The sequence below is a fragment of the Poecilia reticulata genome, chromosome 14 (genome assembly GCF_904066995.2).
Source record: "Poecilia reticulata chromosome 14, P_reticulata-male-v2, whole genome shotgun sequence".
Lineage (NCBI taxonomy): Eukaryota > Metazoa > Chordata > Actinopteri > Cyprinodontiformes > Poeciliidae > Poecilia > Poecilia reticulata.
Window position 1 is genome coordinate 324,453 of NC_088843.1, and position 60,948 is coordinate 385,400.

General features: G+C 44.9%; 1 protein-coding gene across 1 annotated transcript; it reads left to right on the forward strand.

Moving 5' to 3' along the window:
• Positions 1–34,584: 34,584 nt before the first annotated feature.
• On the forward strand, positions 34,585–56,646 carry fgfr4 (fibroblast growth factor receptor 4). Its single transcript, XM_008401953.3, has 21 exons — positions 34,585–35,092; positions 39,851–40,038; positions 42,487–42,668; positions 42,762–42,912; positions 44,003–44,053; positions 45,019–45,291; positions 45,373–45,462; positions 45,780–45,946; positions 46,018–46,141; positions 46,601–46,791; positions 46,879–47,017; positions 47,663–47,856; positions 48,248–48,393; positions 48,621–48,742; positions 48,819–48,929; positions 49,032–49,222; positions 50,761–50,883; positions 51,385–51,455; positions 51,534–51,671; positions 52,406–52,511; positions 53,187–56,646. The coding sequence occupies exons 2-21, from the start codon at positions 39,951–39,953 to the stop codon at positions 53,355–53,357; spliced, it is 2,829 nt and encodes a 942-aa protein (XP_008400175.3). The 5' UTR covers positions 34,585–35,092; positions 39,851–39,950; the 3' UTR covers positions 53,358–56,646.
• The last annotated feature ends 4,302 nt before the right edge of the window (positions 56,647–60,948 follow it).

Sequence of the window (60,948 nt, forward strand, 5' to 3'; positions counted from 1 at the left end):
TTTCACTCATTCGCTACACTGACTGGTAGAATCAAGAAATTACTTAAAACCCAACATGAAAAAGGTTAAAATGTAAAAAAAAAAATCAGCCATTCATATCTAAAAAAGTCATGAAAAGATAAAAGTCAGTCAATAAGGGTCATTTATCCCTTTCAGAAATACTTTACATAATAATCCTAAAGGGAAATGAAATGCTAATAAACAACATTTATAGTCGTTGTGCATGACCTGCTGTTGGTAAAGTTACAAAAATGAACAGAATAATTTGGGGTTTTATCCTGTCCGAAGAAAGAAGTTGAGGTTAATTCGCTAAATATTTAGACATTAAAGCTAAATATTTAGCTCCATGTTAGTTTTTGAGCAGCACAGCTAACTACTCAACTCCAGCCTAAATATTTCACGTCCAGCAAACAGGAAGCGGCGGGACGGACCGCCGTCAGGCTCAGACCTGATTCCGTTATAGGGAATAGCGCCCCGGAAGTGAAGGGGGCGCTATTCCCTGTATTATCCGTTTATCCCGTTGTTATTTTCTTTTGAAATCTGTGACATATCTTCATCTTTAGGAAGGATTTTCACTCTCAGCATGTATTTGAACTTCTCTCTTTTATTTCCTTCAGCGCAGCTCATTAGCAAATTCTGCAGCTTTCGGTGAACTTCTAAATCTGCTCCTTAGTCGCATCTTTTCAGGCTTTCTACTGCCCCCAGTGGCGTGAAGGTGGTAACACAACTAACATAACTACATCACTAAATGAGAATGACACAAATCTTTAATCTTTATTAGTCACTATTAATTCCGGTATTACTGGCACCGTAAAAAATACATTCTCTAATAAAGCACAATATATATATATATATATATATATATATATATAATTTTCTTAATGATGTAGAGCTAATTAAATGACCTGAACAAGATCTTTATACATTATAAATAATATATATATCCATCAATTGTAGGAGGAATAAATAAACAAAGAGACATGAAAAGCAACATGATCAACTATAATAAAAACCATTTACAATCTATACGTAAGAAACTTAATTGAGCAAAAGTCAATAAATAAATAAATGAGGTTCACAGAAGAATAAAACAAATCTGGTTGTTAAATAGATGAAAACAAAAATTCTCATTTTTGCTTTTAGTGTTGTAACTTTGTTTACACTAAAGAAATACTTAGCTTGCCGTCTAAACATTCAGTTTGAAACTGTGACATTTATAAATGTGTAACACGGTGAAAATCGGACTTTTTCCTCTTCTAACAGGCCAAATAACTCAGATTATTGCTTTATGTTTCCCCACAATATTCTAAAGATGATTCCATGCCGCATTATTCTGTGTGAGCTTTCAGCCGGATGTAGTTAAACCCCAACTGGCCCAAACGGCTACCGGGACGTTGTGCGCCATTAGCCGCCCTGTGCGGGGAAAGTGCAGGTCATAAAGCCGAAGCTCGACATTCTGGGCTGGTGTCCGCTGACGCACATGCAGCTTAACGAGGTCCAATCAGCCACATCCAGGGCTGCAGCAATTACAGGCCTGCTGGGTGAAAACGCACAGTAATCGTTCACATCAGCTGGGAAACGTTCAAAAACAGTTCGAGCTTCTTCTCATTAGACCGGCGCTTTAAATAAAGAGTTTGCTTCTGCAGTTTGTGTTTAATCTGTCTAGGAAATCACTGGAATCAATTCTGGCATGAAATTCAACTGCAAGCTGAAGCCTGAGGGAAACCTGAGTGAAATCTGGATTTGTTTGCTTTTACGGAATAATTTACAGCTGTGAGGCTTTTGGCATTTCTGGAAAACATTTTCCAGAAATGATCTAGTGCTCTGCAGCCCCGGGTCAATAACGGCTCCATACAACTGATGCAGATGAAGATTTTTACATTATCTGAAGTGAGGTTAAGTTTATTATCAACTGAATCATCTCACAGTGTAAAACGTTCAAAACACAAAGTATTTTCATAACCAAGCTTTCATAATGAGCCGACCTGCTTCAGTTTCACTTTTTTAACATTACTGCAGCTTAATCAGCTTTTATTCATGTACTAAATGGACCAACATGGTGTTTTAAAGTTATCCTGTTCTCATAACTGAGAATTCAATTGAAATCTACAAGTATTTTAATAAAGCAAACATGCAAAATGCTTTTTATGTCCTAGATCTGCAGATGATGACGTGTCGCTTTCCTACAAAAAAAATACTAGTTTCGTTAAAATATTTCCCATTTTCTTATTGATAAGCAATAAAAAAATGGCTCTAAATCAGAGCTAAAAGTTTCTGTCACTTCAGTTTTTTATTTCCTTGGACCAGGAAAACCTGACATGATTTTGGACCAGATGACAGAAAGTGTGAACAGCCTGGTGTAGGATAAACTTTTTCATTATAATTTTATCTTTTTAAACGTAAAATATATTTAACACAAAATGTGTGTTTAATTAGCCGCGTGTTTCTGCTTCATTTAGTAAGATGTTAAACATCCTAAATGAGATTTTAATGCTTTAGTCAGGAGCGTTAACTGTTCCAGCTAGCTAGCCAGGACTGTAGCACCTAGCATCCGTCATTCTCCCAGGATGCATTGCAACATAAACAACACAGCGACGTTCATGTGGCAGTATTTTATTTAGAAGCTAAACAGAAGTATTTCTAACAGCCTGATGTCTGTTTTGTCTAGAATCCAGTCAAAGCAGTAAAGAGTTCCTCAGCATAAATGAGCAAGAAGCTAATTAAAAGTGAAGCACCAACAATCGGCATCAGGGAGAAGCTTCAGCGTCCGACACAAACATCCTGTTTTCTGAAAGGAATCCCGTTACTGCGTGCGGTCGTCGTCCAGGAAGTGGTAGTTAGCTGGTGGAGGCGCGAGAGCCGCTTCTCTGAAACGTCCTTTTCGAGGCCTCCATGTTCTCCTTCGTCTTTGAGCTGCGGCTCCTCTGGGCTCAGGAAGAGTCTCTGTTTCAGTCCAAGTCCTGGAGACACCTGCTGCTGAGAAACATCCTGCAGACGAGAACAACACAGCGCCTGGTGGGGCCTTCGCAAATAAGACACCCAAAATGTTTCAGACGGTTATCTTTACATCTGAACCTCATAAGAACACATTCTGATGCGATGTGACCCATCAGACAGGATGTTCTGAGTTCAGCTGATCAGAGGACAGATCTTACTTTGAATTTGAGTTTTTAACAGTGAGATTTCCAAACCAGCCAGTGATGCCACATCTCAGCACAGACTGAACTGTTGCCCTATAAAGATCATTTAGAAACGCCACACAATCCAAGTCGCCTAAGAAAACAGACGCTGGTGAACCTTTGCACAGACATTTGTCACGTGTGCGCCAGCTCAGATCGCCGTCCATGAACACCTAAATATTTAAAAGATGTGACCTGTGTGATGGGGCAGCCATGATGGCTGTAGGATCCGGTCACTGATCGATTTAGGATCCAGAAATAACTCAACATTTATCTGTAGCTTATGAGAGTCGCACCATAAACTCATCTACAGCAGATTCATGACTGTCGGGACTGTCTGTTAACAGACTCAGAATAACAGCATCTGAAATGTTATTATGTACTGATTGGGTGGAGAACTGACACATTCATTTGTGTACAAAATAAAAAGGTAAGTTGAACTGATGCAACCTTGGACCCCCTGTACTACTTAACATGGAATCAGAGAAAAAAAGATTTTATTGATAAAAATAAATAATACCACTTAGTTAAAGAAGGATTAACCTTCAACTGTACCAACTTCCTGAGAAGAATGGATGGAATTAAAAGCTGAACTAAAATCAACAAAAATAATTCTGGCATATGCTGCAGAGTTCTCCAGATGCTTTAGCGCATCAGTGTCAAAATAGCTAACCGCAGTAGCAGCTAATGCTAATGTTAGCATCCACAGTAGCAGCTAACTCTAATGCTAGCATCCACAGTAGCAGCTAACGCTAATGTTAGCATCCACAGTAGCAGCTAAAGCTAATGTTAGCATCCACAGTAGCAGCTAACGCTAATGTTAGCATCCACAGTAGCAGCTAAAGCTAATGTTAGCATCCACAGTAGCAGCTAAAGCTAATGTTAGCATCCACATTAGCAGCTACAGCTAATGTTAGCATCCACTGTAGCAGCTAAAGCTAATGCTAGCATCCACAGTAGCAGCTAACGCTAATGCTAGCAACCACAGTAGCAGCTAGCGCTAATGTTAGCATCCACAGTAGCAGCTAATGTTAGCATCCACAGTAGCATCCACAGTAGCAGCTAGCGCTAATGTTAGCATCCACAGTAGCAGCTAATGCTAATGTTAGCATCCACAGTAGCATCCACAGTAGCAGCTAGCGCTAATGTTAGCATCCACAGTCCACATTTCTGAATCAGGTTGGTGTAACAGCAGTTTGCACCAATCTGCTGGCTGAAGACCCAAATATTTAGTTGTTGAGCTCATGATTATTCAGTGATTTAGCAACAGAAAAACTTTTAAAACGTTTTTATGTTGAGATGAATTAAAATGTGATTAATAAAGTTCTTAATCCCACCACTAAAATATGGAGCGTGTCTCGGTCGTAGTTATTTGTGAAATCTGCTGGCTGCTCTCTGACCTGACAGCAGAAGAGCAGGAATCCGTTCTGGAAGCAGGATAAATCTCCAGGTCTCAGTGAGCTGCAGCTGCAGCGGCGGCGTAACTCGGCCCGCCGCTCCCGGCGGTGAAAGAGCGACTGTCTCGCCGCCGCCGGCCGCCTGGCTGACGCAGTCAGGTGATTACGAGGACGCCGCTGGGTTTTACAGCAGAATAACACGGCCACTGTTCGCCATTCAGCGTTTAGGAAGCTGGCTGGCTGGTTCAGGGGTCAGAGGGCAAACAGGGGATTTATTGGAGCCATAAATTAAACCCAGATGTCTCGCCCTCCGTACCAGCTTGGTTTAAAATCAGTCTTCTGTGGCCATTTCCTCCTCAACACGAAGGATTTGATGAAAACATTCACGGAGCGCTGAGGATCCACCGCAGGGGTCGTCGGTTCGAGTCCCGCTGTTCTTACAGACCCGACGTCTGAACGAGGTTTTCCTGCAGGACGCTTTACAACTCGACTCACGTCTCCAGGTTACCTCCAAAACATTCACTTAGAAACACCAGATTTAAGATTAATATGAACTTAAAAAGCAAAGTTTAATATTTAGATCTGTTGTGATAAACTAGACATTAGCAGGTAATTATGATTTAGACCAAATAAACGGAAAGTGCACAGCCACTTATTTTAGTTAGTCTGGTGACCAGGCGACAAGGCGCCGTCCAAAGGTTTCAGTCTGCAGGTCTGAGCCCGACTGAACCGAACCGAACTGAACCAAACCGAACCGAACTGAACCGAACTGAACCGAACTGAACTGAACCGAACTGAACCCAACCAAACTGAACCGAACTGAACCGAACTGAACCAAACCAAACTGAACCGAACTGAACCGAACTGAACCAAACCCAACTGAACTGAACCGAACCAAACTGAACCGAACCGAACTGAACTGAACCGAACTGAACTGAACCGAATGAACTGAACCGAACCGAACCGAATGAACTGAACCGAACCGAAGTCCGAACCGAACTGAACAGTTCAGTTTAGGACCAGGACTCTGGATTCCTGCTTTCCTTGAAATATTTTTCTGAATTTAAGGTGAAATCAGGTCGTTTTGGGGCAAAATGGCTGCTGCTGTGGGATCAATGAAGCCGGTCAGCTGTTCTGTTGTTGCTAGAAAATTACAGAATTTATTGTTTTTAAATGGAAACCATGGAAAATTCACAGAAAGCTCCAGGAAAACCTTGAAACAGCAGGAAAACAATACCAAATATAATCATAAAAATCAGAAGACTTCAGTTATGTTTCTGTTTTTTAAGGTATGATTTCTAATTTTTGACAACAAAATGAAGATAACTTGTCAAAGTTTGACACATTTATCCGACAAGTTTGAAGCAACAGACTCAACTGATTCAATGTTTAAATAAGTAAACATTGAATTTTATAATCAGATCATTTTTACACTGAAAAACACCAAAACTTAAACTAACAAAACTAATTTACAACTAACTTTTGTTTAAAGTCAACATTTCTTAATTTTGATGAAAAACTTTATTATTGTTTCACGTCAATGAAAATGTTTTATGAGTGAAAAAATCTGCCGGTGGAACTGGCACTGCGTTGCTAGGCAACAGGCCCAGCTTGGCTGGGTTGCTAGGCAACAGCGCAGCAGATTGTGAAATAGCTGCCGTCATAAACATTAACTCCTCAGAAAATGTGAAATATTTTCACCTTTTTGCTCTCTGCGTGTTTGTAAAACAGGATCTGCAGATAAACGCTGAAACCTCATGTTGATGTTTAGCCGGTAAATGAAGATTTATCGCCTGTTTCTGCCTCCGCTCGGCTCCGTGCCGACAGCTAAAACGCTTCCAGCCGCATTGAGGCGTCGCTTCAGCAGCTTCCGACCCGGCGGGTCTCCAGGGCCGGACAGAGGCGCCCTCAGAGCGGCCCGACGTTGATGAAACGCCCCCGGCGGCGCGGCGGCGCACACAGGGCGGAGTGTTGGCGCAGACCAGGGGTCTGTGTGCGCCGCCGCGTTAATCATGCTGCGGGCTCAGAACAGAGGCCGTTTAATCCTGCAGGTTGGACACAAACATTTCCTCTCTGGCTGAATCGGTCGCAGCTCTGCCTCACTAATAAGCTCTGAGTATTTAGGAGGGCGGACACAGAATGGAGACCAAACACTGACAGACTGTTTCAGCCTAAAGGTCAAGGGTCAGTCCAGAGCTGAAGCTCAGTTTGACAGCTCAGACTAATAAAATATTGGTTGCCGTTCTCCAAGCTTGTTTCTTATTCTGATGAAGTCGTTTCCTCGTGTTTCTGCAGTTTATGGCCGACTGTAACGCCAGCAGCGTTTATGCCAGTTTCTATTTTCTCAGTCGTTTCCTGAGCCGTTAAAATCTGCCAGGTCGTTCCTTTAAAACTCCAAATATGTTGGAACAGAACACAACGGCTACTTGGGCTTTGACTGGTCCACAGCTCGTTTCTCTGACGGGCTTCTGATGCTCTAAGGAACCAAAAGACAAACTGCGGTCAGACCTGGAGGATGAAGCAGCACCGACAGCCAGTTCACTGTTTTATGGCGACAGGAAGTGAGGAAGACGCTACTTCCTGCTCCGGCCGTTCACGGCTCTAACGATCTGATCTGATCCGCAGCCAGAGAGCGAATGAAAGAAAACCAGCAAACGGTCCGAAACACAGCCTGACAGCACACACACACACCTACGAACACACACACACATGAACACACACACACACACACCTGCGAACACACACACACATGAACACACACACACATGAACACACATACACACACACACACCTACGAACACACACACACATGAACACACACACATACACACACACACACCTACGAACACACACGACAATTACACAGCAGATATCAGAGCCAGTGTGCATGTGCAGTGTGTGTGTAGTGTGTGTGTGCATAGTGTGTGCACAGAGTGTGTGTAGAGTGTGTGTAGTGTGTGTGCATAGTGTGTGTGTAGTGTGTGTGCAGAGTGTGTGTAGAGTGTGTGGAGTGTGTGTGTGTGTAGAGTGTGTGTGCATAGTGTGTGCACAGTGTGTGTGCAGAGTGTGTGTAGAGTGTGTGTGTGTAGAGTGTGTGGAGTGTGTGTGCATAGTGTGTGTGTGTGCATAGTGTGTGTGTAGTGTGTGCAGAGTGTGTGTGCAGAGTGTGTGTGTGTAGAGTGTGCAGTGTGTGCAGAGTGTGTGTGTGTGTGTAGAGTGTGTGTGCATAGTGTGTGTGTAGTGTGTGTGTGCATAGTGTGTGTGCATAGTGTGTGTGTGTAGAGTGTGCAGTGTGCGTGCACAGTGTGTGTAGAGTGTGCATAGTGTGTGTAGAGTGTGCATAGTGTGTGTGTAGTGTGCGTAGTGTGTGTAGTGTGTGTGCATAGTGTGTGTGCATAGTGTGTGTGTAGAGTGTGCAGTGTGTGTGCAGTGTGTGTAGAGTGTGCGTGTGTATAGTGTGTGTGCATAGTGTGTGTGTGTAGAGTGTGTGTGTAGTGTGCAGTGTGTGTGCATAGTGTGTGTGTGCAGTGTGTGTGCAGTGTGTGTGCATAGTGTGTGCAGAGTGTGTGTGTAGAGTGTGCAGTGTGTGTGCAGAGTGTGTGCAGAGTGTGTGTGTAGAGTGTGCAGTGTGTGTGCAGTGTGTGTGTGTGCAGTGTGTGTGTGTAGAGTGTGCAGTGTGTGTGCAGTGTGTGTGTGTAGTGTGTGCAGTGTGTGTGCAGTGTGTGTGTGTAGTGTGTGCATAGTGTGTGTGTGTGTGCGTAGTGTGTGTGTAGTGTGTGCACAGTGTGTGTAGAGTGTGCATAGTGTGTGTGCATAGTGTGTGTGCATAGTGTGTAGAGTGTGTAGAGTGTGTGTGTGCAGAGTGTGTGTTCTGCGTTTCCGGCTGGTGGAAGTCACTGTGACCATTACAGAAGTTTTAATGTCTCCGGATTGGAAGGTTTGTTTTTGATCCTGTTTCCGCCGGCGCTCCTCCATCCACAGCCGGAAAATTAAGACCATGTGTCATCCTCCTCATCCTCATCTTCATCCTCCTCATCTTCCTCGCTGCTCGCCTTCACATCTCCTCAAACTAGGATATAATTACCGTATTTTCCGGACTGTAAACCGCTTATATGTGGATTTTTCTTCCACCACCAGGGGGCTCTCTAGCAGGAAGTGAATCATTGGAAGTCAAAATTGGAAATAAAAGAAGAAAGAGCCCATTTTCCTTTAGCACATTTAGCTAGTAGCAACACGAAGGATCAGCACTTTGTTACAGTTACGGTTCAGAAACTACCGTAATCAGTTCAGTTAAATCTAAACTTGGAAACTTTTTCAACGTAATAAATGTGATATTAAGTCGACCTGTTCTGACCCAGATGTTGGCTGTCCGCCCCTCTGCTGCTGCTGCTGCATGGTGTGGAAAACCTGGAGCTGCAGAGAAATCTGAGGCTTATATGTTTACTGGTTAAAAAATAAAAAACTTTGAGGTTGTGGCTTATAGTCCAGAAAATACAGGTAATCTCTTACCAACAATTTATGGTTCGGTTTCTAGTCAAAGTATCTCAGTTCGGTTGAAATGAGGCGAATCAACAAACAGGATCTACTTGAGTAATTCATTAATATTGATTAAGTTCTGGTTCCACTGGCAGATTGTGTCAGTAAGACGAAACATTTTTCTCATGTTGAAATAATGTGCCAGTGGAACCAGAACTTCCTCAGCATTAATGAATTATTGATTTAAAACAAACTCCTGCTTCTGTACTTTAGTTTTGTCTCATTTAAAGTGAACCAAGATACGTTGACTAGAAACACTTTTTGTGTTTTTGCAGTGTAAGTTGGGTCTGGTGTGTTTTGGGCAGGTCAAAGGTTACCAGCAGCTGGTTTTGGAGCTCAGTTTTGTCTGCCAGTTTGGCTCCAGGTGGTTATGAGGCTCATGTAAACGTAAAGCTCTGGTTATTTCAACGTTTTTCTCTGTGTCTTGATGAAAGACCTTAAATAGCAGATTTGAATGCTAACTGGACCTCCGGCTCTAGAGCAGGGTGTCCAAGCTTTTCTCCCCTGATGCCAAGCATAAAGTTTCACACTGTCGCCTTATTAAAAGAAAAAAGTTCCACTTTTTTAGAGTCATCAGTTCTCTATTTTGTTGAGCAAATTTTTACTGTTGATTTGCCGAGAAAAAGCATTTGAAGGACCAGAAATGGCCCCTGAACCACCGGTCACTCTGCTCTGGGAACATCGCGGCTCCCCGGACGCCGGCTCAGCCAAAGCTTTGTTCATCTGGACACTTCAGAAACACGCTCACACAGAGGCATCATGTCAGCCCAGGTTCATCCTCAGAGGTCAAAGGGGAACATCCTACAGGAAGTAAACACACTAACAACTTTCTGGTGTCTCAGTCTCATTTTTCAGGGCAGCGTTCTGCATGGAGCCTTTTGAAGGGCAGATAAAAGTCGCCATGGAGACTTTGTGACCCGGAGATGCCGACCACAGCTGCAGCGCTCTGAACTCGACCTTTACACATTTTATTCCCTGGTCCGGTAGACTCGGTTCTACTGGAACCAGAACTTCATCACCTGATCCGTCTCCAGCTGCTGTGTCTGAGTCAAACCAACCAAACCCTCTGAGTAACTCGTTCATCAGTTCACATGAAGGTGAACTGATGAGGACTAAGAACAACCAGCAGATATTCCTGCAGCCCCTCCAGTCGGTCCATCAGCACCGGGCCGACTGGATCTGTGGGAGCAGCACAGATGAACTGATGTTTCAACGGGAAACTGCAGCTGAAGTCAGACGCTGAATCTCCCCAGATCTCCTTTCTGCCAGTAACATCCGTCATGCATTTCCAGCAGAAACAGGAGATCTCTGAGAACAACTTTTAATCTTCATAGATCTGATAAAAACATTTTTCTGGTTGGAGGAAAGGCTTGAGGAGAACTGATGTGCGAACAGAAACCGTCCCTCTGCTTGGTTTTCAGAGGACGGTTGTTCATTCCCATTTGAAAATGGTTGTAAATTGTTGTGATGTTTTCCCTCCAACATCTGAGATGTAACAATAATAAAACCACACACTGTCAAAATGGTTGCCAATAATTAACATAATCAAATAATAAACTTCAAAATATCTGAAGCATCTCATTCATCAGTTTCATTGTTTAGCATCTAAATATCCCGGAGAGCTAACGCTAGCTTCTACATGAAGAACCTGACGTGTTTCAGTGTTTTATTTCTGTCCTGTTCCGTTTTAAAGCTCACATTTACAGCTAGCACCCTTTGTTTTGTGCAGCTGCTTGCGCAGCTTTACTGTTAAGATGTCATTTATTTGACCCACTAGCAGGGGAGCTGGTTGTAGTTTGTCACGGGGAACCGATTTTTAAAGCATTCAGGCTCCTTTAAACATACTGCAGCTTTGCTTTGCTTCCTGTATGTCTGAAGAGCGTGATGAAGCTCGGTCAGCGCGCTGGCTGCAGGCTCCGGCCCTGATAAGGCCTGAGAAACATGCGCCTTAGATAAGCCGACCTGTTCTGGCAGCTGCAGCAGCTGCTGGGTCCAAACAGGGAGACATCAGCACCGCGTCTTCTGGTGAGACGCTGTGCTGCCAAAGCTGCTAAACTCAGACCTTCAGTTTGTTACACTTAATGATATATGTTGACACAGTTTGCTTTTATCAAATAAAATGTCAGTTTTTATCAGTTTGAACTCTCTATTTGATAAATCCTAAATTAACTGTATAAAATATTCAACAAACTCAATGCTACAGTTTGTTCACTTTAAAACAAAATCTTAGCATTTCTGGCCGAGTTAAACTGGAAATGCCATCAAATTTCATCAAGAAATAAGAGATGATTTGTTAACACTGACGGGTCGTGCAGAAGACTGACATGAATATTTGACATGTTGTCATAAAGTGTCATTTGGTAAATCATGACACTTTTAATGCAAAGCTGACATTGTTTAAAATGTCTCTGACATTAACCAAGAATCATCATCTGTCATAAATATGTCATGTCATTAAGTGTTATTACAAAGCTTTAACCAGTCATTAATATTCCCACTACCTGAAACAAAGCGGAACAGGACCAACAATAAAGATTTAATTAAGCTTTATTACACTGTCAAATGATTTAATAACAGAGTCATTAATATTAAGTGTCACCTCAAGTGAAGTGAAACATAATGGACTGCTTATAACTGCCATCATATCTGTAGAACAAACATTGGAATAAAACTAAAGGTAACTTGTTCTTCTGAGGGTTTAACGCCTGGTCAGCATGTTGTTGCTCTGAAATAGTGATTGAAAAACTAAAACAGAATTATTTATTCTGAAGAAGTTCTTTCAACTGTAACATGTTTTGCTCTGATTGTGTCAGCATCTCCTTCCCGTAACGCTCTGAAAGCAGGAGATCTTCTTCTTGTCTTCATTTCCTGGCAGCAGCTTTGTGTCCAGAAAAGCTCAGAAACTACAGCTGTTCCTGCAGTAGTTCATCACGGTGGAAACATTTTCATGAATTCACACGTGGTGAATCTCTGGACATTCTCATAGTCGGTGACGACTCAACTCATCGTGGTCATTAAAGAAAGAACAAAATCAAAGTCATCATAATGCAGCATTTATTTAAATACCGTTCCAAACATGCGCCTGTCTGCAGACTGTCAGACACATGTCCAGTTAACAGGACTGGTTGTTATAAAGTGCAATACAATTATTATTTAATACAAGTAGCATAATGACTGGAGCTCCTGTCCCCGCCCACTTCACCTGGAGAAAATATTCATACAAAAACGACTTACCTATTTTTCTTGGGGAATATTTCATCTGCTTCTTTCTCTGGTGGCTGGTCCTCATCATCATCCTCCACACTGGTAGCATGTCTTCATTAGCCAACTTTGTGCCCCCCACCATGTGTCCTTAGGCCAGAGGTTCCCAGACTGTGGGGCGCGCCCCCTAGGGGGGGCGTGCCATTGCAGGGGGGGTGCAGGAAGCCGTCTGGATGAAAAGATAAACCTGAACGCTGTATGCGCTGGGTTTTACCTTAGAATGACTAACTCTCGGTTATTCCTCTGTCAGTCTGATACAGTAGGGCTTCCACACTGGGATAAGAACGGTTCAGTGAATGCACACATGCAACTGGGGGTTCGGTACCTCAAAAAAGGTTAAGAACCACTGATCTATATGTATGTATGTATTATATACATATATATAAACATGTATCCAATATATTTTATTCAGTATTAATCATTATGGTCTTGAGCCAGAAAAGGGTAGAGTGCCTTCTCCGGGTCAGGGGGGTCGTCCTGCCTCAAGTGGAGGAGTTTAAGTATCTGGGGATCTTGTTCATAATGAGGGAAGAAGGGAGATCGACAGGCGGATTGGGGCAGCGTCTGCCGTGAAGCGGGCTCTGTACCGGTCCGTCGTGGTGAAGAGAGAGCTGAGCCAAAAAGCGAAGCTCTCGATTTACCGGTCGATCTACGTTCCCACCCTCATCTATGGTCATGAGCTTTGGGTCATGACCGAAAGAACGAGATCACGGATACAAGCGGCCGAAATGGGTTTCCTCCTCCGCAGGGTGGCTGGGCTCTCCCTTAGAGAGAGAAGCTCGGTCATCCGGGAGGGACTCAGAGTAGAGCCGCTGCTCCTCCACGTCCAGAGGAGCCAGTTGAGGCTCGGGCATCTGGTCAGGATGCCTCCTGGACGCCTCCCTGGTGAGGAGTTCATGTCCCACCGGGAGGAGGGGAGACCCAGGACACGCTGGAGGGACGATGTCTCTCTATGGGAACGCCTTGGGGTTCCTGGAGGAGCTGGAAGAGGCTGGGGAGGGAAGTCTGGGCCTCCTGAGGCTGCTGACCCCGCGACCCGACCCGGATAAGATGGATGGATGGATGGATTATCATTATTTATTTGTGTTTGTATGGTTATATAAATATGTACTGATCTTACTAAATAATGTATTAAATAAATGATGAACGGCTGTGTGGTTTGTAATCTGCTCATCATTCATTAATATCAGAATATTCCATCCTATTCTATTGTTATAGCCACTAAGCACATTTAAATATGCTGAACTATGTATTAAAAACATACTTAAATAATACAATTGTTTATAAATGTAGCTTTGATAGATGATTGAATATGGTTTCCAGTAACAAAAAAGCTGTTATGATCGATTAAATGCGCTGATACGTCATTGTGCTGCTTGGACCTCTCCAAGATGGCCGCCCGCTCCAAGATGGCCGCCCTAAATCTCGTCAGCGACAATAGGAGAGAGGCGTCTATCCTTATGTCTATGGTCCCCACAAGATGGAAGATTTCTTCTTCACCAACACACTGCAGGCCTGTTTGTGCACTGCTGCCTCTCACTGGTGGAGATGGTGTACTGCACTACTTAAAACAGCCTTTAATGTTTCAAATGCAAAGTTCATAAGTACTTTGTAGACATCTTGCTGTAAAACTTTAGGATCAATTAAATTGAGAAATTTAACACTAAACAAAATGGCAAAGCAATATAACATTACCACATAAAGCTACATAATTTTTAAAGTTAAATCAGTAATACTTTTATAACAAATTTATGACAGATGATGATTCTTGGTTAATGTCAAGTTATAACAGACATTTTGAGTAATGTCAACTTTGCATTAAAAGTGATGTTATTTACTGAATTACACTTTATGACAACAGTTATAAATATTCATGAAGACTTTCTCATGTTTATGACGGTCATGTCAGTCTTACGCACAACCCGTCAAAGAGTTACCGATTATTGTCAGTCAATAATTTCATAATGTTGATGAAGTTGTGGTTCCACCAGCAGATTATTTCACTTATGATGTTTTTCCTATTAAATTGAAATAATCTGCTAGTAGAACTGGAACTGGGTTGCTAGGTAACGGGCGGGCTTGACGGGGGTTGCTAGGTAACGGGCGGGCTTGACGGGGGTTGCTAGGTAACGGGCGGGCTTGACGGGGGTTGCTAGGTAACGGGCGGGCTTGACGGGGGTTGCTAGGTAACGGGCGGGCTTGACGGGGGTTGCTAGGTAACGGGCGGGCTTGACGGGGGTTGCTAGGTAACAGTGCAGCGCCATGGATTGTAAAATAATCTGCCAATGAATCCAGAACTTTTTAAATTATTGGAATAATTGGCTTAAAGCAAACTCCTAAATCGTACTGAAATGTTAGTTTTATTTTATTTCAAGTGAACAGATATATTTACAGTGAAACTTGACACAAAGATCTGGTAAGATTTAGTGTTTTTACAGTGTCCGTGTCAGTCAGGGTTACTGTCTAGTGCTACGGCTTCAGTGGGTCTCTGCCCTTTTTCCTTGTTCTGCAGAACGGTCCCTGCAGGAGATGCGTGTTGCCCTGATTGGTGCTCTGCAGCTTTTAAACTGCCATGCATGCAGCAGACAGGAGATTTTTCCTCCTCTCTCCTCAGACCCCCATTTGGTTTGGTTTGTATCTTTTGGTTGAGATTTGTTAGGTTTGTTTTGCATTAGCTTATTTCTGGTCAACTCTAGGTTCTGCTTTAATCTATTTTGGTTTTTCATTTCAGGCATTCCATTTTTCAGGTTTATTTCTTTAATTTAATAAATTCTATTTTCATTAAATCCTTGCGTGGTCTCCTTTAATGTTACCCCATCAAACGAGCCTGGTGGACGTGACACTAGTTTATACAGAGCTTCAATCAGTCTGGAAATGTACGTTTCCAGGCTTGGATCAAATGTGCATCATTTCCATTTTTCAACAGAGAATTTTCATCCAATGTAAAGAGAAGGAAAAACCTTCATGGAAATATGGTCAGACTGAAATATCTGTTACTCATAACCATTTGGTGAAGAAGGAAGTTGCTCTCAGTGTCTTCAGAGGTTTTTGTGTTGTTTCCTTCAGTGGTTATTGATGCAGCGCCCCCACAGGCCAGGAGGGGAACAGGTTGATTCAGCAAAAAGAAAGAGACTCAAATGCGACCAAAAAGCATCAATGAGCCCAAAGACGTTTGGACAAAAATGAGAAAAGTAAAACTTTCTGTAGTTTGTTGCATCAAACACAGCATTCATGAAAAACCAGCGAACATTACAGATTTCTATTATTGTCTGACAAGTGTAAAATCTTTTATTCGCGGGGAACGCCGGTCTGATTGGAGGAGACGCCGTTTGAACGGAGATCAGATCCGTCTCAATTTATTTCCTCCTGAACAGAAACAATCCAGGACGCCGAGCTAACTCACATCTTTACCAAAAACAAACATGTTTAATGGCAGAAAATAACACATAATGTTGTTTTTTCCATGAGCAGCGCGTTTCTTCTCCATGTGTGACCGCAGACTGCTGGATAAACGCTGAGTGTTGGTGCTGATTCATAACTGACTCACTCAACTCAACAATGTTTTACAGCTTTAAATGAGTGTGTAATATCCAGCCTGTAATTAAAATGACTTTGGATTCCCCCAAACAGTGTTCAGTAGTTATGCAGCATAAAACAATACAGTTTTAATTGTTAATAATGTATATAGTTTCCAGAAAGGCCGAAGCTAAAGGCGCTAAAATAAGTCATTTTTACTGCACACAAGGGAAAACAGAAGTCCCTCTGCAAACTCTGCTGTTTTCCATGTAGAGACATGAAAGAAAAATTATCGTCTTCACACAAGAGAAATGTTAAATAAAAAGATGGAGCCGCAGAAACGGAGTGGGAAATAACAAACATTCGCTCATACTTGATTCAGACTTTGCTAAAATCCAGCTTTGTTTTTTCATAACTATTCATACGACAAATTAAGACATAATCAGATTTCTGTGTGAGCGGTTTACGGTGCTGAAGGAGGCCGCCATCACGCGGCAGCGCTCCGTTTACGAAGCAATGATGGACAAAACGACTATGAATCAATTTAAAGTTTATTCACCAGCAAGAGGAGGAAGCTGATTAAAAGAAAACACCACTAGTAGAAATAAACTCTGTCTGGATCAGAACCAGGAGTTGTGGAACTAAGACACAAACTTTTCATAATTATAATTTTCATCCATTTTTTACATCCTGATTTGACCCGTCTGACTTATTCTGGTGGAGAAAATCATGACGCATTTCTCACATTAACAAGAGAAAAGACGACAGGAACGTTCAGGCTGCAGAAACAGAGCGAAGCGGCCAAAGGGCCAAATTGGCTTCTCGTTTGCTGCGTTTCCATCAACCACATAATTACGCTAAATGCAAAATAAGTTTGCTTAAAGGAAATTTTAAAAACAAAAATCACGTTCCAATAAAAGATTCAGGATGAGGTGGTTTTTTTCCGGGGGGGGGGGGGGGGGGAAGACGACTGTATTGAAATTAGTGTATTTCACAAAACTGCAAAGAAAACTTTTTTTTCCTCATCAAACGAGTCACATGATCACCAACAGGATGTTACTACAGGCGGAAACCACAAAGACGACGACGACAGGAAGAGATTGGAGTATGATGGTGCGACGTGATTTTAACGACTTATTGCTTCAATAAACTTATAAATGTGATTTTAATTTATTTAATAAAAACTGCAATTACAAAATGACGTTTTTCAACATTAGCAGAATGTCGACAAAGTTTTACACACATTTGTAACAGAAACGCAGCTTCAGTCTCAGTTGTCGTTTTGTTCTCAGCCTCACATCCTCCATGCCTTCTCACAATTCCCAGGTGAATTTTTTCAGATGCAATTTAAATTGGAAAAAAATATATAGAATACAAATTCATCGTCTAAACAAAATCTGCTTCCATCTATGTGGCAGCTGTTTTACTTTTACAGCATAAAAACGCAGCGCTTACTTTTCTGAGCAACTTTAGAAGCGATAAATTGTGGGAGTTTGACGTATTCCAGTAAGGAAGTAAGGAAACTTACAAAAGTAAGGTTTGTGTGTTTCAACACAAACCAGAAAGAAAGAACAGAAAATAATGTAAAAATAAAAAAAAGGTCAAACAAAGGCACTGGTTATTAAAGTTTTGACCACTGCTCCACATAAATACTTAAAATGACCAACTACAATTAGCAGCTGACGAAAAACTCATAAATTAAAATGTGCTGCAGGTTTATCTTTTCTGTAGAGCTGCTTCATCCAGGAGGATTTCCGCTCTCATCAGTCACATCTCTGTGCTGCTTAATGAACTGAAGTATAAAATGTGCCAGCCTGGGTCCAGCAGGGCTGCGTCTGCCTCAGTGCCATTTCACAGGTAATTAAAGGACATAATGGCTGCTGCTCCTGGGGGAAAGCGAGTCAGAACAAACCCACACGTTTCTCATTCTCCCTTTTTAAATTTAAAGGGTTTTCCAGTCATAAAGACACGACATATTCCTTGCAACGGAAACTGACAACAGTTTCCTGTTTAAAGAGAAACTATTGAACCAAAAGCACAAACAACGTCGCCATCAGGACAAACCAGGAACTGAACAATTTCCTAAAGCGAGATCTGCACCATGAGCCTGGAATCGGTTTACCGTTCGCCACGAGACGACACAACTATGGAGAACCATTTCAGCCAAAATTAATTAATATATAGGGAAAATAAATGAGTAAAAAAAATAAATTAATGGGTAAAATAAATGAGCAATTGCCACCTTTATTCCCATTTATATGTAAACATTTATTTATTCCCAGATTTATTTCTGCCTGGCCTTGTTTCATTTCCCTAATTCCTTTTTTGTTTTCATTTATCTATTTTTCATGTATCCATTTTTAATTTGTCTATATTTCATTTATCCATTTACCTATTTTTCATTTGAACAAAATGCATTTTTCTGAGAAGTCTGGATTGCCTCATGTATATTTTGCATGTTGCCTGTAACTGTTGCTGGTGGGGAGACATTTCCATAAGCTAAAACTAATTAAAAAATTAAGAAACCTACAACCACACATTATGTGGACTGTTGCATGTAAAATTTACTATCAGTATTGGACCAAAGAAAGAAAGGCAGTTACAAGCCTTTAAAATTGCGACTCTTTTGATGAGTCCGATAGATCCAAGAAATTGTAACAGCAGCTGCGAAGGGGGCCGGGGGGGCAATGAAATTATTTGTCATGGGGCAAAAGATTCCTGGTGGTGGCCCTGGCTACGAGACAACACGGTTCGCTACGAGACAACACGGTTCATCACGGTTCGCTACTAGACAACACGGTTCATCACGGTTCGCTACTAGACAACACGGTTCATCACTGTTCGCTACTAGACAACACGGTTCATCACGATTCGCTACTAGACAACACGGTTCATCACGATTCGCTACTAGACAACACGGTTCATCACGATTCGCTACTAGACAACACGGTTCATCACGAGACAACACGGTTCATCACGATTCGCTACGAGACAACACGGTTCATCACGGTTTGCTACGAGACAACACGGTTCATCACGAGACAACACGGTTCATCACGATTCGCTACTAGACAACACGGTTCATCACGGTTCGCTACTAGACAACACGGTTCATCACGGTTCGCTACTAGACAACACGGTTCATCACGATTCGCTACTAGACAACACGGTTCATCACGGTTCGCTACTAGACAACACGGTTCATCACGATTCGCTACTAGACAACACGGTTCATCACGGTTCGCTACGAGACAACACGGTTCATCACTGTTCGCTACTAGACAACACGGTTCATCACGATTCGCTACTAGACAACACGGTTCATCACGATTCGCTACTAGACAACACGGTTCATCACGATTCGCTACTAGACAACACGGTTCATCACGATTCGCTACTAGACAACACGGTTCATCACGGTTTGCTACGAGACAACACGGTTCAACACGGTTTGCTACTAGACAACACGCTTCAACACGGTTTGCTACTAGACAACACGCTTCAACACGGTTCGCTACTAGACAACACGGTTCATCACGGTTGGCTACTAGACAACACGGTTCATCACGAGACAACACGGTTCAACACGGTTCGCTACGAGACAACACGGTTCATCACGATTGGCTACTAGACAACACGGTTCATCACGGTTGGCTACTAGACAACACGGTTCATCACGAGACAACACGGTTCGCAACGAGACAACACGGTTCATCACGATTGGCTACTAGACAACACGCTTCAACACGGTTCGCTACTAGACAACACGGTTCATCACGGTTGGCTACTAGACAACACGGTTCATCACGAGACAACACGGTTCAACACGGTTCGCTACGAGACAACACGGTTCATCACGATTGGCTACTAGACAACACGGTTCATCACGGTTCGCTACTAGACAACACGGTTCATCACGATTCGCTACTAGACAACACGGTTCAACACGGTTCGCTACTAGACAACACGGTTCATCACGGTTTGCTACGAGACAACACGGTTCTTCACGAGACAACACGATTGAACACGGTTCGCTACGAGACAACACGGTTCAACACGGTTCGCTACGAGACAACACGGTTCATCACGATTCGCTACTAGACAACACGGTTCAACACGGTTCGCTACTAGACAACACGGTTCATCACGATTCGCTACTAGACAACACGGTTCAACACGGTTCGCTACTAGACAACACGGTTCATCACGAGACAACACGGTTCAACACGGTTCGCTACGAGACAACACGGTTCATCACGATTGGCTACTAGACAACACGGTTCATCACGGTTGGCTACTAGACAACACGGTTCATCACGAGACAACACGGTTCGCAACGAGACAACACGGTTCATCACGATTGGCTACTAGACAACACGGTTCATCACGATTCGCTACTAGACAACATGGTTCATCACGGTTCGCTACTAGACAACACGGTTCATCACGAGACAACACGGTTCATCACGGTTCGCTACTAGACAACACGGTTCATCACGATTCGCTACTAGACAACACGGTTCATCACGATTCGCTACTAGACAACACGGTTCATCACGATTCGCTACTAGACAACACGGTTCATCACGGTTCGCTACTAGACAACACGGTTCATCACGATTCGCTACTAGACAACACGGTTCATCACGATTCGCTACTAGACAACACGGTTCATCACGATTCGCTACTAGACAACACGGTTCATCACGGTTTGCTACGAGACAACACGGTTCATCACGGTTTGCTACGAGACAACACGGTTCATCACGGTTCGCTACTAGACAACACGCTTCAACACGGTTCGCTACTAGACAACACGGTTCATCACGATTCGCTACTAGACAACACGGTTCATCACGAGACAACACGGTTCATCACGAGACAACACGGTTCATTACGGTTCGCTACGAGACAACACGGTTCATCACTGTTCGCTACGAGACAACACGCTTCAACACGGTTTGCTACGAGACAACGCGGTTCATCACGAGACAACACGGTTCATCACGGTTTGCTACGAGACAACACGGTTCATCACGATTCGCTACTAGACAACACGGTTCATCACGAGACAACACGGTTCATCACGATTCGCTACTAGACAACACGGTTCATCACGATTCGCTACTAGACAACACGGTTCATCACGGTTCGCTACTAGACAACACGGTTCATCACGGTTCGCTACTAGACAACACGGTTCATCACGAGACAACACGGTTCATCACGGTTTGCTACGAGACAACACGGTTCATCACGAGACAACACGGTTCATCACGGTTCGCTACTAGACAACATGGTTCATCACGATTCGCTACTAGACAACACGGTTCATCACGAGACAACACGGTTCATCACGGTTTGCTACGAGACAACACGGTTCATCACGAGACAACACGGTTCATCACGGTTCGCTACTAGACAACATGGTTCATCACGATTCGCTACTAGACAACACGGTTCATCACGATTCGCTACTAGACAACACGGTTCATCACGATTCGCTACTAGACAACACGGTTCATCACGGTTTGCTACGAGACAACACGGTTCATCACGGTTTGCTACGAGACAACACGGTTCATCACGGTTCGCTACTAGACAACACGCTTCAACACGGTTCGCTACTAGACAACACGGTTCATCACGATTCGCTACTAGACAACACGGTTCATCACGAGACAACACGGTTCATCACGAGACAACACGGTTCATTACGGTTCGCTACGAGACAACACGGTTCATCACTGTTCGCTACGAGACAACACGCTTCAACACGGTTTGCTACGAGACAACACGCTTCAACACGATTTGCTACTAGACAACACGGTTCATCACGGTTCGCTACTAGACAACGCGGTTCATCACGAGACAACACGGTTCATCACGGTTTGCTACGAGACAACACGGTTCATCACGATTCGCTACTAGACAACACGGTTCATCACGAGACAACACGGTTCATCACGATTCGCTACTAGACAACACGGTTCATCACGATTCGCTACTAGACAACACGGTTCATCACGGTTCGCTACTAGACAACACGGTTCATCACGGTTCGCTACTAGACAACACGGTTCATCACGAGACAACACGGTTCATCACGGTTTGCTACGAGACAACACGGTTCATCACGAGACAACACGGTTCATCACGGTTCGCTACTAGACAACATGGTTCATCACGATTCGCTACTAGACAACACGGTTCATCACGAGACAACACGGTTCATCACGGTTTGCTACGAGACAACACGGTTCATCACGAGACAACACGGTTCATCACGGTTCGCTACTAGACAACATGGTTCATCACGATTCGCTACTAGACAACACGGTTCATCACGATTCGCTACTAGACAACACGGTTCAACACGGTTCGCTACTAGACAACACGGTTCATCACGGTTCGCTACTAGACAACATGGTTCATCACGATTCGCTACTAGACAACACGGTTCATCACGGTTTGCTACGAGACAACACGGTTCTTCACGAGACAACACGATTGAACACGGTTCGCTACGAGACAACACGGTTCAACACGGTTCGCTACGAGACAACACGGTTCATCACGATTCGCTACTAGACAACACGGTTCAACACGGTTCGCTACTAGACAACACGGTTCATCACGATTCGCTACTAGACAACACGGTTCATCACGATTCGCTACTAGACAACACGGTTCAACACGGTTCGCTACGAGACAACACGGTTCATCACGATTCACTACTAGACAACACGGTTCATCACGATTCGCTACTAGACAACACGGTTCAACACGGTTCGCTACTAGACAACACGGTTCATCACGGTTCGCTACTAGACAACATGGTTCATCACGATTCGCTACTAGACAACACGGTTCATCACGGTTTGCTACGAGACAACACGGTTCTTCACGAGACAACACGATTGAACACGGTTCATCACGATTCGCTACTAGACAACACGGTTCAACACGGTTCGCTACTAGACAACACGGTTCATCACGATTCGCTACTAGACAACACGGTTCAACACGGTTCGCTACGAGACAACACGGTTCATCACGATTCACTACTAGACAACACGGTTCATCACGAGACAACACGGTTCATCACGATTCGCTACTAGACAACACGGTTCAACACGGTTCGCTACTAGACAACACGGTTCATCACGATTCGCTACTAGACAACACGGTTCAACACGGTTCGCTACTAGACAACACGGTTCATCACGATTCGCTACGAGACAACACGGTTCATCACGATTCGCTACGAGACAACACGGTTCATCACGAGACAACACGGTTCAACACGGTTCGCTACGAGACAACACGGTTCATCACGAGACAACACGGTTCAACACGGTTCGCTACGAGACAACACGGTTCTCTATAGTTCACTTCAGTTCGCTATCGTTCATACAAAACACGTAAACGCTCCCATAATGACCGACTGATCCTGGTCAATCAGTTACTTAAATAATCATCGTTAGTGATCAATTGATCATACAAACTCAGAAAATGGCAGCAGCACACTTAAATTAAGCCCAAATTTAAGGCTTAATGCTATTTTTTTATCAGATTATTCATCAGAATTATCAACAGAATAATTGATTACCATAGTATTGTCGAGTTGTTGATCTAGTTTAGTTGATAAAACGTTTTCCTCAGCTGTAAAATACAAAGAGCCTATATTTATTTACTTCAAACATGATAGAAGTTTGAAATCACACACATGAACAAGGAATGCAAGACATTTTTGTACCACAATAATCTTAACGTCCTCGAAAAGGAGAAGGAAAAGTCAGAAACTTATGAACTCCTCCCCTATAAACTCATGCCATGTTTTTATATGAACTCTCATTATTAAATCAAATAGATCGATTGATTTCTCATTTTATCTGGGTTTACATATCCAGGTACATCCATACCCACATTATGCATTAGCTTCAATTTACATAAACATATTACCGCTAACTCACCCATATTTCTATGTCTACGTATTGAATTAAATTTTGACTTTAGCTCATTTAACTTGTTCCATAATTTTACACCATGAATTGAAATATAAAAGCTTTTTCTAAATTACAGAACATTTATCTGTTGTCTCCATCCGACAAAGGCAGGTTCACCTCGTTAGCCAATGTTAGCCTCCTCTCATCTGTCAGGTCTCACTCTGGCCCAGGGGTCTTCAATCTGCGGCGCCGGGGCCGAAAGTGGCCCTTTGGAACTTGCATAGTGGCTCAGCTATTGTTTTTAAATATAATAACTATAATAATATAATTATCCTCATGGAATAATTACATTGAATCTCCACAACTTTGACACTACTAGGACCAATAACACATTAGATTGTTTGTTATTTTGTTATTTTTACAACAGAATCTTTCACAAATAACACCTTGCAGAAGAAAACGTATTTATCCTCTGATTGTTTAATGTTTTTCTTTATTTGAAATAAAATGTTATTTAATAATTACACATGTAAGCAGCCGCCGACTTCATTTTTCCAGTAGAAGAAGAAGTGCGCAGTGCATGCTGGGATAGTTGTCAGAACGCGGGTTTGTTAATAAAGTTTGATAATACATTTAAAGCCAGGGGGGGGGGGGGGGGCAGCAGCGTGTGTATTACCCAGAAAGCAGTTGGGCACAATATGGCAACACCAACACTGTGAGTGAAACAATGACTGGGGCAGCTACTGTGTAAAGTACTGGGGACCATTTTATTATTACACATCCATACGGGACGCGTGGCAACCGTAACTGAAGCGTCTCTTCCATGTGCCTTACAATGCGGAAAATACGGTACTTATAAAAACAAACATTGTTTAATGTATTAAATATAAGCTTAGTAAGTAAGTCAGTAGATCAGTAAGTCATTGAGCCATTAAGAATAATAAATATTCATTAAAACTGTCCAAACACATTGTTTTAAGGTAAATTACCTTCCTGCTCAAATTAAATGCTTAAACACAAAAAAGTTTTAAAATATTTCCACAGTTTTATGGATTTTAGCAAACAGAAATAATTTTGCTAGTTCTCTAAACAAGAAGTTTATTGTGATTTAACTTCAAACAGTGAGAGAATAATGTGTTTCATCAGCCTCTGGTTTTCTAGATTAATCAAACAGTTTGATGAAAACCTGAGGCTGAAACATTTGGTGATGAACTCGTCCTCCGCCGCGCTGACGGAGCGCTACGCTAGCCTCTCACCATAAACCGGTGACAGAATAGCAGCTCTAATTGTTGAGTTTAACGCCTGGTGATTACAGCGGCTCGTGAAACTGCTGCTCCGAGGCCACACAGGGCGCCGAGCAGCAGCTCCTTTTTAACGCCGTTTCTTTATTTTACAGCCAAAGCAGGGAGGAGAGGCCTGCTCTCATTTAGCTAACAGAGACCAATAAACTCACAGAGATTTAGATTAATTGAGCTTTTACAGCCAGAGGAGGCGGCGGCCCATCAGCTGAGCGCCACTTTGAACTTCTGGCCTCTTAATGGAAACCAAAGCCTGCCGGAGACAGCCGGCGTTTTGTTTCTGTTCATTAAAACAAGCTTTTTGTGCCTGGCCACAGGCTGAGGTATCGCGCTTTGATTAGCAGCAGAGAGCAAAACGCGTTGGGGATTGAACAGCAGGTTCCTGCCAACAATCAGGAGAAAACGCAGAAACCACAGCTTTTTGTTTAAACTCTGATTTTCGTCTTTCAGATGAGATTCCACAGGATTTACGGCCCAACTTGATCATTTTGTCTGCATGAATCTGGAGGGAAGCAAAGCGTTCGTCTTCTCATTCGGTTTTATTCTCACTTATCCGACAGAGATAAACAAACATTCTGCAGCTGATAGAAGGATCTGCAGGCTCAGGTCAGAGGTCAGCCCGATCCGACTCTGGATTCACCAGAAGCTCCAGGAGTCGGTTCCTGATTACATAACACTTCCCTCCGAGGAAGAGGAGAAGATGGAGGAAGAAGAGGAAGAGTTTTCCACAGTGAGCCATGTGGGAGATTTCTGCAGACCCAGAGGAGAAACAGTGAAGAACATCACAGGTTTTCCTCCCAGTTGGACCAGAAACAAGCAGAGCTCAAGTTTGAGACGTTCAGAGTTTAGTTGGGAGTTTTCACTGCAAACCTAACCTTCCTCCTCCTCTTCCTCCTCCTTGCTAATCGGGTCTCAGGTCTGAAGATGCTTTCTCATGAAGCTGCGACTGCTGGAGCCTCATTGTTGTGCTAATCAGGCACAGATGTGGAAAGTGACTGTGGAAAATCATCCGAGCAGTTCTGACAGCAGGTCGCCTCTCCGGGGCCGAGGGGACGGGACGGGGACGGGGCCGAGGGGACGGGACGGGGACGGGCCGTTGGGCCTGCAGGGAGCGCTGTGGTCGCTTCTGACGGCAGATATGAACACACTGCTTTTTGAAATTGGGCCCCTGGAGAGTAAAGAACTTCTCAAACATAAAAGAATCTAAGCAAATCTGCAGGTTTGATTCTGACGAGGGAAAAATAAAATTATACTTTGGTTAGTTTTGTTTTATTTCAAGCGTACTGAGATATTTACACTGGAAACTAGACGGAAAATGCTTGGTAAGATTTTGTGTTTTTACAGTGTGCAGCACTAAAAAAACACTGAATTATAAAACGGCTCTATAACTTCAGAAAAGTCTACAGGTTTCAGTGACAAACTGGGAAAAACATTCCAGTGACAAAAAGTATGAATTTGCAAATCAGAAAAAGAAGTAATAATAATAATAAATATAATATTTCGAAGTGCATTTATTTATTTTTTCATTAGTTTTGTGACTCTACAGTGAATCAATTATCTGCACAAATGGAAAATAGAACTGAAAATCATGTGTTTTTCTAAAATAAGCCCAGTTTCTGCTTCTGAACCAGCCCCGTTACACCTGGACATGTTGAAGGATGAATCTAAATTTAGTGTGAACTGATGCTTTTCTATGAACCAGTGAATTGTGGGCGTCTGTCTCCGTGTTGTTGTTGGACTGAAGCGAATGCTGCGCTCCCTTTCAGAACCAGACCCGCATTGTCCTGGGCTCACACCCAAAGAAAGACGTTAGCTTGACGGCACAGCGACGCCGCATTCCTCAGGGACTCTCAGTCCGTCTGGGAAAAGCAAAGAAACGTGTTAATCTCAACCACCGGTTCACTCCTTCCATAATCTGTGGAGCTTTAATCCCATCATCAGATTCACAAGCTGCTGATTCTGGTCAGAACCATATTGGAGAGTTTTTTTTCCTTTTAACCTGAAAGTTGTTTGTGATGCATAAAATCCTGTAATTTCTCCAAAAAGTTGCTTTTTAACATTCAGAAGTCGCCATTTTGCACCGGCGCAATGCATGCTGGGAGCAGGACGCAGCAGGTCGAAGTGGAGTCGAGTTTATAAATATGAAGTCCAGACCGCGGAGGCTGACTTGAGATTTTAATTTCATATAGATTATCATTATTAATGAGGAAATCCACAAATGTCCGGACTGAATCAAACTGTGTCAGTTTTCATGAGCCGTTAAACACCAGATATCTGCTGAACAAGCTAACATGAGCTAATGCTAACCCCGTTAGCCGGAGCTAGCACCAAATCAAAAGAGTAGGAATATAATGAATGGATATTTAAAGTAACAATGAACCATCTTTAAATCCTCATAACTATAATCTGCTAAAATGTTTTTCTTACCGTAAACAGCCTGAGTTAGAAACGTGGCCTTCCGGCAGCCGTTTCCTCTTCATCCGTTCAGTCCTCCTCATCTTCATTCCCCCGGTTCTCAGCTCCACGTTACTGCAGCTGGACGGAGCTAGCTAGCAATAGCCGCCTACCCAGAATGCATTGCAACGTAAACAAGACGGCGACGTCCGTGTGGTAATATTTTATTTAGATTTTAGAAGAACTAAACATGACAGCATTGTTGCTGTCTTGTTTTTACATCTGAAATAACAGTTTTTCATTGTATAACTGTGACTAAATGTGGATTTTTATGTTGAAATTCCCTTGGAACTCCACTGTAAACTGGTTTAAAGAGAACAAAGTATCAGCAATGATTTTAAAAAGGGAGCAAGTCCCCCCAATTTTTAAAAAGCAAATATTTAACAGGTTCTATGCGTGACAACGTAAATATTTAAAACATGACATTAATAAGCTCAAACGCTCCTCGACAGCAAATTGTCATCATCCGTCCTGTGGAGAAAAATCTGTTTTTTGAAAAATGATGATAAAATATTGCCAGCTATAAACATGAAGGTCGAGAAAAAGATGATCTGAAACATGCAGATATGAATAAAAACCCTGAAAACGTTGCCTTGGATCCAACTGAGGCAATAAATTACCCTCAACCTAAACTCCTGATTTGGTTTTAGTTGAAGTGTTTCTCTGCTGAACCTGCTACACCTGTGAAGCAGAATTAATCAAATTTAATTGAAAGTTCATTAATTAGCTGTGCATATTAAGACATTGTCACAATAACTGATGGACTGCAGCATCTTGAAGCTCCAGGGAGGTTAGTCCCTGAAAGTATGCGCTTAAATTTTAAATCCCTCATCGTCTAACATCCCATTGTTCTCCAAATCCAGCCGACCTTTAAAAAGAAACCTCTGTGAGCCTGGCAACAATGTGACCCATGAGACCCCCTCCAGACAAAAACAAAGAAAGATCTTCCCTCCTTCTCTCCCCGACTCCTCGGCTCAGTTTAAAGGTCTGATCCTCCGGGTGAGAAGCTCTTAATCAGGGGCCAAACAGAACGGCTGCTCTCCGACGGAGGCTCTGATCTAATGCGCAGGGAGGGGTGGGCCAGGGATTACTGGGAGGATCTGCACTGGTTACTGGGGTGGAGGAAGGGAAGAGAGCCAGGAAGTAAAGGTGGGGGAAGAAAGGATGCGTCACCATTACAAGCAGAAATGAGAATCAATTCATGTTGATGTCACTGTGCACAAACAAAAGCACAACGAAACTTAAAAAGGTAACACTTTATTGGAAGGGGTGACATGACATCTGTCATGAACATGAAGGAGTCTTTATGAATGTTTATCGTCATGAAGTGTCATTCGGTAAAAAATGACACTTTTAATGCAAAGTTGCTCTAAAAGTTGCATTAAAAGTCCATTAAAAGTGGCAACTTTGCATGATTTTGTAAATTATGATAATTTAATGCAAAGTTGGCATTTTAATGGACTTTCAATGCAACTTTTAGAGCAACTTTGCATTAAAAGTGTCATTATTTACTGAATGACACTTCATGACGATAAACATTCATAAAGACTTATTTATGTTCATGACTGTTATGTCATGTTTGTGACATGTCATGTCTTATGCACACCCCTTCCAATAAAGTGTTACCCTTAAACAATAGCAACTCTCAAGTCAAATTGAATAAATAACAAATGTATCTCAATTCCTGGGTTTCAGACACGTGACCCGGATGACGCCTGAAATTCAGATGGAGGGCCGGAAGTTGATGTCTCCGGTTCAAATCAGAGCAAAATGGATCACAGCGAATAGCTAATGTCCTAAATAGGCTGGATCAGCTGCGGCATCTTGAAAAATACGCGCCACATTCAGGATCAAAAGCAGCTTTAGATGGATGTGACTTGTTTCTGCGGTGAGTAGCGAGTTGTGCTGTTTTAAGTAATTTTATGATAGCGATGCTATGCTAACAACGAGCTAACCATCTTATTTTATGAGCTTGAATCTCCTGGTAAGTCATTTATTTAGCTTCTGTAAACCCAGATTCATGCTGGATTTGTACGTTAATGTTGAGTCGCTGCTGGATTCAGGTCAACGATTCGCTCCGACCTGCAGAAACCCCGAGTTCGGGTTTGTTCGGGTCTGTTCGGGTCCGTTCGGGTCTGTTCGGGTCCGTTCGGGTCTGTTCGGGTCCGTTCGGGTTTGTTCGGGTCCGTTCGGGTCTGTTCGGGTCTGTTCGGGTCCGTTCGGGTCTGTTCGGGTCTGTTCGGGTCCGTTCGGGTCTGTTCGGGTCTGTTCGGGTCTGTTCGGGTCCGTTCGGGTCTGTTCGGGTCCGTTCGGGTCTGTTCGGGTCCGTTCGGGTCTGTTCGGGTCCGTTCGGGTCTGTGACGCATGTGGGGGAACAGTAACAGCTCACGGTCTGTTTGGCTGGGAGGTTATATTTTATTTATTCATTTATTTATTTTTAGCATGAATAAACGTTATATTTTCTGTCCGTGACTCGCGCTGAGCTAGCTGCTAACAACATTAGCGCTCTGAGGACAGCCATGCTAGGGCATGAAAATAATATATCTACCTTACATCTGAACGCTTGGCTTTCTAAGCAACTGTCCAATAAAACATCTGAAAATGTAACGATGCGATCGTTACCTGTTAGAAAATGGCTGCAAACTCTGCTGTTAGTTTCTGCACCTCCTGATTTTTAGATTGTTGATCCACTTTTCTCCCCTTTATTCAGTAAGTTTTTTTAAATTAACTCCCTTGTGACCAACTACCTTCGAAACACGAAAATAACTTTTATCTATTAGAACAGTTGGAGCCACCGCACAGGACTCAGACTTTAGATATTTTGATGCTGGATCAGCAGAAATAAATGGGCTGGATTTACTTCCTGCCCTCCATCTGCATTGGCTGACCTCCGTGCTACGTCATCTGAAACCCAGCAATTACTATAAAAGGAGAGACTGCACACACTTCACTCAGCTTCAGCCGCTTCTGATTCAGTTTCTACCCAAGAGCTGCTGCTGCTAATTCATCTAAAACCTGATCATTTATTTGCACTAGAAACTAAACCAAAATACTTGGTAGAATTTAGTGTTTTTTCAGTGTAGCCCCATAAACACAAAAACTGCAATCCGCATGATTCAAAACTTAGGGAAAAAGTAGCAGCTTATAGTCTGGAAAATACGGAACCGTAGGTGAAATTGAATAATTTCCACGGCACACCTGACGATCGCGCAACAGTGGTTGAAAAACACTGCGCTAGAAAACGTTATGAAATTAGCATTAGCTCCTTTTTCTAAACCATTTAATCTATATTCTGCAATGCTAAAATATGTCAGTTGTAACACTTTAATAGAAGACAGAAATGAAATAACACAACTGTTCTTGTTAGCGTACAAGCTAGCACTGTGAATGTCGCAGAAAGAGGTAAAAGTCATTTTTAAAAGGCGAGTTATCAATTTAAAGGTGGAAATCATGATGAACTCATTGATTTGTTTGTAAAAATAAGGACATACTTTTTAAAAAACATGGCTGTTCCTGTTCTGCTAGCACTAGCAATGTAGCACCGCTAACCGTTCAAATAGCAGGAATTAAAACTCCCACCAGATAAAGATTTAAATTAATAAATCATTGACTTTTTTTTTTTTACATGTAATAGCCGTTTAAATGTTGATTATTTTCAATAATAATAATTATGTTGTTGCTGTAGCCTTGTTCATCTGGCGATCCTCAATTAAAACCTGTATATTAAACAGAAACGAAGAGGTGAAATTCCTGTAAATGTTAATATTTACTCTGAAACAGACGACGGTGCCTCTGCTTCTCCTGCTGGGACGGAAACATTAACGTCTGTTTTCATTATTTATCTGATATGAGAGGCAGGAGCAGAGACGGCCAGACCTGACGCTGAGCAGAGGCTCCTCACCGAGGGGCGGCTGGGTGAACAGGAAAAGAGAGCACTGGAGACTCTGGAGACACTGGAGACACTGGGAGCACTGGAGACACTGGAGACACTGGGAGCACTGGAGTTTCCATTAAATAAGGAACAAAATTAAAATCAGACATGAATGACTCATCAAAAAACATTGTCCTCCCACTTCTATCTTCTTCTTTGTGGTTTCCAGCAGTAGCAACATGACTTTAACATGGAAGCTAACGTGAGCTACCTGCAGTCAGACTTTAGGGAAGCTAATGTGAGCTAGCTGCAGTCAGCCACTCAGGAAGCTAAGACAAGCTAGCTGCAGCCAGCCACTCAGGAAGCTAACGTGAGCTAGCTGCAGCCAGCCACTCAGGAAGCTAACGTGAGCTACCTGCAGTCAGTCACTCAGGAAGCTAACGCGAGCTAGCTGCAGCCAGCCACTCAGGAAGCTAACGTGAGCTACCTGCAGTCAGTCACTCAGGAAGCTAACGCGAGCTAGCTGCAGCCAGCCACTCAGGAAGCTAACGTGAGCTACCTGCAGTCAGTCACTCAGGAAGCTAACGCGAGCTAGCTGCAGCCAGCCACTCAGGAAGCTAACGTGAACTAGCTGCAGCCAGCCACTCAGGAAGCTAACGTGAGCTAGCTGCAGCCAGCCACTCAGGAAGCTAACGCGAGCTAGCTGCAGCCAGCCACTCAGGAAGCTAACGTGAGCTAGCTGCAGCCAGCCACTCAGGAAGCTAACGTGAGCTAGCTGCAGCCAGCCACTCAGGAAGCTAACGCGAGCTAGCTGCAGCCAGCCACTCAGGAAGCTAACGTGAGCTAGCTGCAGCCAGCCACTCAGGAAGCTAACGCGAGCTAGCTGCAACCAGCCACTCAGGAAGCTAACGCAAGCTAGCTGCAGCCAGACTTTAGGGAAGCTAATCTGAGCTAGCTGCAGCCAGCCACTCAGGAAGCTAACGCGAGCTAGCTGCAGCCAGCCACTCAGGAAGCTAACGTGAACTAGCTGCAGCCAGCCACTCAGGAAGCTAACGCGAGCTAGCTGCAGCCAGCCACTCAGGAAGCTAACGCGAGCTAGCTGCAGCCAGCCACTCAGGAAGCTAACGCGAGCTAGCTGCAGCCAGCCACTCAGGAAGCTAACGTGAGCTAGCTGCAGCCAGCCACTCAGGAAGCTAACGCGAGCTAGCTGCAGCCAGCCACTCAGGAAGCTAACGTGAGCTAGCTGCAGCCAGCCACTCAGGAAGCTAACGCGAGCTAGCTGCAACCAGCCACTCAGGAAGCTAACGCAAGCTAGCTGCAGCCAGACTTTAGGGAAGCTAATCTGAGCTAGCTGCAGCCAGCCACTCAGGAAGCTAACGCGAGCTAGCTGCAGCCAGCCACTCAGGAAGCTAACGCGAGCTAGCTGCAGCCAGCCACTCAGGAAGCTAACGTGAACTAGCTGCAGCCAGCCACTCAGGAAGCTAACGTGAACTAGCTGCAGCCAGCCACTCAGGAAGCTAACGTGAGCTAGCTGCAGCCAGCCACTCAGGAAGCTAACGCGAGCTAGCTGCAGCCAGCCACTCAGGAAGCTAACGTGAGCTAGCTGCAGCCAGCCACTCAGGAAGCTAACGCGAGCTAGCTGCAGCCAGCCACTCAGGAAGCTAACGCGAGCTAGCTGCAGCCAGCCACTCAGGAAGCTAACGCGAGCTAGCTGCAGCCAGCCACTGAGGAAGCTAACGCGAGCTAGCTGCAGCCAGCCACTGAGGAAGCTAACGTGAGCTAGCTGCAGTCAGTCACTCAGGAAGCTAACGCGAGCTAGCTGCAGCCAGCCACTCAGGAAGCTAACGTGAACTAGCTGCAGCCAGCCACTCAGGAAGCTAACGTGAGCTAGCTGCAGCCAGCCACTCAGGAAGCTAACGCGAGCTAGCTGCAGCCAGCCACTCAGGAAGCTAACGTGAGCTAGCTGCAGCCAGCCACTCAGGAAGCTAACGCGAGCTAGCTGCAGCCAGCCACTCAGGAAGCTAACGCAAGCTAGCTGCAGCCAGCCACTCAGGAAGCTAACGCGAGCTAGCTGCAGCCAGCCACTCAGGAAGCTAACGTGAGCTAGCTGCAGCCAGCCACTCAGGAAGCTAACGCGAGCTAGCTGCAACCAGCCACTCAGGAAGCTAACGCAAGCTAGCTGCAGCCAGACTTTAGGGAAGCTAATCTGAGCTAGCTGCAGCCAGCCACTCAGGAAGCTAACGCGAGCTAGCTGCAGGCTCTGAGGTTGAATCCAAACATGCGGAGCCTCATGAAGTTCTTATCTGCTTTATGACTTCCACTTGGACTCGGTTGTTTGTGTACTTTGACTTTTGCTGTAAAGCTGCGCAGTGTCAAAGGTCAAACCTGGACTGTATTTAGCTGCTGAGTTTTCAGAACAAGAGGTTTCTGATTCCTGCTTTTTGTGACGATGGAGTTTTACCTCCATGAGCTGTTCACAACCTAACCAGTAGCTGCACGCTGCAAAAAATACAATTCATCTGGAATTTTCTCAACTTTCTAAATGTTTTTATACAAAACTGACGTACCATTAACTTTACAGACAGAAACAGGAGCTTGTTTTACGTAAATAATTCCTAAATAATAATAAATACATTTATTGTTCCACTGGCAGATTATTCCCGTTACCTAGCAACAAAGTTCTGGTTTTACTGAAAAATGTGCATAACAAAACTTTTTTTTACGTTATAATGACATAATCTGCTGGTGGAACAAGAACAGTTTTTATTTAATCAATATTAAGGAATTATTGAGCTAAAAGCTGTAAAGCTTCATGTTGTTTAGTTTTGTTTTAAATGTAGAAAAACATTTTGCACTAGAAACTCAACCAAAATACTTGGTAAAATGTAGTTTTTGCAGTGCACATTCCCCCTCATACTTCCTGTTTCCAGAAATCTACTTTTGAAACTGAATATTTCAGAAAGTTGTAAATATTCAGCTTTTGAAACTGATTTTTTTTTTCCAGAGTTTGGGGGGTAGGGGGGGCTCTCCCTGCCCCCCCCCCCCCCCCCCCCCCCCCCCCCCTCTCTCTCTCTCTCTGCTCCTCCTCCCTCCACCTCCTCCTCTCCTCCCATTGTTGTTGTGGTTCCGGCCAGCAGCCAGTCTTGTGTCAGGTCTGCAGCGCGGAGGTCGCAGTCGCCTCTCTCTGTCTCTCAGACTGACCGGATCCACGGTTCGGCTGCAGACGGAGCCGATCCTGGACGGAGCGCCTCCAGGAGCGCTGCGTAAAGGCGCAGAGTCACCAGGAGCCCAACGGACTCGGTACTCTCCAGCTGTCCTCATATCAGGAGGTTTTGTCCGGTTTCGGTTGCTGGATGGTTGAGCAGCCCGACACGTCGCGGACTTTGCCCCCCGGGATCAGAGCTCCCTGCCCGGCCAGCAGCTCCGCAGCAGCCGCTGCTCCCGGTTCCTGGAGCGTTTTTTCTTTTTCCTCTTGATTTGTTCAGTCGCGTCCGGTTGGGTTTGATTTGGATTCACGGACTCGCTTCATGGAAGGAGATTCCCAATGAAGAGTTCACTCTTCCCCGGAGCGGACCGGGACTCGCAGTGATTTACCCCAACCCGCCTCTGCAGGGGCAAACCGGGAGCAGAGGTGGGTACAAACTGCCCGCAGCCGGGATTTCACTCATTCATTCATTTTACACTAAAAGCTCATTTACCTTACATATTTATTTCTACTAACTCATCTGGGTTTTGGTTTGAGAGGAAATATGAAAAAGCTCCATATATGGAATATGTATCAGCTGGTTTACATCGTGACGCGCAGAATGAAACCAGTTTTGGGTTTTCTGCGCCAAACTGAGTCCGCTGACTGAACCTGTTATGTTTCACAGAGAAGCGGAGTTTGAACTTTGAACTTCAAGCCTGAAACGGACAACAAAAAACTGAAATATGACTTTTTTTGTCTTCCCGGAGTTTGAGACGATCTGATTAAAAGTTTAAAAAGAGTAAAAAATGAAAGTGATTCTGGAAACTGACTGTCTATAAACTGATCACCGCCGGACTGATCGAAGTTATTGATTGGCAGAAGCGCGCAGGTGTCAGTGGCTCCGTGTCATTTCGTTCCCGGATGTTTCCTAACTGAATCCTTTTCGTAGCAAACCGCTGCGTGTTAGTAAATTAACCTTTACACACCGGTGGATTTTTTCATGAAGGAGATAAAGTTTGGATTTTGCTGCAAACTGTTAACGGATCAGTATTTGTTCCGGTTCCGTCCCGGTTCGGCCAGACCGCAGCGGATCCCGACAGAAATAAAATCATTTTTAAGCGACTTCAATGTTTTTATTGGTGTCAAAACCCGCGATGAGTCACAGCAGAGAGAAGATGGAGAAACTTAAAATCATGCGGACGAAGCAGGAACTCAGAAATTATTTTAGATTTTAATTATTTCCAAACGAAGTTGAGAAAGTTTAACTGAACAGCAAAAAAATAAATGTTATAAATTCCAACAAACTTTTAAAATTAATTTAAATTGGTTGTTTTGTGATTAAGGGAAAAAACATGGCAGAAATAGTAGAACAATATTTCCCTGTTAACAGACATAATATAAGGATAGACGCCTCATGGCCGCTCTCGCCTATTGCCGCTGACGAGATTTAGGGCGGCCATCTTGGAGAGGTCCACCACTCCACTCAGCTTATGTGTTTAGCAGCACAATAACGCTGCTAAACATATAACGCTTGATACATTTAGAAATATCAACACATATTTATATAACTATACAAACACAAATAAATAATGATTAATACTGAATAATATGTATTGGATACATGTTGTATATACATACATATATATAGATATATCTATGTTTTCCAGCTGATGAGTTCTATGTTCAGAGATTCAGCAGCAGATTGAGTCCAAACTCCGATGTGAGATTCATCCTGCAGTGAATCCGTCTCTCTTTATAGATTCTCCCTCTTCTTCCTCACATCGTGTCTTTAGAAAACCTTCAAAACAAAACCGGAAGATTTGGGATGTATCTTACTAGTGAAAGAATTACATATAAATAATAGTCTTTACCACCTGTGTAAACTTTGCTGGTGAATGCTATAACACATAAGTTTTATAATATGTGTTATATTGTTTCATTTCTAATATAGACTCTTGTGTCAGATAATCTAAGTCAATGTTAGAGAATAATAATTATTTTAGATTTACAGAATCTCAGTTATCCTTCATAGCGGCTGAACCCGTATTACACCGAGCACTGTAGCTAATATTAGCTGGTATCTCGCCGGTGGACATAAATACAGTAAAGTAATATTCCAATCACAATATATACACAATAATATGTCCATCGTACTTGTGAAATGTTGTCTGTGGAGCCTCACATCAATAATCCATCGATCAGAACAACAATATCCTCAGTGCTGAGGCATCTTCTGCTGTTTTGATTAAGCAAAGTAGGAGGGACGACCTCTCCAAGATGGCCGCCGTATTTCCTGCCCCGGAGCAGCCAATGCGGGGTCTACTCTTATATCTATGGTTCCAACAGCTAGGGTGCGCTGCTCATTCAAAAGTTTAGCCTGCTAGCAAACCTGAATTGGACTAAAAACATTTTAAATCTATTCAAAAATGTTGGAATGTAGCTGTTCCCCGAAAACCACAAGTCGGAAGTGTAGTTCATTAGCAATGGCTACAGGGCTAACAGTGTAGCAAACTTGACTTTAGCTTTTGCGCTGTTGCTTAGTTAGCTAAAGCTGGGTAGAAACTATCCAGCATAGTAAACCTTTCCCTTCACACTAACAGCTCTGCTATTTAACTTCCTCTAAATAAGAAGCTCAGGTTGCTAGCATGTTTGAGTTTAGCTTTAGCAATGCTAGCTATCTTTATAAAAGATTTAAAATCTACTCTGGAGCTGTTGCATATAACTCTTTCTAAAAAATAAAGTTAAGATTTGCCACTCATTGAAAACACTGTCCCAAGGTTAACAAACTCATCTTGCTATCATGTTTGACTTTAGCATTAGCTCTGGTGCTAATCTAGTTAAAGTTGGATGCAAGCCTTTTAAAATCTATTCCAACATGGTGGAATGTAAACCACGTCTCTTACAACAACTAAAATGTACCATCCATTAACCACGGATACCTCTGGGAAAAGGAGATTGGTTTGCTAGCAAGTTTAGCTTCAGCATTAGCGCTGGAGCTAAACATGTTAAAACTGGATTAAAACACAAAAACTTTCCCAATCATTTATATATTTTATATAAATATTACTTTACGAAGTACATAACAAATCAGAATAACAGTTAACCGGATTGCCATCTTCTGTTTTAATGTTTAAACAGGATTCATTATGATAATAAAGATGCTATTATTAGTGTCTCACCATTGTTAAATGATACAAAACTTGGTACAACTTCAGATAAATCGCTTTGTTAGTGTAAGAACTGACAGTACGAAATGGCCAGCAGCCTCGCATAGGAAGCTCTGGTATTTAAATGGAGGCTGACTGGTCGGGTTTATTAAGCGTGAATTATGTGGCAGAAACGCGCCGGCGACGCCGCTTCCCTCCGGTTCTAGATGTGGATAATAAAAAGAAAGCAGGATGCAGTGGAAGTGTTTTGGCTCCGGCTGCAGTTCAGCCGCCATCGGGAGGAATTAGCAGCAACAGGAGAGAGACGGGGGGAGTTTTCCAGGCCCTAATTGAGAAAGAATACGTTTCATTCAGCAAAGCTTGTTCTCCAAGCGCCGCTTGGGTCTGGCGCCTGGGCTCAGCTGGCGCAGCAGGCCGCAGAAAAACAAAAAAACAGAAAATCCCTGCGGTGGCTCCCTGACAGCCCGCCGCCGGCCAGTCTGTCAGGACCACTTCACCTGGCTGCACAGCTGGCAGCCCCTCAGCAAGACACCTCCTACACCATGCTGTAGACATGAGGAGTTTCTCTAAATGTGTAACAGAGTCAGAACCACCGGCCGGCCCAAGGCATAAGCAAACATGGCTGCTACTGCGACAGACGGCACATCGTCTCTGATCTTCATTTTTAACAAAAATCAAGCAGAAACAAAATCAGGCAAAAAAAAAGAAGTCACTTTTTGCAAAAAATGACTTATTATTTTAGTAAGCCGACGATATTTTAGTATCAATCCGACACCAAGTAAGCATAGGACCAGTATCGCTGATACTGATAGTTGAGTTTGACATGTCATCAAATTTCTGATCTTTAGGTGTTTTTGTGGTTATTTTTTATTATTTTCTTCAAACATTGGATGGAACTTAGAAAAAGTTTACAAAATACTTTAATATCATATTAGCCTGATAGACAGAAACGCCAGAAAACAAAAACATTTGTGTTGTCATGAAACTTTGGACACCAAATGACTAAATCAGAGAAATGAAACTTTGACACTGAAAACAAATCTTACAAAGTGTTTTGGTTCAGTTCCTGGTCCGAATATCTTAGTGAGCCTGAAATAAGACAAACTAACTTACAGCGAACCTTTCAGTGAGATATCAGTTCAGTCAACACTTCATTAATATTGATGAAAAGGTGTCAAATGCACATATTTTCACTAATAACTTGGGGAGAATGCCATGTTCATGAAATGATCTCCCGGTTGCTAGGAAACGGTCCGGGCTTGGCCGGGTTGCTAGGAAACGGTCCGGGCTTGGCCGGGTTGCTAGGAAACGGTCCGGGCTAGGCCGGGTTGCTAGGAAACGGTCCGGGCTTGGCCGGGTTGCTAGGAAACGGTCCAGGCTTGGCCGGGTTGCTAGGAAACGGTCCGGGCTTGGCCGGGTTGCTAGGAAACGGTCCGGGCTTGGCCGGGTACTTCTTTCTGTGTCCTTCTAAATCTGCTCTTTCATTGCATCTCTTCAGGCCTGCTACTGCCTCTAGTGGCGAGGGGGCGGTAACACAACTAATATAACTACATTACTAAATCAGAATAACACAAAGTCCCTTTCGGTTTGCGGCAGCGAGGTCCTTCTCAACAAAACTGGTTTACTAGAGCTCAGCGAAGTCGTTTTATTCTTTTAATTCCTTTGGGCTTCGACCGGTCAAGCTGCAGCTCGTATCTATTAACGAGCTGCGCTTGAGGCCGGCCTCCTTTCCAGCAGGGGCCCAAGATGGCTGCCGCAAAGGTCCCACCACAACGTGAGACGTTTCATCAGACAGACAGAAAGTTCATCTACACTCCAGAACTAAAAAGAAAAACTTAGTGAGACAGAAACGGCCTGATGCCAGAGAGGCTGGACGATGTGAGACAGACAGACAGACAGATGGACATCTGTCTGTCTGTCTGTCTGGCGTTTGTTTGTTTTTGACGTCTAGCTTTACAGCGATCAGGACGGTTCGTGTCTCTCTCAGAGGACAGACAGTCTCACTGTCTGTCCTCTGGCTGGTTTACTCCTGCAGGATTGAGAGACTTCCTGTGGCTCCCTGGGGTCCCGATGCGTCAGGCCCCTCGCAGGCTTCCTGCTTCTTCCCCGTGAAACTCAGGTGGTGCGTCGGGACGATGGCGCGCGGCCGCCTGCTGTGCGTCCTCCTGCTCTGCGTGGCGGACGGAGTGGCGGCCCGGAGCGTTCCCCAGATCAGAACCAAAGGTGAGACCAGTTGGTGCCCGAGCCGCTGTTCTGCTCTGCCTGGTGCTGTTTGGGTTTCATTTGGGGGTATTAGAGTAGAAACGCTTGTGGAAACTGTGTCCTGTTCAGTCACCATTTTGCACAACTTTGTGTTGATCTGTCATATAAAGATATTAAAGTATTAAAGTCATAAAACATGGAGCTTCTGTCCCCTAACGCCTGAAAGTCCTTCACATTTCTTTACTTCATCAGAAAAATGTTTAGTTGGCCTTAAATTTAGTCAAAACGTTAAATTAGTGGAGGGATTGTTAACTCTGGTTATTCCATGCACTTTATTTTTCCTGAGACTTTTCTGCTGTTTCTATAGTTTTCTTAGCATTGCAGAAAAATCTCAAGCTTGAGTCGAAGTTTGGTCGGAGCAAATGTGTCGTTAGCGTTAGCATTAGCGTTAGCGTTAGCATTAGCATTAGCGTTAGCGTCGGCGGAGTGTTTCTGCCGCCTGATCCGTGCGAGGCCCAGCGGCCCGGAAGTGTAGATCCTCGGGCCGAGGAGCTTTTCCTGTTTCCGTGGTGCTTGATGGGCCGACGCTGCTGGTTCCTCTGTTTCTGCTCAGCTGCAACCTCATCAGTCCAACTGTTCCCTGCAGCTTCCAGATGAAAGCCGATGATGGCTGCTTATCGTTAGCGGTGTTGGTTTTCAGGGCTGATTGAAACGCAGTGATGGTGTATTTGTCAGGATGTGTGGAAACAGATGCTTCCAGCTGAGGCTTGTTGCTCAGACGGAGGAGAAACGTCTTCAGGAACCGCTCTGGGATTTATCCCCCGTCGGCGGCGCTGTGGAGCAGCGGGTCGCCCATCCCACTAAGCTTTCAGTTTGTTCCTTCACATTATGGATGTTTTTACTGAACTCTTGGTCTCAGCAACATTAAAAAGTCTGGAAAAGATCCACTGTTACTTCTGGTGCGTCGTGAAAACGTCTGAAATTAAAACATGTAAATCAGCGTTAAACTCTAAAACTTGGTCATGGCAGCATTATGTACAGTTTGAGCCGCCTGCACACTTAACCACTGCGACTCAAGGCGGCTGCAGACATTTTCTACAGAAAACGTTTCTGAGTTTGACAAGTCAAACATTTTCAACTCAGTTTTTTATAGCAAATTTTTGACTTTTCAAGCTTAAGAACATATTTTTTGTCTAGAAATCCTGAGATTAATCTTAAATTTCTGAGCTTTTCACTGGAAATGCTCTCCAGACAGTCAGATAATTAAAATAAAACATAAATCTGACACTTGGATGCTGCTGAATTATTATTTATAAAAAGCAGAGCTGTTTGCTGTCAGGTTTTTAACCCCTGACATCCTGAACATTCACTGTTAAAGAGGTTTCTCCTGTTTTTAGGGCGAATCAGGAGCAGCGCTGAAGATTTCCGCGTGTTTTGTAGTTTTCTGCTATCAAACGGCGCGCCGCTGTTGTTGTGCCGTTTCTGTGGGGACATGAAGGTCTCATTGTCCCAGCTGCGTCTCCTCCTGCCAGGCCGGCTGATTGGGCGGCTCGTTTGTGTTGGTTCTCTTGTTGTTTGCCCCTTCGCCTCTGGGTGACAATTCACACCCCATGGTAAGTTCAGCTCCAGGGCAGCGTCCCTGTCTGGGGAAGTTCATTAACGTGGCTGAAGGCTGCCTGGTTCACAGCTCAGACTCGGATGTGCAGGTTTTCAGGCAGATGCGATGGGATTCCAGACGTCTGCGGCGCAGTGGACAGGTTGGGCTTCATCGTCTGAAGAGGGCCGAGTTTGGCGGGTCGTTCTCCACTCCTGCCCCAGACTGTAGAAACCAGGATGATTCTGGCTCCTCTCTTCTCTTATAATGTGAACAAATGTCATCATGTTTTGAATTCTTACTAAACATAAAAAACCATTTCTTTGAATGTGTTTCCTTCATTTGAGCCTGCGTGTCTGATTTTCCACTTACAAGCTTGTAAGCATGTTATTTGTTCCTGAAAGCATTACCTGCCTGCACTCTGGGTGATTAGACAGAAAGGCAGCACTTCACTCCCACCAGGGAACAGATTGCCCTTTCACTTAGTGCTCGCAGGATGCAATCAGACAGAAAATTGCTGGTCCTGAGTGAGTGAGCAGCGGCAAAGGGCTCCGGCCAGGCAGCAGAGCCGCTTCAGGACAAGCGGCCCCCTGTAGCTGACAGTGACACCATCGTAGCTGGGTTATCAGGGCACTCTATCACTGCTTCCTGGCAGCATTAAATGTCAGAGTTTTGTTAGCAACATGGCGCGCTTCTCTTCCTGGTAAAGGGGAATCTCCAGGTTGTCCTTTGTCACATTTTCTCTGAAACCACAGTAGTCTGCAGCTGCTAATCCAGGCTGTGTTATGAACAGCCTGTCTTCAGAAGCCAGACTAATTAGAGCCAAAGATTTCCTCTACTTCTGCTGTCCGTTACCACCTCTTTGTGTTCTCCAGATCTCCGCGCGTCCAGGCCTCTCATCATACCAGGGTATCCAGAAAACACCACAGTGGTGGTTGGTGGCCAGGCGAAACTCTCATGCAAAGTCCACAGGCCGGTTTCCACCAAGGTGCAGTGGCTGAAATCCAGCAGCTCAGGACAAACCGGAGCAGGACCGCCTCGCATCAAGGCCCTGACAGTAAGAACTCATCTGCAGCAGAAGCTCTGCCATTTCATTTGTAATGTTGGGCAAGAATGAAGTCCCTTCTCTAAACTACCATCTCCTCTGCAGACCCTGAAAGGTAATGGCTCCAAGGTCAGCACCCTCCATCTGCTCAATATCACCATGGAGGATGCAGGCGAATACATCTGCATGGCCGAGAGCGTCCATGGGGGGCGGACCGCTCAGGCCATGCAGTCAGCATGGTTGGAAGTCCTGCCTGGTGAGGAAGAGTCATTCACTCCAGATCAATCCAGTCTGCTTTTACCAAACTCCAGAGAGCTAGCTAGTCATCTTTTAGCTAACACTAGCTAGTTATCTTTTAGCTAACACTAGCTAGTCATATTTTAGCTAACACTAGCTAGTCATATTTTAGCTAACACTAGCTAGTCATCTTTTAGCTAACATTAGCTAGTCATCTTTTAGCTAACATTAGCTAGTCATCTTTTAGCTAACATTAGCTGCATCCAACAGCTTTACTCAACTCAGTAAGTTACAGTCTGAAAATTGTGAAAAGTTCTTTGCGTTTTGCTGGTTTTCTGCCTAACACACCTGCGTAGCTCCGCACAGCAGCAGCAGGTCTCCTTCACAGGTGTAAACCCAGCGCGGGCGTCTGCGTCTCAGCACTCATGTTGCGTTTAGAGGCAGCTTGAAAAACCAGGTCACGACGTTTTAACGATTAAATCGTTTTAATGGCTGATAAAGTGACAGAGGACACAGATATGGGAAGTGCGGAAGCTCCTACGGTATCAGATTGACAGAGGAATAACAGAGAGTTGGCCGTTCTAAGGTAAAAACAACAAACAGCTGCCAGTCCAAGGGGGGCACAGCTGACTCTGCAGGTGGGCGATGCCCCCCAATGCTGCCGGGCCTGAAACTGCCTCCTTGCGACCTTAGAGGACCAAACCGAGGTTTGGTGTGAACGCTAACCGACCTCTGACCTCTGGTCCTCCAAACCTCGGTCTGGGTTCGGTTTGAATATGAACGCCCAGCGGACCAGAGACCGCTCCAAAAGCAGGAAGTGGACTACAGAGCAGGGCATTCTGGGTAAATCCAACCAAAGCTAACATGTTAGCCTAGCGCTAGCAGCAGAAATGGCTCCTGGTCTTTAGCCTAAAGAGAAATCCTCCAACCGCTAAAATCCTCCATCTTGTTTCCATCTGGTGAAGAAGGAAGTTGCTCTCAGTGTCTTCAGAGGTTTTTGTGTCGTTTCCTTCAGTGGTTCTTGGTGCAGCGCCCCCACAGGCCAGGAGGGGAACAGGCTGGTTTTGATGAAATTTCAACCTTTTGACCCGCAGTATCTCCTTTCTTAGGTGCCATCAAATCCAGAACAGCAGAAGTGACCGCTGCTGAAATCCGACCAGGTAACTTTTCATTTCATTTTGATTAACTGATTACGGCCAAGCTGCAGCCAGAAGGTCTTTGGTTTGGAGCTCACATGTTCTGCATGTCTGTAGATTACCCTTGGCATGTGAGTGTGTATGATCGTTTGTCCTTCATGTCTCTGCTGCCCTGATATTGACTGGGGCGATGGTGGCATCGGTGGTAGGCGCTCGTCTTGTAACCGGGTTACCGGTTTGAGTTGTTGTGTCCTTGGGAGAAACTCTTCATCCTGCTGGTGGTGGTCAGAAGTGACGCCGCCGCCTGGTAGCCTTGCTTGGCACCATCAGGGTGTGAATGTCTAATGCCAAGACAGAAAGACGTCTCCAGAGGATATGCTGTAGTGTGAGGCGTTTGGGGTCCTCTGGACAAGTACAGGCTGTTGCCAGAGAGTCCTATCCAGAGTGTATTTCGCTTCAGACCCAGTAGGTCGGAAAGATGGGCAAATATGAAATCCTGTAAGAAACAAGAGGCTAGAACATGACTGGCCCTTGAAAAATTCAGCTTCTTGTGTTGATTGAGCAAAGCTTCTCTGTCTGTTGACTCACTTCAGCTTCACTGATCCTTCACCACCCGCCTCCATCCTCTGTCACGTTGCAACATGTTCATTAGCTTCAGCCGGTCCTCTTGCTCGCTCCTCTTCTTGACCCCTTTTCTGGAGTGATAAAGGAGGGAGGGCGATTGCTGTGTTAGCCGTATCGCTCTCAGCCACCCAGTAAGTTGCTGAAGAGGAGGAGGGGTTGGATTGAGGAGGGTCGGGTCATTAAGGCCTCGGTTTCCATGGCAGCTCCATTGTGCTTATGCATATGTGGGGACAGAAAATGCTGATGAGGTGCAAGGTCATAGCTGAGGGCTTACAGATTGAGCCAGAGACTGGCTAATGCTGTGTGGCAGTGGATTAAAACCAGTCCTGGCGCGGCTCTTCTAACACTTCTCTTGAATTTGACAGAGGTTCCTCAGGACCTTGGTGAGGAAGACGCCACTGAAAATCTTCTGCTGGAGCCGGGAAACATTTTGAAGCTGCGCTGCGATGCGAACAGCCGGCCAGGCATGGCGGTCAGCTGGTACAAGGAGGGGGTCAGGCTGCTGGCCACGCCCCGCATCCAGCTGCGTGGCGCCATCATGGAGATCACAGGTGTGACGTATGAGGATTCAGGGCTGTATGCCTGTGTTCTTCGAGGAACTAGAAATCCCGTGCAGAACTTCACAATCACTGTGGCGGGTAAGATGAACAGACATTTGGTTCCTCGTGACAGAAAATCAGATTTGTATCCGGTTAGTGAATCTCACGTCTTGTTATCAGACATGCTGGGATCAGGAGACGACGATGAGGACGACGGCGTGGACGATTCATCTGCTGAAACTGAAAAGGACCAAGTTTACTTCTCTAGGGGTGTGTAGTTGTTTTCACAACGTCTGACTCGGGTTACAGATTCTCCCGTCTTTGTTTCTGCAACCCAAGTTGCAGAAACAAAGACTTGACGTCTGACTGGGCCGAAGACTTTCGGCTCAGCTCGGCCTTTTCCCTCAGACTCAACGTAGATTTGCCCTTCAGAAACGTACAACCAACCTAGCTTGTCCCTCGAAGGCTTTAGATTTGAGTGGAACTTGGGGAAAATAACTTGTAAGCATCCATAACCCCATCAACCCCATATTTCATGCCGCGGCGTTTCATCAAAATCTTAACTTTGTTGGTGTTTGTCTCCACAGGGCCCTACTGGACCCACAGCCACCGCATGGAGAAGAAGCTGTACGCAGTTCCTGCAGGAAACACTGTGAAGTTTCGCTGCCCTGCTATGGGGAGCCCAGTGCCGACAATCCGCTGGCTGAAAAACGGACGTGAATTCAGAGGAGAGCATCGCATCGGTGGGATTAAGGTTAGTGGAAGTCTGACCTTCTTACGAGAGACAGATTTAGTGTTTTCACTCTTTATGATATCTGACTTCAGCTCAGACATCAGCACTGGAGCCTGGTGATGGAGAGCGTTGTGCCCTCAGACAGAGGGAACTACACCTGCGCCGTGGAGAACAGATACGGATCCATCACCCACAGCTACGTTCTGGATGTTTTGGGTAGGACACGGACCATCGCGCTTCAGATTTAACTAAATACAGACGGTATCTGGCTGATGGTACCCAAAGCTTCAGTCAGCACTTGTTAAAGATTTAATTTGAGGGTTGAACAGAAGGTTCCTGGGATTGACGATGACCGCCAGAACAAGGACGGTCAGGCGTCCAGTCCAGTTTTCTACCTGATTGGTGACAAGAAACTGAGGAGGGCTGCAAATTGTTTGTTCACTTGTTTTGGTGGATGTTGAGCACGGGGCCAGTTTCTCTCCCTGCTGACGGGGACAAGAGGTGGAGACTAACGAGAAAACTAACGAGATCGGAAAGTGACCGCAGATCAGAGAGGCCGCTGCCAGAGAGGCAGGCGAACAGACCCAGTCTGATCCCATCCTGGATCTTGTTCTGCTCCCACATTCAGATGAAACATGCTGCTTCAGTGCCTCCTCCTGCCTTGTCTCCATGCAGAGCGCTCCCCCCACAGGCCCATCCTGCAGGCCGGTCTCCCTGCCAACACCACAGCGGTGGTGGGCAGCGACGTCCAGCTGCACTGCAAGGTTTACAGCGACGCTCAGCCTCACATCCAGTGGCTCAAACACGTTGAAAGGAACGGCAGCCGCTACGGTCCCGATGGGACGCCCTACGTTCAGGTCCTCAAGGTTTGCATCCACCGTGGAACGAGTCAGATCGGATCAGACCCGGACACGGGGTTTTGATGCTCACCTTCTGTAACTCATGTCTGGCAGACCGGCAGTCTGAACATGTCCGAGGTGGAGGTGCTCTACCTGTCTAAGGTGACCATGGAGGACGCAGGAGAGTACACCTGCCTGGCTGGAAATTCAATCGGCTTTGCCTTCCAGTCGGCCTGGCTCACCGTGCTGTCAGGTAAACATGATTCTGTTTATATCGTTTAGTAACACGGCATTTCACCAATATAAGCCAGGAGATGCAGACTGTCTTCATACTGCTGCAGGCCCAGGCTCTTCTTCTCCTGTCTCATTGAGGTAGAATAGTCCTGATCGGTGGGCATTGATGACAGGAACCAGAGGAAGAACTGGAGCTGCACCAGTAACTTACGTTCCTTAACAAGCTCTATTAAATCTTCTTGAGACGTTTTGCACTCCTCGTATCACCGGGAAGGTAACTAAGATGCCAAACTGTGACAGCAGTTTCTGTCTGTTTGCACATCAAGTCAAAGTTTTCCAGAAAATGTTTCCAAATGAGGCGAATGAGACGGAGGAAGGAAGAAAAGCACGAATATACCTGCTTTGTTTTATCTCATAAACATAACAGAGTCTTATTTACTCAGATGTTACCAACACGCTGCGGTGTGGCAGCATGAACAAGAGTCGGGTCAAAGGTCAATGTCCCAAAGAGACTCTTTCTTTACCTGAATGTTGCCAGAGGAGTCCAAAGTGACGTCTTGAGTAAAATCCATAAAACTCTCACCTGTAGAGCAGATTTAGTCCTTTTGCAGCTTCAGCCCAGCATTTTGGCCTCCAGCTGTTTGAGTCTCTCTGGTTCCTGCAGAGGAAGAAGCAGCCGAGTCCATGGAGACCATGGAGACCAAGTACACCGACATCATCATCTACGCCTGTGGCTTCGTGGCTCTGATCATGGCCGTCGTCATCGTGGTGCTGTGCCGGATGCAGGTCCATCCACGGAGGGAGCCTTTCGACGCACTTCCTGTCCAGAAGCTGTCCAAGTTCCCTCTGCGCAGACAGGTGCGGCGCTAACAGCTGATCTGGACTGTTCAGCTCTATACTGGTCCATCATTTACATAAATAAAGAGCTTAATGCATAAACAGGCTCATTATGAACCCTGAAGGTTCGTAAGACATCCAGGGAAAACCCGGTGGTAGGTGGCGCTAGAGCGCTCCGCCGTGTTTTAAAGTTACAAACATTCAGAGCAAGAATCATAATGTGTGAGGCCAGCAGGCAGCTGCAGGACGACACAATCAGCTGAACCGGTTTACTGGTGGGTCACAGCAACATCTGAACTAAACCAGCGATGCCAAGCCTGGAGGGCCGCCAGGCTGACGATACACTGTGTCTATAGAAACAAATGTATGATCCAAAAGGAAGGTTGCTGAACTTTAGTCTGTTTTTGTGAAGTACTCAGTGGAGTCCAACTCGTCTGGGAAGTCCAGCGCGTCTCTGATGAGGGTGGCTCGCCTGTCGTCCGGCTGCTCGCCGATGCTAGCTGGAGTTCTGGAGTTCGAGCTGCCGTACGATCCAGACTGGGAGTTTCCCAGGGAGAAGTAAGTCTCAACACAGTCGATGTCCTGCAGCAGGGAGGTGAAAGGTTGTGTCCTGAAATCCTAAAAGGTTGTGAGGTTTCATTTGGCTCAGTAAGAGGTTCAGCTATCGAATCATGTGGGGACCTAAAATAAAAGCCTGCAGGACATTTCTGGCTCTCCAGCCTGTAGTTTAAGAAACCAAAGGTTCAAATTATGGATTTGTACAATTCTCATTTGTCTCTCTCTAGCCTGACTCTGGGAAAACCTCTTGGCGAGGGCTGCTTCGGTCAGGTGGTCAGGGCCGAAGCTTTTGGCATCAACAGGGACTTCCCGGATCAGGCCACCACTGTTGCAGTCAAGATGCTGAAAGGTGAAAATGAAGAAATGAAAGTAAGTGATGAGTTTTCGGCTTTCTGTCGGTCTAAACGACACGGCCTGTTCTTCAGATGACGCCACAGACAAAGACCTGGCAGACCTCATTTCAGAGATGGAGCTGATGAAAGTGATGGACAAGCACAAGAACATCATCAACCTGCTGGGGGTCTGCACACAGGATGGTGAGCTTGATGGTCCTCCTGTCTCCTAAAGCCTGAGTGATCCCAGCCCCGAGGCTGCAGCCACAGCAACCGGCCCTTCATCCTGTTGTTGCCCCTCCTCAGGCCCCCTGTACGTGCTGGTGGAGTTCGCCTCCAAAGGCAGCCTGAGGGAGTACCTGCGGGCCAGGCGGCCTCCAGGCATGGATTACACCTTTGATGTGACTAAAGTGCCTGAGGAGCAGCTCACCTTCAAAGACCTGCTGTCCTGCGCCTACCAGGTGGCCCGAGGGATGGAGTACCTGGCCTCTAAAAGGGTGGGTTCACTTGAAATGTAGGCTCTCCTGCAGTCGTCTCACTGTTTCTGGTACAAACTGACTCCGGCCCCCAGCAGAGAAGGGAAACGTTATGTGGCCCTCAGGAAAAGGTTTGGGGCCCCTGGACTAAGTAATCTGATTACACTGGTGGGACTCAGGGCTTCACAATCTGTTTACATTTCTCCTTCATAGTCGAACCTATAAAATTAGGAGACATTGCTATGGTTTGCGATGCTAACTGTGTTTAGCATCCCAGATGGGTGAAGCGGCTTAATGGCCGATTGGTTTGCGGATCCTTCATTAAACGGCGTTTTGACTCTGAATCCCGCCGGCCGGACCAGCTGTTGTCCTCCCTTTCTCTTTCTACTCTTTGCCCCCTTCACCCCGTTTTTCAGTTCCTTTCATTTTCCCAGCATGCACTCTGTCTGTGAGTGCGTCTTATCAACACGTCTCTTTGTCTGTGCCAGCCGGTGTCTCGGAGCGGCATTCCTGAGCAGCGAGCTGCCGCAGCTTCAGTCCTGTTTACTCTCCATCTGCCTGTCCCTTCGGCTTGCAGGGCTTTGTCCTTCCTAACGTCGCCATAAATCTGTTAGCAAACAGGCGAGCGGAGCAGAGCCGTCGTCTGGCATCAGGTTTCTGGCTCTGCTGAATGCCAGAGTCTGAAACTAACCCACCATTACGGGGAGACCCACAAACCCAGAGCGGTTCGTTCTGCAGCTCCCCACAAATCCCGCGACTATTTCCAATGAAACCAAAATAAACTTAATGACATACGTTGAATGTGGGCAAACACTGCTTTCTTTTTTCCCCTCTTCCTGAAGGGTTGGTTTAAACTCCAGGATTTCTATATAAAGACCATTTTATTTTTGTGGAATTCACTACAATGAGGCCCTGTGAGCTGATTTTAGACTGCCAGTCTTTTCATTTGGGCAGAGAATGTGCAATTACGTTTTACCATACGCCGTGAAATAACAACCCAGACTTATCCGGAAGCTTTCATGACTCTAAAAGCAGAAAGAAAAACATTTTTCTGCCCTCTTGTGAAGTTTATTCTGTGAAAATCAGAATCTGTGATCACACATCCTCACATTAAGGCCTTAAAATGTCCTAATTTCACAAAAATAAAGTAAGTTAGCCTCATCACAGGGTTTGTTTTTTGAGCTAGAACGATTAAATCTAATATGTTGCTGGTAGTTTTTGCTCATTGAACTTTTCTCAGTGAAAAGTTTGACTCGGACGTCTCATAGCATTCTGAGAGGCTACTGCTAACTGGCTGCTAATATAACCTAGCTAGCTAGCTGGCTAGCTGTTTTGCATGTGTCGTGGGTAAGTGCAAATTCATCGCCGGTTGGCTGGACAAAGTTCATACATTTCCATGGAAATGCAGGTCTTACATTTTATTCAGAATGGTCTTAAAAAGTTTTATATTTGAGCTGTGAAACCTCTAGAAACCTTGTTGCTTCAGACCAGCAGCTAACGGAGCAGAACCGAGAGACGGGCCATAAAGTCAGGTCTGTTTCCTGTCTGTGTTCCTGCAGTGCATCCACAGGGACCTGGCAGCCAGGAACGTCCTGGTGACGGAGGACAGCGTGATGAAGATCGCAGACTTCGGCCTGGCCAGAGGCGTCCACCAGATCGACTACTACAAGAAAACCACCAACGTGAGTTTGTGCTGCTGCACTTTCTCACCAGGAAAAGCTCCTGTCAAGCAGGTGGCCTTGAAGTTCATCAGGTTGGCTGAAAGGGGGAGAAAGTTGCTGCTTTTCTGCATATTTTGATGTGGATTCAAAGAAGAAAGGAAGAGGGAAAAATGCCAGATTCACTTAAATGAATTGGCTTCGTTTTCATGAAGCCGAGGTTCAAGCAGCTGGTCAAAGCTCTGCTCTCCGTCTCTGACGAGGTGAGACCCGCGACAACAGCAACCTTTAGCTGAGCCGGTCCCAAACTCCTCAAATTAGGAAGGAACATAGTTGGGATCCAAAGGAGGGAAGACGGCAAACAAGCAAAGGCTGGAGGTGGTGATGAAGGGAGGAAACGAGAGGAAGGAGAGAAGGAGGCTTTGATGCAGGAGAGGAGAACATTTAGACAATGAGAAAGGAAAGTCATGTTGACTCTCCAAACCGATCCTGGCTGGTGAAACTCAGTGGCTAACGTGTCTGCAGGGCCGGCTGCCGGTGAAATGGATGGCACCAGAAGCTTTGTTTGACAGAGTCTACACCCACCAGAGCGACGTGTGAGTCCAACTCTTCCAGAGCCGCGGGGTTCTGATGGAGCCGGAGCTAACGTGGTGGTCTGACCATGTCTCCCTCAGATGGTCGTTCGGCGTCCTGATGTGGGAGATTTTCACGCTGGGCGGGTCGCCGTACCCCGGCATCCCGGTGGAGGAGCTGTTCAAGCTGCTGAAGGAGGGCCACCGCATGGACAAGCCGTCCAACTGCACACACGAACTGTAAGTCAGAAACTCCTCCGTCCGAACGAAACGGGTTTTGGGTTTTGTCCAGGAACTCCGGTCCATTTCCAAGGTGTGAACGCTAACTGACCTCTGACCTCCAAACCTCGGTCTGGGTTCGGTTGAAGTGAACTCTGGTTGGTTTGAATGTGAACAAAAAGCGGACCAGAGACCGCCCCAAAAGCAGGAAGTGGACTATAGTGCAGGGCATTCTGGGTAAATCCAACCAAAGCTAGCATGCTAGCCTAGCGCTAGCAGCAGAAATGGCTCCTGGTCTTTAGCCTAAAGAGAAATCCTCCAACCGCTAAAATCCTCCATCTTGTTTCCATCTGGTGAAGAAGGAAGTTGCTCTCAGTGTCTTCAGAGGTTTTTGTGTCGTTTCCTTCAGTGGTTCTTGGTGCAGCGCCCCCACAGGCCAGGAGGGGAACAGGTTGGTTTGACTCAGAGCAGCTGGGGGTGGAGCAGATGTTCTGGGTCCAGTAGAACCGGGTCTACAAGATATTTGTGCCGGAAAAGTTTTTTTATTTTAGTCTTAAATACAAATCGTTTATATTTTTTGTACAGTTTTGGGTTCATTTCTGCTTTGTGTTCTCTTGATAAAATACTTTTTTTGAGTCTTTATACTCCAGTTATTAATGAATTAATTGCTAAATTAGTTGCCAATAACTTGAGTAATTAATTAAAAGTCGTTTCACGCCTTGTGATGTTGTGATGAAATGTTCGTTTCCCTGCAGCTACATGCTGATGCGTGAATGCTGGCACGCTGTTCCCACCCAGAGACCGACGTTCAAGCAGCTGGTGGAGGAGCTGGACAAGGCGCTGCTCTCCATCTCTGACGAGGTGAGACCCGCTGCAACACCAGCCTTTAACTGAGCCGGCCCAAAACTCTCCCAATTATCCAGTGGTTTAAAACACGTATTTTACACGCCTGGAAAGCGGTGAAGCCGTTAAAGTCTGACGACGTCTCTGAGAACTGAAAAACACAGAAGCAGCAGAAAAACTCTGCAAACTAAAAACGATGTGATTAGGGCTGGGTGATGTGCATTTATTGCTGCAACCACAGGAAATAAAACCAAAAGGAAAAATCCTGCAAATCCATAAGAGCTCCAGGCCACTAGGGGGAGTCTGGCGCATCTGATGCTATCAATGTAAATATCCTGATACTGTAAAAAACCGTGTGTCATGTCACACATCTTTACTGTCTTCCTCCATCTTTCCCCTGACTGTAAATCATCATATTCTGACTTTACCATAAACAAGTAGGATTTGTTGGCTGACTCCCCCTAGTGGCCTGGAGGACTTTTGTGTTTCAGACTTGGTGCATTTCCTGTTTGCAGCATTTTGAGATTTCAGGATTTTCATTTTGTTGTTTGCTTCTAATTTCTGTTATCCGTTTTTCTGTTGAGTTTTTTTCCAGTTGTGTTTTAGAATTTGCATCATTTATGTGTTTGTTGTTTTCACTCGTTTTATTAGTCCCTGATTTTAGCCTGACCAGTCTTCCTCTGACCCCCGCAGTACCTGGACCTGTCCACGCCGTTCGAGCAGTACTCGCCGTCCTGTGAGGACACTTCCAGCTCCTGCTCCTCCGACAACGACTCCGTTTTTACGCACGACGCCCTGTCCACCGACCTCCTGGCCTACCAGGACGTCCGCTCTCGGATCGACCCCAAAACGGCTCTGCGATAGACTCTGCTTCCTGCTGGCGCCTCACCGAAGGTCCAAGCTGCATTTCCCAACTCAAAGGTTTAATTCTCATTGGACTTTTCATGGAAGCCCTTAGATAGACGAAGGCATTTCTATCCACACGGAGCAGTGAGGCCAGCGGAGGAAAACGGACGCAGCGCTCCGGAGAACAAGCTGAACTCTGCTGACGGCGAAACGAGGCGGCGCTGCAGGAAAGACGCTGGAGCTCAAAACTCATTCTGTGCTTTTTCTGCGGTTAGTTTTCCTCTGGAGAGGCGAAGAGCTGCTTCACCAACCCAGAAACCTGAAGACGTTTTAAAGACAAATTACTATTTTGCTATGATAAAAAGTTAAGAAATTGATTGTTGATATAAATTGCTCTATATAATAATATTTTACGTTTGTATTGCTTATTTAAAAAAGAAGTCTTAAATCTCAGGATCTCTCACTCTAAGAAGTTGCCGTAGTGGCAGCAAAGTGCCTGAACTGATGATTTCCTGTGAATATATTAGAATAATAAAATATTTTATGTACATATCAGTGACAGAACAACAGCTGCCTTTCACCAATTATTCTGAATGACATAAATATGATGTTATTGTTGGGAAAATGAGAGAAAATGTTGACCTCAAAGTACCAAACGTATTCAAAGTTTAGAGGTTGAGAAAGGAAAAGAAGCGGTTCGAGAGTTTTACTTGAGAACTCTTCAAATTAAATCTTGAATTTTTTTAAAGAAAATGGAACCACAAAAACAGTTGAGGTTTTGAGTCTTTTGGATTTGAGATTCACTCTAAGCAGTTACTATCTTACCTGTAGTAAATAACACTAGGAAACTTCATTTAGCATTAATTCAGATTAGCTCACCTGAGGCTAAAGCTAACGGCTGATATGAGGAGGACAGAGACAGAGGGAGTCAAAACAACTCATTTTGTGAAGATAATGTCATATTTAAGGAAAAAACAGGATGATTTAAGTGGAGAATGTAGGTTGGAGGCGGTGCGCCATGAATGATCTTCCCCCGTGAAACGGTGAAACCCATAAATACTCATTCCTTTAGTTTGCATTTTTAATTTTGCTTAAGGCAACAACTTTCTGCTCCAAGAAGAAAGAAAATTAAAATAAAATAATGGGAAAAGTCCACACACATCTGGAGTTTCTGTGTATACACAAATACAGTGCTCGCAAGTTTTAGCAGCACTGGAATCCCGTACACCTCTGTTACTACAAGCACTGACAGCAGTCAGTTGAAAGCAAGTTTTCCACTTTTGTGATTGTCTGACTGATAAACGCATAAATTGTTGTGAAAAGCTTAAACATTACTGTGATTCCAGTGGACTGTATGTATGTAGACAATCAAATGCTCCATTCTCCGTTTGTTTCACACAGGAAGACCAATGGTGGCGGACACGCCTCCATGACCAGCTTCTGTCCTGCAAACGTGGACAATTTAAAGATATTTATTTGCTTTGAGACGTCAGGTGTCTCCATATGAAGCCGTTTAATTTACTTACATTTCTGCTTGTTTCACACAGGACAATGATCAGTGGTGCACCACCTCCATGCTTCATCTTCTGTTAATACTTAACAGCTTCTTGGTAAACAAAAGTCCACTGTGACGATAACGACGGCAAAAACACTCAATGTTTCCAAGTAGTTTTGGTCAAATATTCACTTAAAATAAGACAAAACTAACTTACAAGTAACGTCTCAGCAAGATACAGGAGCTTGTTTCAAGTAATTCCTTAATATTGATTAAAACGTTGGGAAAACAAACTTATACATGAAGTCGTCTGCCAGTGGAAACAGAACTTTTGTTTTATTTTAATCTCACTTGGTGAGATTTAGTGTTTTTTTCTGTGTTGTTTTGCGTCCTGGTCATTGTCTGATATGGAAAACTTGTCAGCTTTTTAAAGGAGCTCACCTCAGAAATCTACATTAAATGACTAATGATCATTTATCCGTTTGAACAGAGACGTAAACTTCCTGTGTTGTTTGTGTTCTTGAGATTTATGTCAAGAAAACATTGCAAAAAAACTTCTTACCAAGTATTTCTGGTGCAGTTTCTAGTTCACTCAAAATAAAATAAAACTAACTTACAGGTAACTCTTCAGGAAGAAATAGGAGTTTGTTTTAGGTCGATAATTTCTTAATCTACTCTAAAAACCCACTGACAGATTATTTCACAATCTGTGTGCACTGCGCTGTTACCTAGCAACCCCAGCTCAGCCCAGTCCGTTACCTAGCAACCCCAGCTCAGCCCAGTCCGTTACCTAGCAACCCCAGCTCAGCCCAGTCCGTTACCTAGCAACCCCAGCTCAGCCCAGTCCGTTACCTAGCAACCCCAGCTCAGCCCAGTCCGTTACCTAGCAACCCCAGCTCAGCCCAGTCCGTTACCTAGCAACCCAGTTCCAGATCCACTGGCAGATTACTTCACTTATGACATTTTTCACACGTTATAATAGAAACATAAATAATCTGAACTTTATTGACCAGCTGCTACATGTTGCTAAAGCGTTACTTGTACATTAGTTAGTTCATTTTTGAAGTGAATTAAGACATTTGCATGAGAAACTAAACCCAATACTTGGTCAGATCTGGAGTTTTTGCAGTGACGGAGGATGAACGGCTCTCGGCGTGGGGCCCTGTGGGGACCTGGCCAGGCCCACTGTCACGGCTGACAGGGGGCTGTGTGATTGATTTCAAATAGAGGAGGAGGGGCCGCTCCATTGTGTGACTGTAACCCTTCACCCGGCCCAATCTGGTGGCGAGGGGCGGCCGGGTCCACAGCCGGGCCGGACAATGGGGCTTTGCCGGCTTAATGGGTGTGACTACAGCCTGGAGCAGCTCTTTGGGAAGCTGGAGCTGCTGTGTAAATGAAGAGGCTCTTATTATGCTAATGTCTCCTTCAAACGCCCCGATCCTGGTGCCTGGGCCTCCTGTCTCTTTAAATTACAAATCTTAATTCGAAGCAGCTGTAGACATTTCTCCTGAGTCTGAAAAACAAACAGCAGGAAATTAAAAGGGAAACTTTTATCCTCCCTCTTTCCATCATTTTGTGTTTGTTAGGATTCAACCATTTCTGGTTTATTGTGTGTTTTTATAGAAATTTATCTTTTATTGGCATTTAAATTCACCTGATTTTTACATTCCTGTAAACTGAACTACCAACTCAATTTGTAAACTTTGTCCTCAAGCAGAGAATTATTCTAGAAATATCTAATTTATTTGTCTATTGTTCTGTTTTTATATGAAATAAAGTATAATTTAAAATAAAGCTGCTCTACCTTTCTCAGTCTGTCTGGTTTGATTATATCAATAACTGCTTGTTGCCGTTTGATCATCGCTGTCAAAACACCGTTTCCATGGTGACAAAATGGCGGAGGCTGAATTACCAGAATCACTTGTTTTGCCATCGTCAGTAAATAAGTTCACAGGTCTGGAAACTGCTGTGAAAATAAAAATATACCACATGTATCTGTGCAGAGCAGCAGCTGGTGTAACGCTGAACTGTTAGTAAGTTTATTAATAAATCACTTTTCACAGACATCAAATCACAAAGCACTATGTAATAAAAATCAACCTTAAACTAAATGAAAGCATAAAACAGACATAAAAGTGTTTTCTGCTTTTTAACCTGCTGCAGGTTAAAATCAATAATTATAGTTTCATTGGCTGATTATTCAGATTGATTCGTGTCCAAATGGGCAAATGATGTTACAGCAGATATGAAAACAAAAAAACAAAAGTATCAAAGATTAAAAAATAATAAACAACAAAACCCAAAAGTACATGAAATACAAACCAATACATGAAGAGAGCAGCAGTGTATTTATCTCATTAGTGACCAACAGTCACTGCAAACCTGAATCAGGGGCGAGTCCAGAGGATTGGCTGTAGGAACCAGAGATCGAACCTGATTGGCTGTAGAAACCAGAGAGATCGAACCTGATTGGCTGTAGGAACCAGAGAGATCGAACCTGATTGGCTGTAGGAACCAGAGAGATCGAACCTGATTGGCTGTAGGAACCAGAGATCGAACCTGATTGGCTGTAGGAACCAGAGAGATCGAACCTGATTGGCTGTAGGAACCAGAGAGATCGAACCTGATTGGCTGTAGGAACCAGAGAGATCAAACCTGATTGGCTGTAGGAACCAGAGATCGAACCTGATTGGCTGTAGGAACCAGAGAGATCGAACCTGATTGGCTGTAGGAACCAGAGAGATCGAACCTGATTGGCTGTAGGAACCAGAGAGATCGAACCTGATTGGCTGTAGGAACCAGAGAGATCGAACCTGATTGGCTGTAGGAACCAGAGAGATCGAACCTGATTGGCTGTAGGAACCAGAGAGATCGAACCTGATTGGCTGTAGGAACCAGAGAGATCAAACCTGATTGGCTGTAGGAACCAGAGATCAAACCTGATTGGCTGTAGGAACCAGAGATCAAACCTGATTGGCTGTGGGAACCAGAGAGATCGAACCTGATTGGCTGTAGGAACCAGAGAGATCGAACCTCATATTGGTTTTACACCAAAACGTCTGAACCTTTAGCGGAAAAAAGAGAATTACAACAAACCAAATGAATAAATCAGCAAAACTAAAGCAAACGACCGAATAAGGAAAGGAGAGGAAGATGAAAGAGACAAGAATGAGGAGAAAGGTCAAAGGTCAAGAGAAAGGAGGAGAGGGCAGCAGTGATGTGACGGAGCGAGTCGCTGAGTGTGTGTCGGTGTGTGTGCTGTGAAGTGAACGTGTGTTTCCGTCCCTCATCAGCCATAAATCTCCATGAACCTCCAGGACCGACTCCGTCTGGGTGAGATTCAATCAGGGCGTCTGAAACGAGAACAGCTTTTATGTTACGTCATCTGGACCCGAGGCTCTGACTGCTGTTGCATCAATACATAAAAACAGCTTTAACTTCAGTCTCTAGTCATAATATCAGACATTTATCACAAAGAAACTTCAAAACATAACAGTTTAACTGCAAAAACACAAAACCTGCCAAGTTAGTTTGTAATTCCTCAAAATTGGTAAAAACGAATTTTAATTTCACTGGCAGATTATTTCACAACCAATGGGCACTGCACTGTTATGGGCACTGCACCCGCTGCCTGCCCCCGGTGCGTGACGCGGCCTGCCCCCGGTGCGTGACGCGGCCTGCCCCCGGTGCGTGACGCGGCCTGCCCCTGGTGCGTGACGCTGCCTGCCCCCGGTGCGTGACGCGGCCTGCCCCTGGTGCGTGACGCTGCCTGCCCCCGGTGCGTGACGCGGCCTGCCCCCGGTGCGTGATGCTGCCTGCCCCTGCTGCGTGACGCGGCCTGCCCCCGGTGCGTGACGCGGCCTGCCCCTGGTGCGTGACGCGGCCTGCCCCTGGTGCGTGACGCGGCCTGCCCCTGGTGCGTGATGCTGCCTGCCCCTGGTGCGTGACGCGGCCTGCCCCTGGTGCGTGATGCTGCCTGCCCCTGGTGCGTGATGCGGCCTGCCCCTGGTGCGTGACGCGGCCTGCCCCTGGTGCGTGACGCGGCCTGCCCCCGGTGCATGACGCGGCCTGCCCCCGGTGCGTGACGCTGCCTGCCCCGGGTGCGTGACGCGGCCTGCCCCCGGTGCGTGACGCGGCCTGCCCCCGGTGCATGACGCGGCCTGCCCCCGGTGCGTGACGCTGCCTGCCCCGGGTGCGTGACGCGGCCTGCCCCCGGTGCGTGACGCTGCCTGCCCCGGGTGCGTGACGCCGCCTGCCCCCGGGGTGTGACGCTGCCTGCCCCGGTGCGATGATCAGGCATCTCCTATGGATTCAGTAATGAAGAAAGCAACAGAGAAACTTCTCTATTTTAGAGCAGATTAAAGTTGAACTACTTTGCTGAACCCTGGACCAGGACTGCAGAGTACGAGGCTGTCTGTGTGTGTGTGTGTGTGTGTGTGTGTGTGTGTGTGTGTGTGTGTGTGTGTGTGTGTGTGTGTGTGTGTGTCTGTGTGTGTGTGTGTGTGTGTGTGTGTGTGTTTGTGTGTGTGTGTGTGTGTGTGTGTGTGTGTGTGTGTGTGTGTGTGTGTGTGTGTGTGTGTGTGTGTGTGTGTGTGTGTGTGTGTGTGTGTGGGATCCAAAGCAATATTTGTTAGTTTGTGTTATCTACTGACCTCAGGAAGTATTTGTGATTGTGTCTACACACACACGGCGTGATACGGCCAGGAAGAGTGTGTGGACACAGGATGTTGAGTCAACATGAGGGAGGCTGATCCACAGAGGCGGCTGGAGCTCAACAATCTGCCACGTGGATCCCAAGAACCGACGCAGAGACCAGACACTGTCTGCTTCCTGTCACTATGTAAACACTGCAGCACCAAAATGTCCTTATGCTGCAAAAACAACATTTTACCAACTTTGTCTGGTTTCCTCCAAGTCGCAGGGCGGTCACTACACCACATTCTGTAGTTTGATAGCAGCAATATGATTATCTATGAACCTGCAGAACCAAACATTCAGTTGAACCCAACAGTTATTACTGGAGTTATTACTGGTGTTATTACTGGTGTTATTACTGGTGTTATTACTGGAGTTATTACTGGAGTTATTACTGGTGTTATTACTGGAGTTATTACTGGTGTTATTACTGGAGTTATTACTGGAGTTATTACTGGTGTTATTACTGGAGTTATTACTGGTGTTATTACTGGTGTTATTACTGGAGTTATTACTGGAGTTATTACTGGTGTTATTACTGGTGTTATTACTGGTTACCGGCGTTATTTATCTCTTAAGTTTACCTCAGCGTGAATCGCGGACCTCCTTTCACTCAAACTGGACTCTGACCTCTGGCTGACCTGTATGGATATTTACATCAACCTCCTGTATGGACTTCTCTCTATTGGAACAGTTGAAGTAACCGTAAAGGACTCAGACTTTAGACCTGTTGATGCTGGATCAGCAGAAATAAATGGGCTGAACTTACTTCCTGCCCTCCATGTGCGTCGGGTGACGTCGGTGCTACGTCATCTGAAACCCAGCAATAGCGAATGGAGAAAACGGAACAGACTGAAAAGTATAATCCGAAAATAATATCTAAGCATCACTGGAGAGAAAGCATTCAGTTTTCTGCACTTGTAGACACTCAACATACAAAAAAGTAATTATTTAAGGGCTGAAAAAGTGGATTTTTCATGACATGTTCCCTGAAATTCAAGTGTACTGAGATATTTGCTGTGGAGACGAGACCAAAATACTCGCTAAGATGTTTTGTTTTGCAGCGTCTTCCTTTTAAAGGCCATGATTATAGATTCATGTTCACACTGCGTCACGCTGAGGAAGAACCAAACTTCATCTCTCTGGCGGCTCTGGAATCAGGTGACAGGGTCAAAGTTGATGCTTCTAAAATGTCCAGTTAATGACTGACGGCTTCAGGACTGCTCTCTGTCCAGGATTCATGTTGTTTCTTTGAGAACAGAAATTTATTTCATAGATGCAAAAATGTTCATATTTCTTTCCTTTTTTCATTTTCTTACCTCACAACCACAAACTTCAGCAGGTTTTATTGAGGTTTTATTTGATAAAGTAAAACAAAGTAGTGGGTATTTGAGAACTGGGTCAGTCTAGGCTGGGCTT

Excerpts from the sequence above, each read along its gene's own strand:
- fgfr4 (XM_008401953.3), top strand. The coding sequence starts at position 39,951 with ATGGCGCGCGGCCGCCTGCTGTGCGTCCTCCTGCTCTGCGTGGCGGAC. Across the intron at positions 45,292-45,372 it reads CTTCACAATCACTGTGGCGG|ACATGCTGGGATCAGGAGAC; the intron begins GTAAGATGAACA and ends TCTTGTTATCAG. Across the intron at positions 48,930-49,031 it reads GGGGGTCTGCACACAGGATG|GCCCCCTGTACGTGCTGGTG; the intron begins GTGAGCTTGATG and ends GCCCCTCCTCAG.